The sequence below is a fragment of the Typopeltis vanoorti genome, chromosome 11 (assembly GCF_054136105.1).
Source record: "Typopeltis vanoorti isolate ZY-2024b chromosome 11, IOZ_Tvanoo_1.0, whole genome shotgun sequence".
Taxonomy (NCBI): Eukaryota; Metazoa; Arthropoda; class Arachnida; order Uropygi; family Thelyphonidae; genus Typopeltis; species Typopeltis vanoorti.
This window is the reverse complement of record NC_143559.1, coordinates 38473092-38545180: the sequence shown is the minus strand read 5'-3', so window position 1 is coordinate 38545180 and position 72089 is coordinate 38473092.

The window sequence follows — 72089 nt, the reverse complement described above, 5'->3', positions numbered from 1 at the left end:
ACCGAGCGGATGGGCGGGTGTAGTTGTTGCAGATGGCCAATGGACTTCTCTTACCAGAGTGCTTAACTCCAACTGTGGAATTCGGAGGTGGCGGTGTTATGGCATGAGCTTGCTTTGGCTTCGGACCTCTGTTTGTAGTGCCACGAACATTGGACTCCGAGAGGGATTCAATGTTCTGGACAATGCAATGCTTCCTACTTTGTGGCGTTTCTACGGAACTGACCACTGTCTCTTTCGGCAAGACAATGCACCGTGTCATAAGGCTGCTTCTGCAGCTGTGTGGTTTATGGACATGAACGTCATTACACTTGACTGGCCTCCACGGAGCCTTGCTACTGTAGCATGAACTGGGGCGTCCGGTGAGGTCAAAGGACGTCCGCCTCACAACAGTCAAGGATACATACCTATAGGAAGAAGGAAGATTTAAACTCCCATTGATCACTGTTATAGAGGGTAGTCAGAATAGAGTGGGAAGAGAAAGACCACAGTAATACATACGGCTGGTATTCCATAGAGGTCTTCGTTGATAATAAAACCAACCTAATGAAGAAATTCTTTGCAACGAACTCAATCGCAGGCATTTTTGAGAATATGTAAGGTTGTACGATTTTTAAGCCATTAAAATCAATATTTGATTCCATTCTCGTTAACATACAATTAAGAATCATTTATACCAACGATATTATTTATACGATTGATAGTTTATATATTTAAATACGGCTATTATTTTCTTAGGATTTAATTAAAAGAAGTACGCCACAAAATTTCCATGTTAGGTATTTATTGTCATCTAAAATCTTCAACAGCAAGTTATTACATATTTCTATAATCTCGTTGGAAAAAAGGGAATCTGTTGCTCTGTCGGCGGATAAAGTTTGAATTAGGTGAGGTGCAAAAAAATGATTTCATAGTTGAAGTTTCTTGCCTTACTTTTAATCAAGCTCTTACAAGAGTTCGATTTTTTGTAAGCGTCCAAATATAACAACATTGAAGAAATGAGGATATCCGGGAGCAATTTATGCAAGGCAGCTTTTGCTTTGCGTGTCGGCTAATCACAGGATGTTACGTGGGATATCCACGATTTAAATTTCATTACAAGGAAGATCCAAGATTTCTTCAGTATAATCCATCATATGAGATACGTGCCGTATAAATTACAATCCATTACGACTACTTTCACATGGTTAGAAAATTGTACTTGAATATTTAGCGTAACAGGAGATAAATCTTTCGTGAAATTTTAAGTATACGTTGTATGTCATAAAATGGACGGTATGAGAATTAGTTACGTGTTTGTGGTCACGTGTTCCGTTGTTTTTAATGAAAACCATCTCACAAATTTAAAACAGAACTATGAACGATATCATCTACATCATCACTACAGAACCTATAAAACATTAAAGTATTTGGGCTCTTTAACCCGGCGCTGGTGAGGTGGGGAAATATAATAAAAGCGGTAAAGTGGAGTCCCACAGACCCCACCCAAATAATGTAGTGTATTATAGAAATCCATATCTTTTTAATCAATATTAGATTACGTATTGTTTAAGATTCTTCCTCACAGTCCTGTTCTGTATGAGACTCATGGTTACTGACTAATTCTAAATCAATTTCACTATCATCATCTCCGCTAAATGACTCCTCGTCTGTCAAAGCGTCATCTATAAGTTGACGTAACCCCTGTTTTTCCTGCTCGTAACTCATCTGGTAACAAAAAGATATTATTCTCAAAATACCCCCTAAATATTTACGAAAACGTATTTGCTTATAGTTCGTATGTAAAAATATAGAAGACACAGCAGTGACGATAATATTTTAGTAGAATATACACGAAAACAACTTACCTTTCGGAAGTAAATATAGTCACACTTTTGGTAAGGTGGAGTCTGGTGGAACCCAGCACACTTTACACCTCCGCACGCTAAACTTGCTTGCGCGCAACAGCGTGTCGTTAATGTCGTCGCGTAGCGGGTTACGGGAGGGGAAGCTATGCTGAGGCATGACTCACTGCCACGCGTTGTTAAAATGTTATAGTCAATTTAAAATCTTTGGGATCTGTGACACCCCAACTTAGTAACGCCAGGTTAAGCACAGTAGTATGGGAGCCACTAGTGACAAGATCAAGATAAGATAAGGAATCGTGACGTGATTGGTTGTTGAGATGATGCCACCATTGTGATTATTAATACTTCATTCATGATTTAACATAAATTGCATATCCTGAGCTAATTTTACTACTAAATAAATTCTAATTTAAATACTTACAATTATTATTTCAATAAAAAAAATAACAGTAATTTTTTTTAGTTATTTATTCTGTATGTATAAATTCATTATATAATTTGTAAATGTATCCTAAGTGGACTGTAATATGTGCATTTTATTTGTTGTAAATGAAAGTGAAAGTAAATTTAAGAAATTCTGCTAATGAGATTTGATTGGTCACTGTCAAGGAAACGGTGTTAATTTTAGATAGCGCGTGGTGGAGCGTAAGCTACGGTATTCGAAGGGAGTTGATATGAGCTGGACTGGCTAGAACTGGATTTTGGCGGGAAGTATGAAGGTATTTAATTGGAAAACGAAAGTAAAGAAAGGAGAGAAGCATTCAGGACAGCACGGAGTGAAGTAACAGGTGGCAGTAATGGGAATTTGGAAATGCCATAAATAAATTAAGAAGAGACCGGGAAATTAATAGGCAATTAGGAATATTTCTACGGAATTCTAAAATTACGTCGAATTCCAATTGTTTCGAAAAAGAATAGTGCAAAGCTGAAATTAATGCGTAGAAAAAATAAAGAATAAGTAGATTACCTGAAACGAGTGCATCAAGACTTGTGAAGCTCTATGTTTAATATTTCAGTTATTATAGTGAAGATTCCTTTTGAATAGTGTTACTTCAAAGCGATAGTTAACTTCAGTTTTAAGTGAGCCTATAGTGAATCCAATGTGCAAAGGATGTAACCCGGTAAGAGCAGAACATTTTATATTTTAGCGTGAAGAAATAAGAGTTAGCTCCGCCCGATATATCTTAACATTAACTGTGGCGTTCTACTAAAATTAGCCGAAGTATGGAACTTTAAAGTTTCCCTCTTGAAGTGATAACTGCCTCATAATTAAATTAAGTGTTAGTTGACTAAGAGAGAATTAGAGAATTCTACTTTAAGAATATTTACTGTAAGATTCTGTAACATTGAACTGTGGGAACCATTTTTAATTATTCGAAAGAATGTAAAATTGACAGCTGGATGTCCGATGCCTAATGTTTTATGTTTGTTATGAGTATATGTACATGTTCTATAACCCTGTATTAAATGTTTTGTTTTATTGATTCCAATTTGGTGTTTGCCTGATTCTCTTTCATTGCACCACTCATAAAGTTTATCGGACCTTGGAAGCCTTAAATAAATGATAATATTAACCTCGGCCTGTAGAAAAGTGAGATTGCAAAAGTTAATTGATGATTGATTCCAGTATATTATACAGACTAATCTGAATATGGGGTGGCGCAGGGTAATATAAATTTCTCTATATTTGGATCAGTAAACAACCAACAATTAATAAAAAAAAACGATTAATTTAAATAAAAATAACGTTCCAATAAGATGGCGGATTCAAAGCCAGGATGTACGACACAACAGCGTCATCTATAAGTTTGATGTAACCCCTGTTTATCCTGCTCGTAACTCATCTGGTAACAAAGATATTATTCTCAAAATACCACCTAAATATTTACGAAAACGTATTTGCTTATAGTTGGTATGTAAAAATATAGAAGACACAGCAGTAACGATAATATTTTAGTAGAAAATACACGAAAACAATTTATGTTTCAGAAGTAAATGTAGTCACACTTTTGGTAAGGTGGGGTCTGGTGGAACCCAGCACACTTTACACCTCCGCACACTAAACTTGCTTGCGCGCAACAGCCTGTCGTCTATGGCATCGAGTAGCGGGTTAAGGGAGGGGAAACTATGCTGAGGCATGACTCACTGCCACGCGTTGTTAAAAAGTTATAGTCAATTTAAAATCTTTGGGGGTCTGTGACACCCCACCTTACTAACACAGGGTTAAGCACGGTAGTATGGGAGCCACTAATGACAAGATCAAGATAAGATAAGGAATCGTGACGTGACTGATTGTTGAGAAGATGCCATCATTGTGTGTGTGACGTCATGAGATTGGAATTTCCCTGGGGGGATATATGCTAACTTTTCCATCACTAACAATAAGTTTTTTCTTTGCAGGTGAAAATCAAGAACTATTGCAAAGGTGGCAGATGTTTTTTATGATAGCAGTACTATTTATACTTATGTATTTTGAACTGTCTATTCTCATATGGGAAGCAGTATCAAAATCACCCAATCACACATGCCTCATCAAAAAAATGTTACGACAAGAAAAACACCACATGCATTGGTGATATATGTAAATTCATATTTCTGCATATTACATTGTAAATAAAATGTGTAAACTTAAATGAACAAACGGTTTCGTTGATGTGTTATGCATATTTAAGTAAGATCACTTTGAAATCACAGTGAATTCATACACAAATTTATTTATTTATTGAACTTTAAGATCTTAAATTTAGACAAATCAAAATATTCGAATGAATTATGAAAAAATGAATTCGAATATTAATAAAGAATAAAATATGTATGAGGTATGAAAAAAAAGTGTGTGTTTGAGGGACACCAGCATGTAATTAAATTATTCAGAAAAGCCTAATCACAATTCCATAGGCAACCCAAAACACCATGTGATATCACAGAGAGACATATGTTCCCCAGAAATTTCCAAACATATAACGTCACGATTCCTTACCTCTATACAAAACCCACAATTCGTTACGCAACCCAAACACACCATGTGATGTCCCTGACAGAAGGGGGGGGGGGGGTTCCTAGCGAAATTCTAAACATTCCAAAATTTATCTTATCACTATCCATCCCACATAATGCCATACGCAAACCATTTACTTATCTACAACTCATAACAATACACATCCAAGACACTGACGTCGCTTCCCCCATTCACCCTACCCCTATTTTGTTCGTATTATCCCACCAATCACGACACGAATCCTTATCCACTAATACCTTCCTTTTCCATTCAAAACAATAACGTCACTTATTTGCAACTAACAAATGACGTCACTTATCTACATACAACGCACACCCACGATATGATTCCTTATCTTATCTTGATCTGGTCTGAAGTGCCCTACCATTCACAACAGCAATTCTTATCTCTATCATCATCCATAATTCCATACGCGAACCAAAACACAAGAACTGAAGCCATTGACACATATGCCCCCCAGGGAAATTCCAATCTCATGACACTTTGAGATGATGCCATCATGTGTGCGTGCACACAATGATGGCATCATCTCAACAACCAATCACGTCACGATTCTTTATCTTATCTTGATACTAGTGGCTCCCATAAAAAAATTCTAAACATTCCAAACTCATGACGTCACACACACAATGACGCCATCAACTCAACAACCAATCACGTCACGATTCCTTATCTTGACACTAGTGGTTCCTATACTATGAAGCACAATTTGTATTGAAGTTGACAAATTATATGCGTAAATAGGCAAAAGAACAATCAAAGCTGATATGCTGATCATTTACTGGAGCACGTTCATATGAAATAACGAAGATAAGACAAGGTTCAAAGTTATTTTAATTTATGGATCTTAGAGTTGGGTTAAAAAAACGGATGATATCTCTTACAAAATCATTAAAATTTAAATATTATAAAGAATCTGATATTGCTATCATTGAAGAATGTGTGAACAGTGCTAATCTACGGGAGTACTGTCACAAACAGGATACGTTAGCAAAACATTGATGCAGTTTGCAGTGTATTACAAAACCAAATTCCAAGATATGAAAATACTGGAAATTTGACAAAAAACAGAATTTTTAAGAAAATTGTGGATCGATGCTAGTGATCATGTACATCTGATTATGTAGTACCATCAGAGTATCCTGTACTATCATCCACTAGATTATCCATTGAGGGTACAGATCGGTAACTGATAATATTTTGATAGGTAATAGCAATTGACAAAATAAGCCAATTTTTAAAAGAATTAAAATCTTTAAAAAAATTAAATCTTTAAAGTATCACGGATTGTGTTCTAGTTTAAATGAGCAAAATTACTTCATTTATTACTAGAATGTGATCTAATATCTCCTCTCCTCCAACACACAAAATTATCTGAATACGGTCACAAAAATAAAGCGATACTTCCCATTTCCAAATGAGAATCTAAATATCGGATTAATATTAGTCTAGTCATCCTGAGATTGTTTCCTATAAACCAAAAAGGCTAAAAACCGCGATTATTTTTATTTTGTATATCTTGGGAGTTTAGCCTCCCAAAATAGAATGAACAGTACATTTTCCGTATAACAGCATGATACAAAAAGCTCGATCTATGACACCACTGGATAGGTAGATGCAAATTACACAAACTCTGTATTCGGAACACGACTTTTTGTTTTTTTTTTAATTTTTAATAAACTCGAGCTTTAATCTATGATATTCACACGATTTAGATTATTTTGCATAGAACTCGTTCAATTTATAGACAGTTTTGCCTCTGGAAAAGGTTTTGCACAAACAGCACTCAAGGATTCGGGATTGGGTCTCCCGAAAAATAAAAACTGATTCCGTTGGTACCTTCAGTGGTGTCTGGCATCAAGACATTGCAATGGCGAGAACGGAGCTTCAACCTGAATCAGACTGTGGAGAAAGTGAAAACGAAATTATGGCTTAGCCAGCAGTTTCCTTAGTAAACTTCAGTAATGATTTAAAAGCAAGGGTGCAGATTATATCACGAGCTTTCTATTAGAAATTGGATCTAATCACTCTTCCGGCAGCAAACTAAAGTAGTCATTATGGCCAAAAGGAGAGGCAACAACAGGTGATTCATTTACGTTTTTATCTGCGAGTATTCCATGACGTTTGGTATTAGAATGTATATTGGAAAACTGAAGAGAATGACGCGTGCTTTCCAAAACTTATTTTTATTCTGCCAGATATTTATTTATTGGAGGTCTAGCTGAAAGCCTATCTACCAAACAGGCACGAGTCAGTAAACTGTTTCTATTTCTAATCTGGGGATAGAGTAAATTCCGTGAACAGCCCAGGGATATGCATCATGCCATCATCTATCCTCCACAAGGCCGTCCATTTTCAAAAATGAACTGTATCAAGGAGTAAGCTATAAAGGTCGATTTAAGATAAGCCTGCATTGAGGAGCAAGAGATTTAAAGAAGTATTGCACTTGAAAAATGTGCTGCTTTACTTTTAAAAAGAAACAAAAATGTTTGTCATGATCAGGGAGTTTGGAGACCTTTTAAAATGATGCAAACTTAATAATTGAGGTCTGATAAATTTTTGTTTAGTCAATTCCTCCTTTCATGCCTTAATTGATGATAACTATCATTGATAACTCTGTAATAAATAAAAGGAAATAAAAAAGTTTACGGGAATTTTTTTTTTAATTTTCTAACATCACTCAGAGCACGGTCCTTAGTAAAGGTTTCACTTTCGGTAATGAATAATTATCCAGAGGATGAACATGTAACCAGGTGACTATGGCCTTTGTTTTTTCCATAGCGCTAAGCCACCCGAAGAATGACTTAAAAGTTCGACTGTAGTTGCAAACTAAATAAAGTCTTACTAGGCTTTTCTTAGGCGCAGGAAAGTAGGATTTAGCTACATATGTCATTAGTAGGTTGTTAAAATAGTTCACACACACACACACACACACACACACACACACACACACACACACACACACACACACACACACACACACACACACACACTCTTATATTTATGGCAGTTTTGTCTTTTTGTTATATAAAAAACGTGTGACAGAAGATTTTAAAATCCAAAGATGCTCAGTTTCCAAAAAAAGTTTGTGATGAGGATCGTTTACCATTCCACTAGGACAGTGAGTACACACAAAAAGCCACTGAGAAGATAGCTTTGCACATTAGACAAAAATAGCTAACACTAAAAAATTGAATATCAATTTTCTATTGCAAACTGTCGACTCATGGACCTAATTTGTCCATATCCTCCTACTAGAAGAATCTCTTGAATACATTACATTTGTAATAGGAATTAATACAAGCGATAAAAGCGAGTCTTATATTTGATAGGTGAGAGTGAATACCAGCAATTCTCACAAAGCAAATTAAACTATTTGAGAGATTTGGGTCTACTAAAGAATTCCACAGACTTGAAATTGGGACTCAATGCTAAGAATCGACTTTCTCCAGAACTTTATTTCCCTAGTACGGAAAGCAAGATAATTATGAAGATCACATTACAGATGCATTAAATTTACTAAATAATACGTTTTGCTTGTCAATTACTTAGATACGGAAGTACATGACCCAAGCCAATGGACTGGATCATTCTTTGACAGGTGGTTTCGATTTTAGCTGCTCAGTCGCTATGATATACTGCAACTATCACTGACTTTTTTCAAGGTGTGTATATTTCCAGAGTTGTGATGACGGAAAATGTCGTCAATAAAGATAACTTTGAAGATTATACGTCATGATTTTCTTCATTAGGTAGATAAGAATTGAAAGAGAAAAATAAAATAGCACATAAGGAGATCCAGTATAATACTGAAAGATGATATAGTGAAGAATTAGTAACAAAAAACAGTTTTGAACACACAATGGAAATAACGGCAAAATCCAAAATGTATTTGTATGGAAGATATCAAACAGTTATCTCAGAACATTGGAATTATGAGATACAAAGGATAAGAAGAGATAAGGAAGGATATAAGCTATTTTATCGTCTTTTAGGTCTTGAAGAAATCTGAACACTAATGGATCTGAGAAATGAAGGATTGTAAGAATGTTGCGAGAGAAAAGCCTGGGATTATCAATAAATCCATTGTGATGAATGAAAAAATAAACGAAATATTGATCTTGAGCTAATGGGTAAAGAGTGAAGTAGTTCTGGAGTTTGGGATATCCGACTATGAGTGGCCAAATTTGTTTAGAGAAGATACGTAGAACGTAGTGCAGAAATCAGGAGTAAGCAAATGCTGTGAGCATTGAAAAAAAAATTAAAAAAATAAACAAGGGAATGCCTGGATATTAAGGCCTAGAATGTTCAGATATGAATGCTAAAGGCCAGACTTAAAGTAGTTTTTTTTTCTACTTTACATTCGATGAGAATAAAAAAAAACGCAGGCAAATATGCCAGGAGAAGGAAATATATCGCGAGAAAACCACTGAGGCAACAATTCGCTGGCTAATCTACCAATAAACTGTCTGAAAAGAGATGTTTGTTCTCTAAATAAAATAAGCAGCCAACGAAACAATAAAGAAATTGCAAAAACGAGGCCCTTTTCGCCAGAACTGTGACAGATAAAAATAACTTGGTGCATTAACTATGGCATTAGAAAACCAGTTAGGCAGTTTAGAAGATCTTTCTGTTGGCAATCATTTATTATATTAAGCTCTTCTGTCTACAGAAATTCTGTTTGCAGTTTCGCTTAGATACCTAAAAGCGAAGGGGGTGAGGGGGGGAACGGGGAAGTGAATTAAAGGGCATTCGTTTAGATCTTTCCGCACGAGCCTAATTGATTTCTTTCATGGTTGCAAATGTACTTATTTTCTGTAATAACATCAATGCAGTGGGTTATCGCGTTCGCCGCCGACGTAATCACGTGACCAGCGGGATTTATTCGGAAATTTGCAGTTAGGAAGGGCATGTTTCCAATCAATACTTGAAAAGAGCTTGCTCAGGCAGGATTTCTAAGTTTATGGGTGTGGAGAAGAAACGCAATATTTGTTTCTGATTGAGATGTTTTTATAGGTATGATTAGTTCACGATTCCGTATCGCTAGTATTAGAACTAACGTTTGATATTGGAAGACAACAACAACGCATCACGTGCATCGATGATTGTAAATTAATACTCCATTACAATCAAGTAAACGATGCATTTCTCTTAAATGTATAGGAAAAAGATATTCTTTGCCTATTTTCTTTTTTAAAGTGAGAATACCCTCCCATTTCTATCCACATAATTTACTCTCGTCCCCAGTGACAGATTAAAGATTCTGCTTCTTCCCACTTCCAAGACCACTACTACATGGTTAAAGACGGCAAACTCACCAGATTTAAACCTCAATGAGAATTTGTGAAGAAACGTCTTCAAGAAGTTGCCCCAAGAGACAAAAATTAACTTGTTTCTCGTCTGCAGACCATATGGGCATGTTCTGATTTTAAAAAATGACTGTGAAGCGCTAGTAAGTCCTGAAATATACTTAGCCACAAACATATTTTACACCTCTGAATCAAAAATTGGAATAATCAAAGAAAATGGATTGAATGATTTGCAATTCTAATTTATCGCACAGAAAATTAATTATTACCAAATATGAATTAGCATCATCTAAATGAACGTAATTTGTAGATTAGTTAACCATATAAACACATAAAAATTTAATATAAATGATACGAAAACTGTTATCCGAAAACATTTACAAAATTACGATAATTTTTAAAGTGGTTCAAAATATTAGAATTTTCCAAATTGTTCTGATTGGTCTTGAGGGGAGCACAGAAATAACATATTTCAGTAGCTGCGGGACTGACTCGTGTGTGAGGAATCGTTTGCGCGTGGATTTCAGTTAATCATTTGCTAAACATGGGTCGAACGAGTGACATGTTGGAAGCTAAGAAGTTTCGTATGGTGTCTCTACACAGTGAAGGCCAAACTCAACAGTTTATAACTAAGGAATTGAAATGTTCCCGAGCAAGCTTGTGCAGAGTGGTGAGACAATATTCTAATAACCGGAGTTTTCAAAATAATTGCTACAATAGCAGTCGAAAGGTAATAACTACATCAAGAGATGAGAGGAGATTGAAGAATATCGTGAAGGAAAACTGCTTCCGAAATGTAAGGTATTTTCACAGGACGCGGAAAGAACTGGGTGTGAATGTGTCTAAATGTACAACGTTGAGATGACTTCACAAATTGGGTTTTAAATCACGTGTGCCGCACACTTCTTGTGGGGTCAAGAAGACTGGAAAAAGGTACTTTTTTACCTATGAAAGTACGTTTTGTGTGTCCCATAGTCATCAAGGGATGCGTGTGTGGGGGTCTTAAGCAAGAAGCATTTGATAAGGAATGCATGAAACGTTCGGTGAAATTTGCAACCTCTGTCATGGTATGGGCTTGTATGACCGCAAAGGGTCCAGGTAAGCTGTGTATTGTGTACGAAAGAGTCAATTCCAAAGTGTACCAAGAAATTCTTGAGCACTTTATGTTACCGGCATCGGAAGATTTATGTGATGGTGACTTCCTTTTTCAGAAAGATTCAGCTTCTGGTCCCACTTCCAAGACCACTACTACATGGTTAAAGACGGCAAACTCACCAGATTTAAACCTCAATGAGAATTTGTGAAGAAACGTCTTCAAGAAGTTGCCCCAAGAGACAAAAATTAACTTGTTTCTCGTCTGCAGACCATATGGGCATGTTCTGATTTTAAAAAATGACTGTGAAGCGCTAGTAACTAATATGGCCAACCAATTACGAACGGTCATAAAAGCTAAGGAGAATGCAACAAAGTACTAATTATCATGTTTGCCTTTGATTGTAATTTTTGTGCAATTATTTTCGTAGTATTCTAATATTTTGAACTACGTTAAAAATTATTCTAAATTTTGTGAATATTTTCAGATAAGTTTTCTTATAATTTATATTACATTTTTTGTATTTCTTCATGTGGCTTCCTCAGTGAGAGGGTGCAGCACCATGTCCATCCAGTTCTTTCTGTTGGTGGCTTCCTTTTTGTTTCTGCATTAGCCATGTAATCCTGTCCATGATCTTATATCTTCAAGCCATGTCCTTCGTTTTTTTACCTCTTGATCCTTTTCCCATAATTTTTCATTCTCAAACTGTTAGTATCCTCTGTCCTGCTAATCTCATCTTTCTCTGGATCATTTCCTGTAATAAAGATCTCTGTGTTCTCATTCTCTGTAGAGACCATCTGTATTTGTCGCATGATCTGTCCATGGGATTTTCAGAGCTCTCCGACAGCACCACATTTCAAAGGCCATTACCTGTTGCCTTACTCTCTTCTTGAATATCCAGGTCTCACTTCCATATTGAAAATTGGCCACGCTAATGTTCTTATCATTCTTTTCTTTGTCTCAATACTCACAGAACTTCTGAGCAGATCTTTATTTTTCCAGAATGCATCTTTAGCTATGGCTGTTTTAATTTTTATTTCTGCTTATCTTGCTTTCCATCTGCAGTAAAGTAGGTGCCGAAATATTTGTATTCTGTTGTATGTTCAATTTTCATATTGTTTATGAATATTTCTGGCTTGGATCTGCTTTCTTTTGAGATTTTCATAAATTTGGGTTTTTGTTTTTTTTCATTAATATCTAATCCAAATTCTTTACCCTCTTCAATTTGTAGCTGCAGTAATTTGATTAATTTGTTTCTGTTTTCTGCTATTAGAATGGTATCATCAGCATATCTAAGATTGTTGTATTTTATACCATTGATACTAATTCCTATTTTTTGTTTTTCAATCTTTTTTCATCACTGTCTCACTATAGATATTAAATAGATTTCGCGAAAGGATACAACCTTGTCTAACTCCTCTTTTTATTTTCACTACAGAAGTCTCAGAGTTAAACAGCTGCATTTTCTGTTTGGTGTAAATCATTTTTATAATCTTAAGTACATGATCTTCTATGTCTAATTTATCTAATATATTGAACATTTTATTATATATTTTACTCGGTCGAAGGCCTTCTGAAAGTCTATGACGCATATGTAAATGTTCCTATTTCTTTCGAGTGATCTTTCTATTAATATTTTTAGTTCCAGGATAGCATTAACGATTCCCATTCCTCTTCTCAAGCCTTTCTATGGTTCATTCAATTCACCGCTTATGGCTTTTTCAATTTGTTTGTTAACAGTGCTTCAAATAATTTTAGATGCATGGGATATTAGGCTCACAGTTCTGTAATATTCGCAATTTTGTGCATTATTTTTCTTTGGAATTGGTATGCAGATAGATGTTGTAAAAACTTCTGGTAATTCTATTGTTTTATAGATGTCCTGAATGGATTCCACACAAAAGTTATTATTGCCAGTTAAAGCTTTCAGCAACTCAGCCGGGATATTATCGCACACAGAGGATTTATTATTAGGAAGATTCTTAATTACGTGTTCTACCTCCTTTCTTGTGGGTAGAGTGGTATCTGTTGTTACGTTTACCTTAAGGTGTCGTGAATCATCTAACATGTTACCATTATCATCAGAGATCTGATAAGTACTCCATCCATCTTCCATTTATCTTTTCCTTATCAATGAGTAAGTTTCCATCTTTGCCCTTAATGTTATTAAACTGTGCACGTTTTACTTTTCCATTAAGTTCTTTCAGGAATGCTTCTCTGGTTTTGTTCCTATTTTGTAATTCTTCTATCTCAGTGCACTGCCTATTTATCCATTTAATCTCCTGCATAATTGCTTAGTTCTTTCATCCAATGTTTTATATCTTAATCTTTCTTCTTCTTTTGCTCCTCTTCTCCATGTTCATCGATAAGGTTGATTACTGCTTGCGTTATCCATGTTTTTTTCTTTCTTTCTTCTTGTTTACTGATGTGGTTTTTAGATGTTATGATAGCTGCTTATAGTCTATTCCACTGAGAGGGTTCATTTTTGTTGTGCAACAGATGTTTTGAAATATAATCATTAAAGTTTGATTTTACTATTGATTTTGCACCATTTGCACATCCCAATTTTAGGGGTTGACTTATTTTAATTTTTATTGTTTTCAGGCGAATATTCATCTTCATTAAAACCAGTTTATGATCAGATCCACATGTATTTACATGGCTATATAAAGTACGTAGAATTAGAATATGCTAATTAATATTTGGTAATAATTATTCTCTATGCAATAAATTAGAACTGCAAATCATTCAACACATTTTCTTTGATTATTCTAATTTTTTTGATTCGGAGGTGTAATACCTTCCTGACTAGAGGCTTATATTCTAATTTATTCTAAAATTATTCTAATTTTTTTGATTCGGAGGTGTAATACCTTCCTGACTAGAGGCTTATATAAGAGTATTGAACATACGTTCTCCTACAAGTTAAGCTTTCTCAATTAAGCTAATATTTTTACTTCATTAATCGATATGATCCTCATATTTCCAATAAAGCACCTAAAACCCATTGAATTCAGTATCTTTTCAAAGTCATTCCTGAAAGTATATTCATCGGACAACATCTACATTTTTGTACCATAAATTTTAAAATATATTCATCATATATGTATTTTCATTAAACTTTCCGTTTCATCCATTTGATTATTAATCCAATGACCCCCCCATTTCCTGCACATTCCTGAGCCAGTATTCAAATGCTCACTTCATGGCTCAGCGCCAAGATTCTAACGTAATTGCACATCAAATTTCCCACATTCTCAGAAAATTAAATTGCTATCATATTAAGTAAGCGCAAATTAAGATCTTTTATGTAACAAAGGAATATGGTATCAGAATCTTAATTACTGCCTTAAATTAAGTATCATCCTCTGTTATCTAGAAGGAGTGTATGACGCAGAAACTTAGATTAATTGAAACAGCCATTTGACCATGCACGAGAGAAGAGGAGTTACTCTAGCAGTATAGATACGAAGCTACCTTGCCACTTCATTTCTCTCTCTAATATCTTCGCTATATTATCTCCTGACAACACCGTCGTTGATTGTGTGCTATCGGTATTCAGTACAGAAACCTATCTTTAAAACATTAAGTACACCCAAAAAAATCTTTCGTTAAAGACAGTTTTAGAATTACAGGATGTACTAATATTAAAATAAAATTAAATAGCATTACTGAATATCGTGATTCATTATTTCAATTTTTAATAAGAATCCCGGCAACAAAAGATCCGCCAGCTATCATCAAATTCCTGATATGTGTGTATCCTAATATTCACCCCTCAGGGCGAGGTTATTGTGATAGTAATAGTGTGACTTTGTTGTACTAACTTCCGATCAATTTTCCTCCAAATTTGATTTATCTGACAAGACTCCAACATTGTCGGATCTTATATTTCTGTCTTTTAACGTACTTTTTACTGTATTAATCCAGCTACACCTTGGTCTTCCTCTGGGTCTTTTTCCTGCCAACCTGGCAAAGAACAGTCGTTTCGCTAGAAACAAAGTGTTAGCAAAACAACTTAATACGTTCTTTTGAAATAGCATCTACATCCATAGCGCTAGATCTCCTGAAGAAAGAGCATTCGAAGCTTCATTCTAGCTTCGTTGACTAGAACGTTTTCTAACCCTTTCTTCGACATTTTCACGATCTACTAAATGGATCTAAAACCAACTAATATATACTTAATGTGACTGCTAATTTCAAATAGAATAACATCTATGGTTAACTACGCATCTCAAAATATCGCTATTGTAACAATGTAATGGCCATTCAGATGTTTCGACGAACTGTAGCAATCCACTGAAACTCGTATGAATGCTTCGCGTTAGCAAATAGACGCCATCTATTAACTTTTTTTGAAATAGGTGATAAAGACTCGTTGAGAACAAAATAGTAAGAGCAAATACTCGGAAATCGAGTATTTGGTCAGTGTTTCGTCGCATTTCGTAGAATTGTTGTAGGAATCTTTCAACTGCAAGCAAGTATTTGGAATGACTTCATTGTGATAGCTCCCTACCCCAAAGAGAACTGCTGAGTATCTCTTTTCAGCGTGAAATGAAATAAAAATAAACAGAATCAAAGGTCTTAACTTTTCGAACACTTCAATTTTTCGATATTCTAGAGGAAAAAGTTCTGATTCTAAATCAAGTTTTCCGAAACGCTTTGTGCGCTCTCACACGTCTCCCTGACTCTATAATAGATGATCACACAATTTCAACTTAACTGGAATCGTTATTTGTAACCAAAAAAAACTAGGATTTAGTTTCACAGCTATTTCTTTTTTTTTTCTCGTATAAAAACATTTTTTAGCACTGCAAGAAATTTTCTGAGATTCTTCTGAATCATTTTCGTTCGAACGAAATTCTCGTTAGTTGTTTACCAGAAGTGTCAATTTACTCTTGTAAGGAAAAGGGCATTTATTACGGTAAACTGCTTAGCAAATAACCACCACCATGTACTCCTATAATCATGTTGTCAGCTGTTAATGAGAATACACCTTGTTCTCGGATTAACACTTAGCCATCCGAAACAAAGGCAGATTGATTTGAATTTGGCCTTAAAGCAATAAACCTGATTATCTTGGGTCTTAATTGTGTATTCGTGGCCGATTTGTTCTGTGGAAGGAAAAAACGTTATTTAAACGTAAAATGGACAGTTCAAACTGAAACCAGTTAATTCAATCAGGGATGTAAATGTAAAGATTACGATCCCTCATACTGTTTAATTGATAAATGAAATTCTATTTTGAAATTCTAGTAATTCAAATAGCATTTCGTCAACTCATACTAAAGATATTCCAAGTAGCCACTTCCTCGTCCCAAACAAATAAAAAAAAATCCTCGTAAGGGCGCTTACAAACATTACGTTCTTTATTAATCAAACATATCTAAGCCGAATGCGATGTTGATATTAACATCACCCTTATGATCTATGGCATTTTGAATACAACTATTGGTAATTTGATAACTAATACCAGGTATTATTGCGATCATACCGTTGAACATGATCAAATGTTGGCCTATCATTCCCTAATACGACTTTCTTTTTATCAAAATCATATATTCAAACGTGGCATTTAATAGGTGCCTATTACTCTTTAAATTCAGACTGGTCTGTTCAACGAATGATTCGCAGATGTGCTTCATTCCATATTCAAATTTTGTCACATCCAGATGCAGAATATAGTGTTGTTGAAATGTTTGGCATCCCAACCTAAAGGTATACTTGATTAGAAAGACGACTAAACAGTACCAAGTCCTATACAATTAGTTAAAGTATGGTATATTCCATTATCATATGGACATCTATTTAGAAAAAACTTACTTTAACTACATACCGTACTTAGATTTGATTCAATCTATGACTGCAGTATTTACGATGTGGATCGGAAATTTAGAAATTATCACTGCACTAAACTCCCGTTCTGTACTCCTTTTTCTCTCTTTACACAAAGATAATAATCTCATTGTAATTACTGCGATTTTGGCTTTCTGGAAAACCTAAAAGATTCTCATCTTTGTAGTGGCCAGTTATAGAGTTGAAAAAATCGTGAAAAAAATTGTGTTCCGAAGTATCATCTTTCATTCATGCAAAAAAGTGCGCCCTTTATCAAATCAGTGCAGCACATTTTTGAACGTTTTTCTTGTAGAACAGAAACATGGCCAAGAGTAGACTATATCTTAAAATGGAAAAGAAAAGTTTTGCTTTCCACAATTGTTCGTCTTAATTCGCCAGTTCTGTATCGAGTTGTTCGTTGTACAAAAATGCTATCACATCCATTTCCAATAATGATGATCAAAACAAACCGACGATCACTACCAAACTCACTAAGCCTATAAAGGCCAGTATACTGAGTGTTAAATGGTGAGTCGTAAGGTTGGTTTATTTGTATTGAGATCAGAAACCTTGACACTTCCAGATGAGATTGGCTAACTCCTCATTTTCACTTAAGGGCTTATAAATGTTTCCCAAGTAGAGACAGGATCAGAATCGAAGCAGCTAAAGCTATGAGCTCACTGTGTTACGTGTGTAAATTGCAAGTGTTATGGCAGGTTTGTCTCGATTCTCTGTAATCAAAGGAAAAATTTAGTTTCGTCCTTCCAACCACGCTAGAGAGGAACGGATGAAGAATGATAACCCAGAGATTTCCACAAGATAAATAGGTGATATTCGTATTCCATCACGTCACCATTGACTATTCACCTGTGGTGATTTCAGTTCGGTTTAAACTGCTTGCAGAAAGAAACCCCAAATGATCTAAATAAATGCCAATAGACATAAAACTCAGTTTGCATTATGTTCCTATTGGCAACTGCCCAGAGGAGTATTATAAATTCTTATTCACTTTTACATGTATGGCTACAAAATAACTGTCATACTAAGACGTAACACTAACTATAAATGGAGCATATATTTTCACAATCATGTTAGAACAAAATATAAACCGAGCAATGAGTGATAAGCAGGGAAAAAGGCCTTTTACATTTCCGTATTTTTTTTTTTTAAATGTTTCAAGTAAATTGAGTATTTAACTGAATTCATAAAAGAGGTAACAATGATATCCAGGATTCAATAGAAGGTGGTTCAAAGAGTAGGAATGTTAATTAGATCTTTTTACGGATAAATAATTAGCATTCTGAAATATAGCACGGTAACATATTCCTACAAATTACCGATTTGCAAATTTAGTTTCTTCGTTTCTTACACTAATCTACAAAATAAAAAAAATGTGCACATTTTCTCGTGATTTCATACTGGCATTAATATCAATAATATAACAAAGCTGGTGTTCTCTCAAACACCACGCTATCTTCGCAATGTTGACTATAACTCAATTCATACTTTTTCTTAAGTATCTACTTCGGAAGTCCATTCCATTTCACACAATACTTGAAACCTTTTCTTAAAAAAGTGGACACCAAAAATCAATTACCGATCATACAAACATAATGAAAGAGAGTTCTTTCGTCCTACCCCCCCCCCCACACTAAACTACAAAAAAAAAAAAAAAAAGAGAAATAGACAATTTTCCGTATCCACACTCTCACGAGATATTTCTTATTTCCTTCGTTCTGCATGAACAACTCCCGCAGCAATCGGAAAGCCGTTCACCGTCTGCAGATAGACGGTAATCCGATGAAGTCCTTTTGATAGAGTCCACACAGCTGTCTGAGGTTTGAAGCACAAGGGAGAAAGGCAATCAAAATATTTTTTCACCGGTGTGGGAAGAAAGAGGAAGGCTACTGCTGATCCCAAGCCACTCACGCGCGGACAACGTGAGCGTCCCATAGGAACTAAATAAGGCAAAAGGCATACAGATTTTTTTTTTTTTTTGCTTGTTTCTTTTATTCTCTTTCTTAGGTGATGAAAGAGACATAAGATTATTGTTGGGTCATGCAGAACACTAATAAAGCTGTTGCCTTCAACTCGTCTGCAAGAACATAAATATTGTATCTCTAGGTATTAAAATAGAATACAATTCTTCTGATTTTTGTTAATATTTTTATCAAAATAACCCGAAGGTTCACACAAAACAATTAAGGAATTTGTAGCTTCGCTCTTTCCCCAGTTTGTTTTTTTCTGGAGTAATAAATCCCAGTTTCCAGGAGAAAAAATCCGCCAACTCCACACCAGACAGGTTAATTCACCTTTAGCTGAAAAACTTTTATAAAACTAGACAATGATCTAAACATTAATGACTGATTAGCAGGCTTCAGTTTCATGAAGCAATACCCCCCCCCCCCCGATTTTCAAGTCCTTCAATTATCAAGACGTTTATAATAAAACGCTGCATGAAATTGTAAAGCTCCTAAGAAATTAATATCGTTCCAGACTATTAAAACACAAGGCTGAAAATGGAAGCTGAAATCATCAATGTCCAACACAATTAGATAAAATTGTTTATTCAAGGTAAGTGAGCCACGTACTAAGCAGGTGGTTGAATGGACTTTAAATTCAGCTACTTTACTAATGTTATTTTTTTAAACAATTAATGGCAGTTCTAGTTTGATATTAGGCCGAACCAAGTAGACTATTTTTCGGGATAAAAACTGAAAGAAATACCCGAGTTAACAGATCGGAAAACTCTACCTGTCCAATATGAGATCAGCTCAATCGTCGTCCTAAACGGGATTCAAAGTCTAGTCTTTCAAACCGAAGATCAAATGTGGTCTAATCCTAGCGAGTTCGTTACACAGATGCTGTTGATTACTCGCATTGTTGTAACTATTATTATTATTATTATTTGTCACCTCCAGGGAGTCCAAAGACTCATCGAGGGAGGGCATCTACTCTACAACTCTGCTTCCACCACTCACAATCCACCAATTGACCGCAACTACACCAACGCCACCTACCGCTACCACTATTTTTTTCCACAGACAATCGCAAACGTCCATGCCCACGGCGGTATTCGAATCCGCAGCCACTGGATTGGAGAGCGGACACGCTACCCACTCGGACAGACAGGCTGGCATTAAACATAAAAATATTATATGTTTAATATTTTCGAGTTTTTATTCGATAGTTACACGCTTAAAGTTTCATGGGAATTATAGCAGGCCATTAAACATTTGAAGTAATTGCCATGGCTTGGTACACGGCCAGAGTTTTCACGTCTAGGATAAGGAGAAGCGAGTGTAGTAAGTATTCAATTGAGTCTATGGCAAAACTTGACTTCATTTTAATACATCTTCTTCTTAGGTTAAAATACTGTAAAATCTAAATGACAAAAATACAGGGTATCTGTATAACATGGTGGATGTGTGACACCTCTCATTGGACATCGGAAACAAATTTAGAAAAATTTGGTGGATGAAATGGTGCAGTTTTGGTGGATATTTACAATGCTCGTTATTGTACCCACTGTTTGTATGTGAAGTGGAGAATATGCAACGAAAATAGAAATCATTGCTGACGACGGTATTTTAATGATTGTGAATATCTTTAAAGTCATTAGTTTTAAGTACTAAGCTTCGAAAGAATCAAAATTAAATAAATTCTATCCAAACAAACTCAAGTTCTCTAGATAAATGTTGATTCGTTATAAGAATTCTGAGAAATTCTTGAAGCATTTAAAATGAACTAAATGCTTTCAGGTACCGAGTTAATGATCTCAAACTTAACTAGTCAGTAAACGGTAGAATTTAAATATCAAATGTCAAATGGGTAAAAACTAAGTGAAAGTAATACAGATCACCTGAACAAACATAGGCTAGAATATCTTACCAATTATTTACTTTGTAATTTTTGTCGAACTGCTTGCTGTTTTCGGTGCAAACTATTCAGCGATTGATATGACAGTGCAATGAAGGAAGAAAAGCACACAATAAATTAAAAAAGAAGGGCGTGATACTAGTTAAGAAGCCGTTTGTCGCAAGGAAGGTCGTATCTTTATCAAAATCGCAGTACATTATAGTAAATCCTAAGCTATTCTTGCCTAATAAAAAATATTTTTGAATAAGCAAGAATAGCCTATTTAAAAGCAGACAAAAGATAATGCAAAGGTAGTTCTAAATACAGAAGATTATAATGAAAAAAAATTACAAGTTTACTTTCTGACTCTTTCACTTAGTCAATTCTGGATCATAACCTTACGTGGACAACGCATGCAAAAAATCAACGGCTTATCTAAAAAGTATCCCAAACTAGTCTCCAGAATTATGAAATGTCATGTCCTGTTCCTCAACAACTTTACCTGTTTCCAAAGATACACAAACCAGGCTTTCCTGTGAGACAGTCGTAGATGGCATCAACTCTCCAACTTACTATTCATCTAAATACATGAATAGACTATAACATAAGCTCATCTGGCTCTTGCACCAAATATTCATCCCATTTTGTCGAGAAATTATCAAAGTTTACATGTGTCATCCTCTGACATCCTTTTGCAAAGTCTCCACAAAATATCCCTGTTTACTAATGTTACCGTAGATGTGTTCAACCTGGAGTCTTTTTTCCACAAGACGTCACGAACTTATTCGAACACTGTCTCCATTCCTGTTATTTTCGGTGGAATAGTGTGTTTCACAACAAACAACAATTTGGACTTGCAATGGCACTCACTTCTGTTCTGTAACGGATCTTTTTATGGAAAAGTTTAGGAAGACTTTCCTATCGGAACGACTCTAAAATCAGTATGGTGGCGAGTATCGATGATAGTTTTATTATTTGGAACACGACCTCCCAAATCTACAACTAGTTCTTATTCTCTCAACTCTTTGATACCTAAAATCAAATTTCGAATTTACATTAGCGCTTCAAAAAAAAAAAAAAAAAGGAAAACTCCTTCCTTGATATTATCGTCACTAAGTAAAATTTCACGCAATTACAATGCCCTTAATAAGCGAAATGTCTTCTGTCTTACTAGATGAAGACCTGCTAGTCCGATGTCGATCTTCAATGTCACCAGGGCCCGCTTTAAATACATTGTACCAAAAACACCCCTGCTTCTTTGACATCACATTTTCGTCAAACACAGCAACCGGTTCACGGTGAATGTTACTTCGTGAAGCTCCTTTTGCTTGCCAAAAAGCGAACTCCACGAACGCCTGTTTGGGACCACACTCGCACGATAGCTGCCATCTTGCAACTGGAATTAGCAATGAGGCGAAAGTAGCTCCACACTGCAGTAGCCGTGCTTTTTTGAACGTTATTAACGGGTCTACCTGTCCACCGTGTTTTTATCTCATTACCTTTCACTATTATTAAGAAAAAGAAATGTTACCATACATTTCGAAAACCCTTCTTAGATCTGATTTGGCCAACCATACTTCTAATACTAACCATGCTACTGACTGGCGACGCGCGATGCCACGCGACTTTTCTTTGTTCGCAAGAATTTAGTTATGTCTAATAAAGGTTTCTCATAGTTCAGATAACTTTATTAATGTATTTTTATGTTTATTAATCCCCGATGAAGTCTCCAGTTTTTTTTATCACATTTTAACTACTCAATTATATTTTCTTTATTGCTGCAAAAAACGTCGAAATATAAAGCATCAATAACTTTATATTATTAGACTTTATTGACAATTGCTTTATAAAAAGAAAACTTCCAAATTCTCATAGCATGTCTTCGTAAAAATCTATCGGAATTAAACCACACACTTCTAGAATGTTCCTTCCACGAACCAGACTTCCTTAGATAAGTTCGTAATAGCATTGAGAAACACAACAACCACTTTCCTGATTAAATGACTGTTTCAAATCATTAATTGGTCAACGAATAATGCAAATAAAGACCTCGGAGTAGATATGCTTTGTATACTTCTATCCTAACGTGATATAACATTTCATATCTCACCCGTAACTATTAGCAACACCTGCCTATGCCGAGGACGATGAAAAATGTCAGCAACACAACCTCGACATTATCTGTAAAGAGAAGTTAATTACAAACTCATGTAATGAGCAGTGCTTAGGTAATTTATCTTCACCTCAGAATTTTTTTCTTTCACCTTAAAGACAACAAAGTGTCACGTTGTGGTGAGAAGCTCGATAGACAAAATGCTGTCACAATAGGTGTCAAATGAATGACAAAAACTCTTTACACATACTTAAACATTCTTGATCGCATTAGCAAACAATTTAAGCCTTGAAAATGAAAGATGATTAGTAATTAAGAAAAATGTATTTTTTGTAAGTAAAAAAATTAAATAGAGATAAGAGGTCGTGGTTTATTTCCTTATAATAAGATCAAATAAAAAAACAGAAAAATGGGAAAAGTTAATTTTCATAAATCCTACCTAAACGACACATTAAGAGAGAAGTGTATGTTAGTGGATTTTATCATTTAAAAAACTTGTATAAAAATTCTTTACTCTACTTTTTAGGTAGGACATCTTGCATATTTTTTCGGATCGACTTTGGTCAGCTACTGGTAAAATTAACTTTAAAAATCTTCAAGATATTAACGAGTGATTGAAAAAACCTAATTACTGAAGCGATGGTCTCTCCTTTGAAAAACATAACTACACGACTTATTCACAAGATTATTATCAATACGTAAATTAGCATTATGATCAACGAATTCATTTCATTCGATAGTTTTGCACTGCGGGGATATTTGCCAATAAGAATTTTAGAGGAAAAAAGTCAAGGATCAACAAGTTTTTAAATGAATACAAAATTAATGACGGAAAATCTCACGTACAAAGATTATTTAATAGTATAATTTTCGCCTGTGTGTCACAAGCAACTTCAGTACATTTTAAGCTCAAATTAAACAATAACTGACAATTCCAAAAAAGCTCCACCTAAGTAGCTGGTGTAAGATAACTAAAAAGGTCAATAAAATTTCCTAACAAAAAAAGAAAAACTATATATATATATATATATATATATATATATAGAATAAAAAGTTAGGAAAGATTAGCTGATTTGTAAAGTACTATCTCCCATAAAGGGGTTAGACGTAAACCATCAGATCTGTTTAAGTCAGGAGAGTGGAGTAGTTTCACATCTTTCTTTATAAAGCCGTTCTATGAGGAATCTATCCAATCTACCAATTGACTATGTCTGGTTAAGATGGCATGTTCTGCAAGTCCAGACTGTTCAGGTTTAAGGTACTGAATATAAGACTGGTGTTCTTCTAGCCGAATAGAGGCAGATCTTCCTGTTTGTCCGATATAAGATAACCCACAAGAGCAAGAAATCTGGTAAACACCTGGATAATTAAGATGTGAAAGCTTATCCTTACAGAAGAAATAACGCGTATTCCTATCCCTTATGTACAAGGCATTAGTGAACGTATAGCAAAAGTTTTAAAACCACTGAATATTTTTGTTGCCTTTCGACCGTTTAGAAAAATCTCCACCTTTCTCATTTCTCTTAAAGACAAGCTTCCACATCTTAATCATCCAGGTATCTACCAGATTCCTTGCTCATGTGGATTATCTTATTTCGGACAAACAGGAAGATCTGCCTCTATTCGGCTAGAAGAACACCAGTCTTATATTCAGTACCTTAAACATGAACAGTCTGGACTTGCAGAACATGCCATCTTAACCAGACATAGAGGTCACTGGAAAAAGACGAGTCCTTTACAAAAGTCGGTTCCTCATAGAACGGCTTTATAAAGAAACATGTGAAACTTTACTCCACTCTCCTAACTTAAACAGATCCGACGGCTTACGTCTATTCCCTTTATGGGAGATAGTACTTTACAAATCAGCTAATCTTTCCTAACTTTTTATTCTATATATATATATATAGTTTTTTTTTTGTTAGGAAATTTTATTGACCTTTTTGGAATTGTCAGTTATTGTTTAATTTCAGCTTAACATGTACTGAAGATGCCTGTGACACACAGGCGAAAATTATACTATTAAAAAAATCTTTTTACGTGAGATTTTCCGTCATTAATTTTGTATTTATATGTCTACTCACGGTATTCCCTTACTAAGAGTTTTTTTAAACGAAGTGTAAATACTAATAGCTAAATCTGATACGAGTATGTAACGGAAAAGAACAAGTACATGGTCATTCAACTCTTTCTTGTTGGCCAATTTGGTTTGAAAAACCATCCTACAGATTCTTCATTTCAGTAACGTTACATCTACAATTACTAATCGTTTCAATGTATATTAAAACGTAGTTATAGGGAGCTATAACCAACACGTACAAGCAAAAACCGATAAAAAAAGGACAAAGATGAGGAAGAGAGGACATCTCTTTGATGTTCTCCTTTCTCCACAAACAATTTGTTGCATTTGATGAGCAAAGAAGTAGTTTCGGAAGGACGTGACCCTTTGGTTCGTGTTAGCGGCGATCGTGATATATAAAACCGATCTCATAGACAGCAAAACTGGAGCCAAGCGCAAATGACTTTTGTCTGTACAAAAGCTATAAATTCGCTACCATATGAAAAAGCTGGTATTGGAATTTCATTCAACGGTTTTTGTTATGCATCTTCGGAGATGAAAGGTTGACAAAAAAAAACATGCTCGGTTGGTGCACAACACACTAAAACGAAATGAGATGGAGAAACTTTCACACGCTTCTCAACTAAAAACGGACAAGTCGAATAAAACTAACACCTTGTTTCGTATCCAACTTATAGATCTACCTATGAAAGGAAAATTGTTGTAGATCTCTCCTTCTATAAATATTTTATTGCTCATTTATTTGTGCAGCATTTCTGAATTTTAAATTAGTCTTAGCTGCAAGAATATGCAGTAAAATGTCCTTATCGTTTACCTTGATGCTTACCAACCACAAACAACAATTGGCTTTGCTCTACACAAGAAGCAACACGGTACAAAAATATTAGGGTTAGCTGATGGTTACTATGGTTATGAAGCGAGTGGTGTAGTGTGTGTGTAAATTGGATGTATTCTCTGGAAGTTAATCGTTAAAGTACTGTGTAAATTATAAATGGTATCTGAAGCATGTTTGAAAAAAGTAAAATATTCACCGAATATTTACTAACTGCATTTTGCCACAGTTTGTTTCGTTGTTGTCTTCCTAATAAGCATCTATGAATGAGTAAAACATAATATTTAAACAGATAATTCGAAACCCTACCACTCTACGTAGATGCATACCCGGAAGTTGATGCTAATAACACGGTGAATGGCTCAAATCAGTAACATGTTTACTTTAAACAAAAGTTTTACGTTTTCGATATTTCCAGTAACGATTCTCATATTTCGAAAAATGTTAACCACGGGGAAATGACTCTTGAGAAGCCTCAAAATATTTTTTTGCAAAGAGGTGTGTATAAAGGCGTCGCATTTCTTTCCAGTTGGTTTAACAGCCAGTCCAATAATCGATAAAGTCGAACGGCAGTTAGAGATAACATTATTAAAACGTGTCCTGATATCCCCCTTCGCATCTGAATGGTTGATTCCTTAACGGAAAAGATGAACTCAAACAGGAATTATCACAAAGAAAAGAAAGCAACTACATTCCCGGATTACTGTGAAAAGTTAGTTCATTAACAACACATTAGCGTCGTTAATAGCAGTAAGCCCCCAAGTGTTAAACATTGGAATTACTTGCATTCTTTGCAGTGACAGACATCCAGTAGACGCTTACTAAAAGAAATACAAAGAAGGCGCTGGCTCGCAATTTACGATAAAATATTCCCTACTCGGTATAGAAATATGAAGGAAAGTTATGCGTCACTTTTAAAGCACTGTGGAATAACATAATTAGATAGCAAATGCACAAAACAAACGAATGAATTCCATAGTACATACAGCACAACCAGCACTGGCAAGAAAATTCCTTTGCGATGTTGGTACGTATTACCATTGCTATTCAAGTATGGATGGGAAAATAGAAAACTATTTGAATAGGGCATTGGGAAACGGATCAGCTTTTATATGTCCTTTATTTGCTATCGGGATGAGAGTCAACAAGATGCCTTAGGGATGTCTTTATGGCTGTGTCATGTATACCGAAATGTTGATATTAATCTCACGTGTGACTGCCTCATGTTACAATTTTTAATTAGCAGCTATTGATAAAAGTTATTCGAGTCCAAATATGAATTTTTGGGAGTTCTAATTTCTCTTTGGAAAGGGAAGTACTTTCTGTAACATGTTATAGATTTTCATCTTTAGAATTGCAAATATTATGATCTATCTTTCACGATTGTCAAAGCATAGCTTCCTCGCTGAACATAATCCTTTCATCTTCAAATTAAATTTTCTTAAGTCATTAAGAAACATTAAGATTCCTTTATTCTCTCTAGTCACTTGGTCACACATGGCAGCGTCGTGTTATAGATCTTGGATACTTAGTCTTCGTGGGATTAATTAAAAAATAATTTAAGCTGGAAAAAGATTTTTTGCAAATAACTAATTACACTGTAGTTTTTCTAAACTGACACCAAGGCAGAACTAATAAACGATTCATTATTATGACCAAGTTAACTGTGAAAATTGTTTTTTTATTTATTTTGTGTTATTTGGAATATACATCTAAAAGATGCGCAAAAACAAAAACAGAATTTTTATTTTCCCAAACCATGACATGCGATAGATAGACATCGAAACGATGTGATACTAGCTCCAAACTTTAGGGATACCAAATTGTATTTTCTTTGAACAGATTATTTGTAATAAACGGTTTAAACCTTAGGATTGGATATATAAGGATAACTGACTTAGATTCCTCTCACACCACCGGGGTTCTGTTCCTGAACAAAATATTTATGGCTGCACCTGTTTCGTACAAAATGGACAAATTGCTTTATCCAACTATTGACTTCAAATGAGTTGGGAAATCACTTTATTTTTGAAGCCTTTCAATTTCACAAATTCAGATTAAGTGTACTTTTAACTACCACTGTTGAGTAGTGTGTAGTGGAACAAAATATTTAGTCAAAAGACCCTAAGGTTCAGGCTATATTCTGGGTATAAGCAACTTTGTATAAGGACTTTATTTTTCATTTGAAGGTGAGTTTAGTATGTTATTTCATAGACCATCCATATTTTTCAATAACCATGAAACGATGTAGTCCACAAGTTAAAAAAAAACTAGAAGAGGTCAATCTTCATCTATCAAACAGGTTACTATTTATACTCAAATCTGAGATTATGTTATCGTGCAGGAGCTCTGTACCGACACGTTACTATGGGAGCCATAGTCCTCTTTTGTTTCTTCCCCATACTTTTCCAAGCAGGCAGGCTTTATAAAGCCAACTGTTGCTGATTGCACGAACAAGCTTTTTGTGATATGCTCCCAAAACGTCATCCTTACACACTGTAATCTCAAATAAGCGCTGAAGCATGTCGAGGTGGTGGCAGGGAGCTACGGATGGGCAGTTTATTTAAATATGAGCAATCCGTCTGTTACATCTGACATTTAAAGATGCTTTACGAGATGCTTTGAAGAGTTAATTCTGTAGCTGATAAATTTTCAGGAATTTCATTAGAAGTGGTGGTAAAAGTGTGTACAGGATTTGTTAGAAAAGATTTTTCATTTTATATTCCTTGTAAAAGAGTGCTCGTTTACGTGTGTGTATCTGGTATGGGAGATGAAGTCAGGAAAAAACTAATTCTTCAAGGATAACCTGATAGTCATAAAAATTATAAGGGTAATTATAAAAAAATATGTTTAATCATTCGCTAGATAATACGTTTGTTTATCTGCTATGTCCCAATTTCGAACTGTACACTACGCTATATTTGGTGTATTTAGCAGAGAACATTAAGTAATGCGATTTCTTTTCATTTGTGATCTTTTAAAGTAAATCAAGCACAACATTGTTATAATTAGAAAATGTCTAAATAAAATTGGAGTTCCGCTTCCGTACGACTACCAATTTCAACTAGAAAGAAACCTGCATTAAGAACGCTAAAATAGAGAATCCACAGAAGATACCTTCAGCTTCCCATCAATAAAGGGCTACTGCAAACCGTAAACAGAGAGGAGTCTATTCGCAATCGATTTGTTCCCAACTGAGCGAAGTAAACCAATCAAATCAAGCATTTTACAAGCGTGTTTAGTATTACACAGTGCATAAAGAGAATTAAAAATAAACAGCATTAACAATTACAGAATTTTTTGTTGTAAATACAGTATTTGTGGTCATTCATATCACAATTTGTTGATTACAAAATGTCTTATGTCGAAATATTATCTTAACTTGTGTCCAAAAGCAAATTTACTTGCCTATGTTAGGTAAAGAAACTATCGCTGGAGTTGTGTCAAGTTTTTTTTTGGCATGGAACTTCAAAGTTAAATTACCTTTTATAACACGTTTAAAAAGGTGAGGGGCTTCGATATTTTTTTTAGTTTCGTTCGGCAAGCTCGATATTCTAAAGACCCTTTCGACAAAAGTTTTGGGATCAAAACTATGAGAAACTTTCGCTAAGTACAACCCGAGGCTGGAAGTAAAAAGTTCCGAAAAAGATTTCCCGATTAATAGTCCCACTTTGCCCCAAAATAGAGACGAAAGGTTATGGCAGCAAACTTTGGCCGCTAGGTTCTTTGTAAAACTTCAAGTACGACCAGAGGCTAGGAAGGCGAAGTTTTAGAGATATCGATGGACCTATTTTGATGGTCATATATATTCACACACACTTTATCGTAATTCAGTTTCCTGTAATAGATTGGGCTTTATAAGTAGTTTGCTGGTATAAATTTATCGGCCTGCTGAAATTAAAAGCTGAAAATGCTATTAATAATAGCGAATGGTTGTTGGAGTAACTTTAAAATACTCAAAAAAATTAGAACTCCTCTAATCTTCAATAACAGCAGATGAAGGCGAAAATAATTGTTTCTCCTGGTAGTCATTAGCGTTGGTTTGTCCACGTTCTCATTAAACTGTTATAACTGCTTTTTTTTAATTCGGAAACATTTGTTCTTGTATTTAAATCACCGCAAGAAAGTTAATGACTCAAAGAAAACTACTGAACAAACCAATACTGTCTTATAATTTCGTAACACGTGTTACTTAAAATAATGAAACAGTGAAACTAATGCTGTAAGAAAATTTATGCAAATAAGGATTTCATCTGCGAGGTTCTCGTGTGAAGATTTCCACCTTACATTTTTCTAAGGATTTCTCTTTCGTTGCTAGTACTAAAGCAGAATATAATTCTAATAAGCGCAGTGATTTGAGGACATTCGTATAATTTAAGAAACTCCAACTATTATTGTCGAAATTATAACATATTGTACCATTTCTAATAAACTCGACATTTTTATTCAGCTATGAAATTATAGATTTTATAATTTCATACTCAAAAATACAGTGCATAATAATTTATTATCCGCTCGAACCCGCTGCTCTTAGTCACTGTTTATAAGATTTTAATTTCCTATTCTTCTGATACATAATGATACAGTTTTGTTTTATAGTCCATCTATACGATGGACTGTAAAACAAAACTGTATCATTATGTATCGGAAGAGTAGAAAATTAAGCGTATAGCAATCCTTTAAGTGCGATATCATGAAGCAAATATCACCAAATATAACATTTGCGATGCCACTGATGGTTAACTGGTAACCAGATACAGAGATTGTTCGCATATCCAGGACAGTCTTTTATATACATACCTTGCAAAGGATTCGGACCAAAAGTTTGCACAAGACAGGAAGAGACAACTGAGCCGTCGAGCACTTATCTTTAACAATATCAAACAAATGAATGTTTTTTCGACCACTACATATTACATAAGATATCATACAAATTGGGTTTAATAGGTCGGAGATTTGATACAAAAAACTGTTGGCCTACTAGTTTCGCCACTAACTGGTGGCTTCGTCAGGGAAAGATGAGTCTACACATAACAGCTTAACAAACGAAAACGAGTTACAAATTCATACATAAACGAAGGATGAAAAAAATATCAAATTCATAGGAGTTACATAAACAGTTCCTATGAATTTCATCTTTTCTTCGGTTATGTATGAATTTGTAACTTAAGCTCGTTTTCGTTTGTTATGTGTAGAGTTATCTTTCCCGGACGAAGCCACCAGTTAGAGTGGCGCAACTATCTCTGGCCGATTAAACCCAATTTGTATGCCATCTTATGTAATAAGATGGCATACAAATTGGGTTTATTCTGAAATTCAATCTAAGAGGCTGCGATTCAAATCCGGGTTTGTCATGGATGTTCGTGGGGGTATCTTTAGGTAGGAGATGAATATCATAAGCCGGGTATGGGACCCCTCCAGTGTACTATAGATTTCCAACCTTTCGTGAGTGGGAGTAACATAAATAAAAATAATGAGCAACTTCTGTCTCCTTCCTTTCATCTTTCAAGTTATCTCCCTCCGAATTCTTGTAGGCGTATTTCCCAATCACTGTTGTAATAGAAAGAAGCGATTTTTTGCCATTCCAGTGGCTACTTTGTATAGTTCCTCGAAGGAATGGTTAGTGTAAATAACTTGTTTATAAACTGCAAACAAAGCAAAGTCGTTCTTTCTTTAAGTTGTCTGCCGCTGATGGCCAGAGGCAGTTTCTCTTGGCGTTAACCTCTCGCTTCGACTACAGATTTACACTCTCGACTTTGCCGTCCTCTCATTGGACTTTCTAATGTGTTCTTGTGTTGACAGTTGGTCCATGCGACGGCCTATAGATCCCCGTGAAGTGTCGGAATCCTAAAATACTTCCGTATCTCTCACACACTGCTTTTTCTCTCTCTCCCTTAGTAGAAGAGAAGCGAACAGCGTTTTCTGAAAACAGAGCAGTAAAAGTTTGTCTCGTGCCTTCCAAATATACTTCGCTTGGAGTTCTTTCACTGTGATAAATTACGTTACGCCGACTAAACCTGGTCAACTTACATTTCAGGCATAGAGTTAAACTTTACGATGGATTTTGCTTTTCTTTTTAAGTGAATAATTCAGTGCAAATACTTCAGGGAGACTATAGCTTTTAGAGTTGTTAACTTTATGCAAGTCAGCCCATGTTAAATACCACTGGGATTCCATTGGGATGTTTTATCCTCTCTGTATTATGCACGCCATCTGAAAAAAAGAACTATCGTGAACCTACAGATATTATTCTTGAAAGAAGCTGTAAAAACTGTTCATTCCATACTTAAAAGTTTGAGACTGTGATAGTGACAGTCATATCCTATTTTTATCTTGTGATAAGACGGTTTCTACAAAGGCTGATTCTTAGATTGACGTGTTAAAAGTTTTACCACTTGGTTAGACTATAATAAATTTAGTTTAATCCTTTATCCAAGTGTAGCAAACAAAGTTTTCAGCCTGAAGTATCTTCAGGACTGAGGCAACTCGTGGTAAAGGTGGACCAAGCTCTCATCACTCCTTGTCTTAGTATCTCCCATAATGCAAAGCACATCTCCTTGCGGGCATGTATAATACTATGCATTAAGGGAAGGGCCACTACTCAGACCGGTTTCGATCTTTATTGAGGTCGATATAGTATCACCACCTCTGGTTCAAGCTCCCACTGACGAGACCTCACTAAAGGTCGAAACCGGTCTGGGTAGTGGCCCCTTAATGCATAGCATTACACATGTCCGCAAGGAGATCGATTCGCTTTTCTAATATAATTTTATAATTCTGCACCGACAAGAGCGAGTTTCTTCACAATTTGTAATTAGGATCTTCATTCTGTTCAAAACTACATCACGAGCCAGTATTATACACGAATGCTATTGAGAAGCTTAGTTATTTTTATTATTGCGTACAAGGATTTCCATTGGTTTACCGTAACCAAAGAACGTGTGGAAAGCAGTCAGATTTTGAAAGTGTTGCTTAGAAAAAAAGAAAATTGAATATAAAAGTCAGTTAATTATTTTTGAACTTCTGATGACTAAACGAAAAATAAAGAAATATAGTGAATAAAACATTTTTATTTACTAATCTTTTTGGAATTTAAAATTTAGAGCATCAAACCAGACAGTGCTGAGTATTTTTATTATTTTGTAACATCTATTGTTCACGATGTGCTGTTGATAGCGAATCCTTACACGTCAAACGTTTATATTAATGAGAAAAAATGAATTCAACATTTTGCTGTACATTTCACCTTTTTTTCTTCTTTTTAATTAAGGTATGTCGATGACGACATTTCCAACAAGACCACCTTTGTTAGTCTCCTGGTTTATTCCTATCAATGTTAGATGACATATTTATCACTTTTTAGCAGGCAGCGTAATGCGAGTATCAAAGGAAATATTTATCGGGTTTCATGCTCGGCACTTACTTCTTATAGAGAGTAGGCGGTGATATATTACTTGCACCAATCGGTGGACTAATAGCCAAGAACAAATGGATCATCATTAAAGCGATGATCACAAGACTGAGGATAAATCAAACTGTCTTCACTCAGAACCTTCGGTTGTAGCGCTTATAATTATCATTATTTTATTACTTATGACTATGAAGATTTATCTCGATGATGTGTGTCTATTATACTTGGAATTAATCACCACCCTTTACCTTCGGTCGGTCAGGTAATGAAGATAATTTTCGTTTTCAAATCAGGAGATTTGTTTGAGTGTAGAAAGTCAAAATGATGTCTGTGTTCTGCCAGAGCAGACAGACATCAATAAAAGTAACTAATATTAAACATTTTGGAAAAGGGTTTCATTTGGGTCATTAACTGAAGAGAATTGTATGTTTGCTTTGCCACAAACCCGCTCAAATTCTCATTGGAATTAAGACGCAAGGAACGAAGTGTGTGTCTGTTAACTGCCAATGTTCTGCTTCGTGGATGAAATCCTGAATTCTAGTAGAAAAATCTTACCATCTCAGTAAGAGGTAGACTAATTCACTTTCATTTGAAATGCTTTATAAAGACACTTTGCGTCTTAGCTGAAAATCGACGTCGTTCTGCTTCGTGGCAGCTCCTCATGACTGCACTAAACAAATCCCGTGCGCTGTAGTATGAATCTTTACACACCAATTTTCCTGACAGGAAAAATATCCGGAAGTTCAAACTTTTTGTAATATTTGGAATGATTTTAAAAATGTATTTCTGGCATAAAATGATTAGCAAGCGGTTTGCTATATTGTCATATCCAAACTGACCCACAGAAGATATTACTTGAATCAGAGGAATGCCACTGGCGAAAATTTTTCGTCTAGAACATACAAACTGCATTATATAGTTAGAATCACATATTTGGTTCTTCAAGATAACCAAATAAATTTCGACTCAACTATTTTTCGAGTACATCAATCTCTAAAATGTTTATTTTGCTGTGTCCTTTAAAAGTTTTAAAGGGGAAAACGTACTAATTATGTCATCTTTAGATTAACGTGAAGTTTTTCTTCTTTGTATTGTATGACATAAATCGAAATAGTAGCGTATTTTTTGACACTAAACCTAAAATCGCAGGATGAGCGTTTGCTACCATAGTTTCTATTTTTTTTCGGGATTTTATTATGAGGGACTTTAAAAACCTATTTTAAACATACCAAAACTTTGGAATGGATAAATTATCCTCAACATTAGTAGAAACGGTAGATGAGAATTAACACTGAACAGTTTTAATATATATATATATATATATATATATATATATATATATATATATCCTTTTCTTGTTATAGATAGCAATGAATCTTGTAGTATTTCCTACTCAAGTTACCGACAGTAATTGTAGAAGTTAGTCATAAAATTAGACGTATAAACGATTCTCAGCTAATACCACAATAACAATATTTTGACATTATGTTTCTGGGATAAACATCGATCATCTACTGAAATCTTGAGGACGTGTTCAAGCACGTGTCAGTCTTTGAGAGCATTTTTCAAATGCTCAAGATTTCGAGAACCAATTGGAATTTCAGAACTTTCCTATCACCCAAAGTTAGCTTTTTTTTTGTCTTACTCAAACGATACGGAATGATGAACAGTTCAGAGAAAATCACGCGCTTATTAGCTCGTGTAATTAACAAGAATCTAATTAACCTGCTCATCAAAGTGGAATAACAGAATGGGGAAGCAGTATTAGTTGTTTGGGAAAGAGTTGCTGACAGCCAAATTCCTTGCAAGTGAATTGATTATAGATGCATATTAATTGTAAGAAGCAATTAACTTACAAATCTCTGCTAAGTGCGGATAAAAGACGGAATTCTTTCAGAAAATTCTCAAAAGCATCTAGGAGAAAGAGAGAAGTAACAAAAAAAAAATAATAATAATCGATGCCTAAAATTTATTTTAAAATTCCGAATATGGACTAAATTAAATAGGCAGTTCAAAATTCGGTTTTGTTCATAAAATTAATGCAGAACTAAACGGTAATATTCAAGAAAGAATAACTTAGTTATCAACACGTGGAAAACTCATATTTCACATCATATAATAGCGCGGTACTCTTAACGTTATTCAGAAATTGGTAATCTGCTCGTTTCACCCTTTCGTAGCCTTAGCAGCTGTATACTTGAAGATGACAATACGACAGACAACGGCCATTGTCTCGTTTTCATAACCCTAACTAACATTTTTATATGTTGTAGGGTTCCAAACACGGTGTCTGACTGCGAGGTTTTAGTCAGAATGGCACACAGTGCCAATTATCAGAATATGATCCTTGTGTTAGGACTAAGTCTCCCCCCCCCTCCAGCAGTGATCCAGGTGATGTTCAACCAGAATTATAGGGTAGCTTAACGTTGTAACGAAGTCGGTTGGTTTCAGACAGCAGCAAAAACGTAAACATTTCATTTTGGATGACAGGCAGTGTGAAAATTGCAACGCTTGGCTATGTGATTAGGCATTGACAGTTTGGCCATAGGCCGGACATTCATTTTCCATCATTTTTCGGCTGTGATGGTTGAGTTGCTGCTATCAAACTAACTGGTTGTGAATTCAAATCTCACTGTGGGCATGGATTGACTCCAATCCTTCGACTTGGCAGCTTTACCCCAGCTGACTATCGAAAAAGTTCGACATTTAATTGAGGCCAATGTACAAATTGTCCTATAGGTTTCCAAGATCTTTCGTGGGTGGGGCTTGCATAAAAAATCCTTGGTGAGCATGTTCGTCACATATAGTCTCAACCGAACAGACTATCATATTGAACTTCTTTGTATCGATTTATTGTCCAACACGATAAACATTTTACGCAGACCGTCTATCGATAAATGCCACTAGTACAATGTTCTACCAATAAAACATTTGCCAGATGAACGCTTAGTTGTTCCCCTGGCCTTGATGTGGATATTAAAGATGTGATGATTGGAATACTATAGCACCAGTATAGTATCGCTATAATTTTTATGCTACCTTCAGAAAAATATAAAATGAGAAGTGCTTTAACCATTTTAATTTGCATATTCTGAGATGTTCATGATATTTCTTTAAAAATTGCATTGCTTAGGATTTTCACATCCACGAAAAGTTGCAAATCAATAGAATATTAACATCGTGGTCGTTTAATTAGATGATATTATGTCTATACACACATTGCAAGGCCTTGGAAATATACGATGATTAACATTGCTTTAAATCATTCGGAAAATATATAAAATGTTATGTTAGACGAATGTAAAATATTATTTTCGTTATCAAGTAATTAATGCTCTGAATTCATTTTTAGTTACCCGAGCAATGACTACAACAGCATAAGAATACAAGTGCACAGATGGGCAACATTTGCAATGCTTAAAATATATTTTCCCAAACTATACTCTCAACTTTGAACTTTTTCCTATCGTTTTCGATATTTAATTTGCTGTTCTAAGTATTTGCATGTTCTATTGGAAACCGACAGAACAGAATGATACTATGATTCCAGAGATAAACTCTGTTTACATATTAATTATAAGCCTTCAAAGAAAGACTGTAACAGGCTTCATCTAAAGAAATATAAGGCAATGGTTAGTCTTATTAGCACAGAGTTTGTTCTGTCTTTGCCAAAAGTTATTTCAGTAACTATAAGTGAAAGATGAATTTGTTAAGGGTTGTGTTTTGTCTCTTAAGTTTCATCCGATGGAAAATCGTTTCGAATATCTGAGATCGCATCAAATTATTCCATTTGGTGCACGCTCGAGTAATTTGCGAGAAAAAGTAAAGGACGATCTACATAGTACTATAAACTGCAGTTTCTCCAACTGGTTTGTTTGCCTTTGGCTAGTTGAGAAATGTGATATTTTGCTATCTTTACTAGCTAATAATGCAATACTTCACATCAACATTAATGCATCTCCTAATTTGTGTGCATATCTTCTTCAGTGAAACTGCTTATAAACCAGAATTTACGTTCTCACAATAAAAACCTCTAAGTAATTTTAAACGCATATCGCAGGGATGGTGGTGGGGGGAAAAACAGCTTGGAAATTGTCATGTGTTAACGACAAGTCTCATAATCGCATTTATTAGAAGCGTGTGCAAATGACTTGGCAGAAGTACAAGAAAAGATTAGTTTCCTTGATGATTATTCAGAATTCATATTGTCCTTTTTGAACAGACAGATTTTTTGGCAACATTCTGAACTGACGAAATTAAGTTTTTCACACCAACCATCTAAACAAGCATTTAGGGTCAATTTTGTCTTTTTTTTTTCGTCATTCAAATTCTATTCTCAAGATTTAGTTGAACGATTTTGGGGTATATTATTCGAATAAAAGGAAAAAAAAACAGCTACCGTCTTTTCCACGAAGTGCAAAGCAGAATATTGTGAATCATGTTAAAATATTCACCTTAGGTCTCAAACACAGATTCTAGGAGGGATCCGGTTTCGTCATACAATACGTGAGCCATTTAAACAACTTTATCTTCCTATTCCATCATGTACAATATTAATCTTACACGCGGTCAACGCTATGCTACATTTTAAGTACGATATTGAATCATTGTAAAAACAACAATCAAATAGGCATCGTCTTTTTAATCTGCTTCATCCAAAATGAAAAGTCACGATATTAATCACAATCCGACTTAACTCAAATTAAATATGTAAATTTCGGCAAATTTCAGTTAACAACAGAAGAACCACGGCAAAAAAAGTGAAATCCTAATTTATGTATCAGATATTAGCTGCCTCGTGAACAAGGATTACTGAACCCGCTTTCTTTAATCCCTAGGGTTTAGCGCTACCATTTTTACCTTGTTACCGGACTTCCTTAGATAATAAACTACAGTTTAAGAAAGCTAGGATATCCTAAATTCTTATTTACGTTAGAATAACTTCTGGAAATGACACGCTAGTCTAGGAAAAATTAGCAGTATAAACTACGAACGTAATTGCAAACCCTTATTTTATCCTGTCATATCCTCTCATTATGTTTTGGAAAGCTTCAATTATTGGTTTTGATAAACTGCTTGGTGGAATGTCTTGTGTGTTCAATAGGTATTCGACTAAGTAGAATACAAAAGTGCTATAAATTACATTAATGAAACCTGAGTATGAAAACTGACTTTATACTCTTGCCACTTATTTCATAAATTAGCAAGGTTTCTTTTATGTTGATCATAAAACTTATAATAATGACATTTTAGTAAAAAAAAGGTGTCTGCTTAGAATTACATTATTTTTAATTTCTGATAAGTTGTTAACAATTGGCAATTAAAAAAAAAGGAATCGGAAAAAATACAAAAGAAAAATATAGAAATAAGTAAAAAATATATATTTACTTTGCTATCATAGGACTAGTTAAGCATCGTGAACTACGATAGTCTTCAGATCTAGAGGTAACAAATATAAGAGCTTACTGGGTTCTTTGTTAAATATTATAGCTCTGTTTGTACTGATTATTTAGGATGGGGGAAGGATAATTGATGCCGATCCATCTGAGAGTTTTGCTGAATTGGAAAGTTCGTTAACAATTTCCACGTTTGGTTTCTGAATTTATGAAACATTGCACCGATCGAGTGCTTCATAAGTCGCATCTGTTAATACCAATTGTAAATTGTTATTCACCGAATTAGTGAATACGTTCTTTTTTTTATTTACTAGTTGGTCAGCACAGATTTGCTTACATAGGAAAATTGTCATTTAGATTTCAATAAATACTCATAATTCTGTTTGGTATATACATTTTACTCTGAATAGAGTGTGCAACTATTCCAGAATAACTATATCAGCAACAAATACACTGTCTATGCCCTAAGCAATTAGGGCTGATACCAGTGTATTTGTCTATTAATTATGTATAGACCGAAGTATGCAATTTAATCTACAGCCTGTACCATTAGTTCAGCTAATGACAATAGAAGAATGAATCAAATCGTTCTTTTTACTTTCAAAACCTACTAAGTAGGTTTTTACTGTTAACGAAAGATATATGGTCTTTAAGACTTTCTGTGATGTTAATCACGTGATGTAGATGCATGCCACGTGGCTGATATAAAAAAAGCACGTCATAGGACAATTTTAAACCAGAAAATTCAAGTTAAAGCACAAGTTGGAACCGGAATCAACAAAAGCAGACATCCTTTTCAGGACAAACGTATCTTCTTTATCATACGGCTATCTACTATTCACGCATTTTTGGAGAGAGAACGATAGAGAGCAGTCGATGATCCCATCTTACTCTTCTAATTTTTCCTCCTGGACTTTATTTTCGAAAATAAAATATTTATCAGAAACACTCAAATTAACGTCATTAACAACATTCGAAGAGACTTGAAAAATTAATAAAAAAATGAGAACCAACTAGGAGATCATCAATTATGCATCCGAAGATGGATGACGAATCGTACAGAAACAGACGAACGAACATCTTTCTGAAGAAAATATTTTTAAATTGCTTAAGATTTGCCTCTTTTCTTATAATTCTTCTAGCAAAGGAAAGCCTTTTCATGCAATATTTACTATTTCAAAACATGTCTGTGCTTAATACTCGACATATTCACAGGACTCGAAAAGTAGTTGAGAGAGAATGTGCAAGCATTTTTAAAATCCTTTTTGGTCTGATAAAATTCTCCTCGATTCCCAGTGGGTGTAATTAAACAGGACCCCATCCACTACGTCTTAAAATGCGCAGTAAATTAATGAAGTTCCATCCAGTCGTCGTTGATATAATCTTTTACATAAAAGGAAGAAACTTGTTAACATACATATTTACATTAAAAGGAAAATACAACTCGTAATCCAAAATGTTAATTCATTATAATAAGGACTAAAAATTCGCTTTTATTATCAAAGACATTGAAGCAAGATAGAACGATAAGGAAACATGGAGGTAGGGGAGGGGGTGGAAGGATTACCATAATGCTATAGTTGAAGGGATTGTACAAATAGATGCAGAGATTTTTCAACACAAGGTAGGGGAGCCATCCTTAAAAGTGCAGATCAGAGTTTGCTCATGGTCAACGAATGTTATCTGAGAAAGTGGTGAGCTCACTGACAGCAAAAAGCTTAAAACAGAAGTATAAAAAGGCACAGTATGAAATAGAATTGTTCTCCCGATTCTTAGGACTCGATGAAGGTATCCACAATTAATAACATATTTCCCTAGATAAGCATTTCCCGCAGAGATGACTTTCAACAGGATTCACAAGCCCAAATTAATGTTTTTTAATAAAGTTTACACATGAAATATTTTATTTTCTAGGATGTTGGCATTGAGAATAAAACAGAATGCAAGTATTCTACTAAACAGTGTTTATTATTATCTTTACAACAAAAAATAGTAACCGTAGTCGTTTGAGAGTGAAGATGAATGCTGTGAAAACGAGTATTTTGTACGATGGAGAACAAGTGAATATCGATGCAGAGCTGAAAATAGTGATCGCGCGACAAATAGTACCAAAGACTTGGTTATGTTGGAATTAACACGGAAGCAGATAAAGGATAGAATGATTCTAAGGATGGAAACAGGACTTTTCAACATTGCCACACATTTTGATATTTATTCAAATTCGTTGACCACACGTTATTACATCAGTAGTACCAATCGGGGGAGGGTTAATGCGATTCAATCATACTTACTCTCATACTTATGACGCAGATATATTCTCGTTCATATGAGATGGGAGACAGATCCTAGTCAATGATGTCACAATATTTTTCTTACTGATTGTTATCGTAAATGTTTTAATAATGAAGCGACATATAATCACTTACTACTAATCAGTAACTTATTTTCTATTACGTTTTCTATTCTAAAACGAACTTCTCTTGATCACATCACAGGTATACGAATAGAACAAAGACAGCAATCCAACATCCAATGTTAATATCAGACTTCAAAGTTAAGTGTCGACAGTAGAAATAGTTAATCTTTAATTATACATTAATTAAATCCAGGTCAGTCGAATTAAAACAAAACATTTTATCACCAACTCGTACTTCTATCTCTAAACAACTTTTCACTTCTCTAGTTTACTCGATGCGATGTGTACATCTGTTGTTGATATTTCCAGACCCGCTACAGAAATCCAACTCTTTCAGACAACTCTAGTGGCAATCAAGATACAAAAGCCCAGTTTTGTGTAGTTCTTCAAGTATCATTTTAGCTCCAGCTTACCGTAAGACAAACTCACTTGAACCAAGAATACTGTAATCAAAAATATCTAAGTGGACATAATTTTAGGGGCACTCCAGAAATTAGAACGCAATCGTAATGATTGGTAGCAAGTAATTATACGGGAGTATCACAATAACACCATAAGCAATGCCCCCTTCTGGAAGAAATTTAAGTATATGGTATTCAAGTGGAATGCCGTGCTTAAAATGACCGAAATAACTTCAATTTTTAATTAACATCGCAGTCAGTGACAGATATTCGCTCTCCCCAGATTTCTCTTTTTCGCACGTGCACACAAAATTTTCATTTAAAAATTACTTTCAACATTTCAGGTGACGCATGCGCAGCTAATGCACAAAATCAGGTTCACCAGTTAACATGTATTTAAACAGATATTCGAAAAGTAAGAAATACCAATTTTGGGAAAGATGGGAATGGAAAGATAATCGCCTATTATCACTGGATAACAGGATTACTATCTGTCATATATATATAAAGAAGTAAAACTACAAGAACGAAGCTTAAAGAAATGAGTGACCATTGATGGTTACGTACACCTCTTTTCCAGCCACTTCTTTGGTTGCTACTATTTAATTCATATATTAATGAATTAAATACTGGATAGATTCCAATTCACTGTTGCGGTGTATGGTTTTTGAAATTTTTCAATGTAAATACATCTCACCATGTAGGATCTGACTCGCGTTAACCAATGTAACATGGACTAAATGTTCGGTGGGACCACATTGAAAAAGCGAATAAAAAATAACGAATAGGGATATGGCAATCATCGTTTCTTTCATCTTTATAAGACTTTAATTCGACTACAATTGCTGTACATCGATTTAGTAGTTTAGCTTTGAGGAAGAGGAGTATAACAAAAGCATTGAGGTGTTATCTAAGAACTAACTATAGGGATAGATTAAGAAAGTGTATTTCAAAGTCATTAATACGCTGCAAACGTAGATTAATCATGACAAAATCTGAATAAGTGTCTACCGATGATTTCAATACGATTATCAATTACATCAGGCAGCTTGGAAATTATGGAAAATAGTTTAAAGATAGATTTGTCTAATTTTCTTAAGTGGAAATTATGGCCGTCCGCTTTTAAGAGATTTTTCAGCGCATCTTTGGGTTTCAAAAGATCCGAAAGAATAGCAAAGTTTTAAAATAATTAAATAGTATCTACGAAGTCAGTCGTGGAACGAAAACATGAAAGATCGGATATGAATTTTACTGGATTTCTTAAGATAACATAGAAGTGCAGGAAACAAACATTCCCCTTGTATTATTAGCATTTTCTGTACGCTGTGCTGCTCGTCGATTATTCAAACATCACACCAGCCCTAGTAATATTTGTTGGCCATTTTCCTTATCGCATCAAAAACTGACGTTATTAAAAACAGCACGTGTTTATTCAATGCGGTGCTAATATATTTATGCAGTACTATTTTTATAAATATTCCGATAACACTTCGGAATTACTGGAGAAACGTAATTCCAATATTCAATTATTTGATTCTGCTGTTCAAGTTATTTCTCTTGTAAAAAACTGGATAAACAGATTGAAATACAAGAGATGGGTTCCCCTTTCATTGATCTCTCCACTTATTACATGAAGAATTTTGAGCAGTGCATCCTAAGTACCTTTATATCTCCCCACCTTCCTCCGATCTTCTACTTGGTTACGCTGATCTCTTTCTAGTGTTGGTGTTCTCACTATCAGAGTTGAAATTGTTTCTTCAAAATATTAACTGAACACTTTCAAGAATTTAGTTTGCTGTCAAGATGGAAACTAATAACTGGCTTCCGTTATTGAATTTACTCATTTTTATAGCAACTTAATTTCAATTTAAAAGAGGAAAATCATCATAGAAATGATTTTTACCATACTTTTTTATAGGAAAAAAAATCTTATTTATGAACAGCATTCATAGACTAATGCGTAAAAAAACACGAGGGGACAGCTCTGCATCATTATACTCAGGTAATAATAACAAATATTGATTTTTGTTTATTTGAAAGAAAGGTTTTATGCGGTATCATCGGAGGCTCAAAGTACATCTAAACTCAAAGTACATTCTGAAATGCTAAAGGCATGGAAAAGGAGCAGATAACGAAGTGTAATCGATTTCATATTTCAATGTTTATTGAGACATTTTTTGCTGTTATCTCCCTTGAGGGTAACTTCGTGTATCTTCTATTTACAGAAAACTATAAAAAATCGGATTTAATAAATATAATGGAATTTGTTATATTTTTCAATAGATATTCATGAATTTGAATTAAATGGGCATTAAAATCCCTTATGAATAATTTATATAATAATAAATTATTCTCGTCTGATGCAAACATTATGGTATTTAAGAAGAACCTGTTTTGTTATAAATATTAATAAAAGCTTGAATAACATAACTGAGGTATTAATAAGTTAGATGAGCAAAGCAGAGTCGTTTAAATGCTGAATTTATTAAACAACCAAAGACTGTTACACATTTTCAAAAAGAAAAAATCGATAGTCTTTATAAAAAATAAAAGTACACAAAGAATTTATTAAATCGAAATGACTGCAGTGGGGAGTTTGTTTATATGACGCTCTTTATGATTCCTGTGGATTTACTATTTGGTCGAGGGCTAAAAAATCATTCAGCTATCACTGAAATAATAATAAAAGCGCTATTCGTGTTCTTTGATAGGGAATAAATAATATATATTTATTCGGTATTACAGATGAAAAACGAATAGCGTTTTAAGCCATATACCAAGCGAAGTGCAGACCCTACACAAGTACATGACTAGTGAGAGGAATATGCACATCTCTCCAAGGATGCCACTCCTTGTTTAAGTGGCGTGATGATTCAGCATGATCACGAGAGTAGACCTCGAAGAGGATGAAGGAGATGTAATTATGAGCGCATGTTTGAGAAGTACTTCAACGATAAACTGCAGAAACTGCTGAAGTGTCAAGAGGTGTAGTTTCAAAGATGTCGGTTCTAAACAAAAAGGCATTGTTCGTTGAAAATCAATGGTGCACAGAAACACTGAACGAGCATAACAATAATGATCGTACGATGATACACGGCCGTGAATCCCCTTTAGGGGGAGGTACAGCACCATCTCAGTCCCACCCAAATTTTATCCGGGCTCCGGAACCGGCATAGCTGACGAATCAGAGCTATGGCTGGGTCGGTATTCCTGACTATAGATCCGGGTGTGTTCAATGGGGGCAGTTTGCCTGCTTGCGGGATGAAAACCCCCAGAAAAACTGGGGGTTTTCATCCCGCAAACAGGCAAAAACAGCAGGGTTTTTCCTGGGGAGGAAAAACCCTGCTGTCCACTCCCAAAACCGGCTAACTTGGCTATGGCTGAGGAAGATCCTTAAGCTCCTCTCTTCGTCGACGGGATTCGAACCTAGGACACTCCTTCCCCAGGCATATGGTTGCGAAGCGCAAAGCCACTAGGTTAACCGCGCGGACTGAACGACCATAATGAACAAACGGTAGCTTGTTCTACGAGGGAAAAAACGCGACATTGCTAAAAAAAATATGTTTTTTGCGTGTATTTCTATAGAGAGAAAGAGGGTTAAACCTGAATTGCGAACATCTTGTATCGCTTAAAGACATCTGAAGGAAACTTCATGAGGTGTGATATCTTACCCTACTTGATGTTCACGGAAAGGCAGATTTTCGGTCTTATGTCGTTATTGTTCTAAGCAAGAGCTGAAAGGACGTTAAAATATTGCCGAATGAACAATTCTGGATCCGACACTGGAGGTTTTAAGTTTAGAAAACAAACTAATAGGGCATAACCATATCGCACAATATGGTGACAACTGAGAATTGAATCTATGGACAACATCAATGTTTGTATAGGTAGAATAAAATTATTCCTTATTCAAATATATTTTATTCCTCTTTTATTTTAGATGTGGAAAAAAATAAAATTCCTGGATGTTTATATAATTCCTGAGATTTTCAAACCAATAAAACACCTCAGGGAAAATCCTAGTAATGGCATATTGCTAAGAAAGGATGTTTACGGTTATTGGTTAACTTGAAGCTCTTCTGCAACATGTAAACACTGCACTATCTCCGTGCAATTCTCTCAATGGGGAATTGTCAACCTAGACTCCTCCAATCCTAGCTGAAAAAACCTTTCATGTCTTCTTCCTGCGAAAAAAATCTGCATTTATCTCACTTATTACGTGATAATGCACAACATTTTCAGGATTGGGTTATTTTGGATTAAAGATTAACGGCCAAAGCAATGTCATATAAAGGAATTAATCTGTCAAATGTTTGTAGTGGGAGATGTATTCTACTACATTAGTCACAAAATTTATTCGCTTTGCTGAAAAGAAAGAACTATGGGACACAGATTTCTAGCACAATGACAATACTATTCTGGATTCAGTTTCGAATTCATTTTACATTAAGAGAGTAATTCGTTTTTCAGCTGCGCACTGGGGAAACAAACATTAAGCAAAATAAATATTCTTAAAATAATTACTAATTTTGAACAGCCATAGAAAATAAGGCTACGAAGCTAGTGCATTGTATCAGTTAATTGTATGTGTTCTTCTTACCGAATTTTTCGGGATAAAAAAAAAAAAAAACACGTTATCATAACCCCAGCAAAGTCACCTTCATTTTAATAACCCTTGTATCTTCGCGTTAACAACGGGATTCGAAATTAGACCTTTCAAACTAAAGGAAGTCACTATTAATAACAGCTATGGAGGATCGGAAAGGCCCATTCTTACTAGATAAAGATTGAACGCATGCTGGAAATTAAAATATAGCTAAATAATGGAAAATAAATTAATACTTTCTTATCAAAGAAAAGAAAATATTCTTTATGCTGATCGAACCGAGTATTTGATTTACTACTTAATTGCTCATCACTGCTTTAAATTTAGAAACTATATTGAAAAAATATTATAATGAAATTATTTATTCAGTTTTTTTTTTTTTTTTTTTACAGTAACACGTTATCATACTTGTAAAACACAGGAGTTGCATGTCACACGAAATTATATGATATTTTTAAATATTAAATAATAAAACAAAGATTTACTCCTCCTTACAAAAACATGTATAAAATCCAATAACATACCTTTAATTAATTTCAATTTCTTTTATTTTTTTAAATTTTAATTTAAAATATCGTCTTAGTGCGACTTTTGCTGTTGAACTTCTTGGGATAATTTCTCAATATGCGGCGAATACGTTCAAATATGACGAAAGACTCGCGTTGTTTAGTAGGTTTCTCAATTTACTTTTAATAAAATTCATATTAGAAAATATTTGCTCGCCGAAATGTGTCGATCCGAAAATCGATAGAAGTCCAAATGGGTATGTTTGAAATCAGCGAATGTAAGTGTCCGGTAAACAATTCCACGTTCGTGTCAAATACAATCTGATCTTGCTTTTTAAGATCTTCTATTTCAGATCATTTTTTTATATTGCAAAGGTAGATTTTTGTCTTTCCAACTCCTCAAGGTCAGCTTCAAGATTTCTAAATTTTGAATTCCACAAATCCTTGGTTTTCAGGTCCTCTAACTCAAGTTGAAATGCAGCCTCATCAATTCCAGCAAAAGGTGAAAAATTTAATTCGGCAGGATTAATTTCAAGTGGTCGCAATAAAAATGACTTAGTTGCTTTGTTCTTTCTAAATTCCTCAAATCTCCCATTAAATGCAGATCGCATATTTACCACAATTTCTTTGAAAAAAGGTTAAATTTATGGAATTATTATCAGCTTCTTATTGTTGATATTTCTTCAACGTAGGAAAATGTAAGAATGTGTCTTTCTCTAAGTCTGTAAATTTACGGGTTTTAGTTTCTAATTTAATAAATAACATTCATTTTGCATTATTCAAAAATAGATTGTTTAATAACGAAAAGAGCCGCAATTATTCATTCAAAGAGCCGCAGGTTGCCGCCCCCTGCCTGATAATATCATGTCATAAATCAAGACAAATGGAAATCAATATTACATTCCTAAGCCTACTTCTCACGTTCGGTTGCATATCAACATTAATCGCTGCAAGTCTAAACATTTTTTCTAGCTTCCCTGGAAAGAAACATTGGCGAATTACTCGAGTTAGGATACGAACAACAATGCAATTCTCTAATTCCAACAGAAAATTCACAGTAGCGTGTTGCTATCTCTCCTACGGGAGTAAAAAAGGACTCACGTATACGTTGGTATCCGAAATTTAGTATGTCTCCCAGTTCCATAAAGTAAATCTTATCCTTAAAGGTCTTATATGTGTGCTACAGAAGAGAGAAACTTTATGGGGTTATGTAATAAGTTTGGTCAGAAACGTTTTTTTCTCCTTTGGCAAAGCGGCTGCGCAAATATCTCGACCAAACTCTAGCAGTCCCTTGATATTAATGTCGCATGTGATTTCCGCCTCTCACTTCCTTTTTCCACAACAGGGTTGAGTACTTTGCGGAGCTGCGGTAATGCTATGAAAATGGCGCATGTTCCAATATCGCAGTCTAGCAGGTGTCTTAAAATCACCACCGTTACAGCTCCCGTGTAATAGCTAGAACGTTGTAGGAAGATGACCAGTAGTTTACCCGTATTTTTCAAATAGCTCTTCCATAAACTATTTTTTATATAATACGCCAAGCTCCAGTGAGTTTTGGACCATAAAATAACACCAAAGTTGCACAAAGAAATATCAAAGGTTTTCTTTGTCATATTAATTTTTGTTTGTTCTCCAATAAATAATCAGGAGGTAGATAGTTCCACAAGAGATTAATTCAATGGGAAACTATGTTAATATCGGAAAGAAGAAAAATTTAAACATATCCTTAAATACTATTTTAAATATATCTCGGGAGTAAACTTGGAAGATCAAAACTCATTATCACACGTAACAAGAAGTTCTGATTTTCAATCTTAGACTAAAACTATGAGAAATAATTTAAATGCAAACATCTGCCTTTGCAGATGCAAAACTAATAACGTCTAGGTCAAAGAAAGAAAAGTTAGCTAATCATATCTTTTTCCTCTTCACTCTTTTATATGGCATTAAGGAATAATAAGAGCACAATGAATCACTAGATATTGCAGATCGACCTGCGTAGGAAGTATTCTTCCCCCGAGGGAAGGCGTCCAATTTTGTTATGGAACTCGCGATCACCACTTCGGATGGCTAAGATCGATAACATTAAATTGGTTCACTTTTTTGCTCTTATAAGGTTTGAAACCAATAATGTAGAGTACTCCACTTTAAAACCGTTCGTCTTTTATAACAACATACCAGTGTTACAGCCCAGAGGTTATAATAATAACTACAGTTCAACCGAGAAGACGTTTGTACTCTCTATGGATTCACTGCTTCTTGCGGGCTGTTCATTAGTTTCCAACACGACACTGACATCACCCTCCAGGGACAAAAAGAGTCTCCTGTGTGAATACGAACCTTTTCGCTCTTCATTCTTTTCGAATGTCAGAGCTTCGATTTATTTCCAAACACCTCTCCAAGAAAACAATGTTTTAAAGGTTTTTACTTTCTAAACCGTTTTAGAATCAGCTACCAAGAGATTCCGATTGAACTTTAACGACAAAATCATTTCCAAAAATGTTCTACTCTTAATGTTAATGAATAAATAGAGATACTTGCTTTTCTGATAAATTAAAGACAGTGAGTTAATTTCATCATTCGTAGATTAAAAATCTCCTTTAATTTCTAAGAAGACTAAAAGCAAACAAATGGCTGAAGTACTGAAAAAGTTAAGTCTCAGTTAATATTATATATTAGTCGAGTTAAATTCCTACACCACAGCATCTCATTATAGGAGAAACGGATCTTCCCAGTACTCCAGAGGGCTTTTATCTGTTCTCTGTACATAATTAAATAAATATCAGAGCGCCTTACACAGTAAATAAGTGTCAGTGGTTGCTCTTTTGTCATAGCACTCGCAAAACGTGACGTAATTATTCTTGTGGATGATATGAAAGCAAACGATGAGAAAAGAAATGAAGATGAGAGAGAAGGAAGTAAGGAAAAATCAAAATGTCTAAATTAAATGCGAAGTATTTCAGTTATAATAAAGTATCGATTTCAGATTTAGAAACAAAGTGAAAAAGAAGAATTTTCACGATGCACGGGATGAAAAGAGATGGAAAAATTTTAGAATTAATTCGTTTGAAAAATTAGAGAAAGACAAGACAGTTAAAAGATTAGCAACTAAAGATAATACGTATGTGGAAAGTTAACAAAATAAGACTAGTGTTATACCCTCCCCCACTGGAAAAGTGTATGCGGTGACAAGGAAAATATGCTCTGAAAGAGTCAAATAAATGCCAAGATAAACAAATTCCAAGAACACTTCGGTAAGATATTACTGACGTAAGTTCAATAAGGTGGAGTGCCCTGTGAGTATGAATTTAAATATTTTACTAGAATCAAGCTGAAAACAACCGAGGATATGAGAAAAAGAATAAAGTGGAAATCGCACCTAGGAAAACTAGATTATGCAGGTGGAAGTTTGTTTTGAAAGCATCTAAACATCTAAGCAAAATCGGAAGCATTGTGCAAAACATCTGAAAATGTTGGACTTGAAATTAAAAATTGTCCAAAAATTTGTTAACAATTAACCTGTAGTAGATGGTAAAACGTTTACACTCATATAAGCTAATGTTGAAATTATTCGAACTGACAAGGATATAACACAAAGATTGATCGAATCAAATACTTTTTTTTTAGGATGGATGAATATATATGGAAATAATCCAAATATTATAATAAAACGAAGACAAAGATTTGTAGTAGAAATATCAATATTATATATATCGATCATAGGCATTAAAGTGTACAAAGAAACACGAAGATAAATTTAAAACGAGTAAAGAATAAAACCAATATTACAAAACTTAGTTTTAAAATAGATTATTTTTTCGAAACAAAAATTACTTCGTCTCTGTTTGTAGTGGTCAACATGTTCACGATCAATTAGGGAGTTGGGTTGGCAGATTCATTTCAAATTACATATTTGTACCATTTAAGCGATTTTCTCACATGGAAGAATACAAACTTGAGTCGGTAAGTAGAAAGCACATACAAGTTGTCCAAAGCCAGGAAGAATCGCATCATAATTCTGAAGTGGGTAATTTTAGGTTAGCGCAAGCTATTGTTTTCTTGGTACCTGGTAGAGAAGCAGTCAGTCTTCGAGTTATCATACGTTTATATGCATGTATATCGTTAAATAATTCTTTGCGTCATTATCCGCATAACAGATGACCCTGCCACAGTTCCAAGAAAATATTTGTCCGCTTGACATGTGTTTATGCGGATTTAACGCAGTTAGGTGATTAATTTATCCCCATTATATACTCTACATAAATTACTGCAATATTACTGAAGCAGAGATAAGATATTGTACTATTAACGCAGACTACACAACACCTCTGCAGTTAATCGATGACTATCTCAAGACTAATAGTAGTTCTTGAAAATGCTGTACAGGAGACAATCATAGGAAGTGAAATAAGGAGAACCACAATAGTCAAAAACAGAAGTATTACAATTATTTAATGCAATGATCCAGAACTCACTCTGAAGTAGATGTAAAGTCATGGATGCATACGTCATATCCGTCTTAAGAAGTAGACCGGTGTATGTGCTTCCACCGCTGGCTCTAAACAACCAGTGGAAAAATACACAAGAAAATTAGTTTCAGAACATCCTTCGTGATAATTTTCATTCCAAATTGTAGCTAAACGAAGGTAAGAAAATTCAAGAATTATTTACTCTGGTAGTCGGTCTGTTTCAATAGGACCAAGCGCCCGTCTATCTGAGTTACTGTAACGTAATTAATAGAGCCCACATCCGTCTTACTCTGCCGTGTGACCTCTGGCACTTTCTTTCAAGGCAGCGTCAATCTCTCGTCGATATTTTCATCGCCCGCGGGCTGCTTTTGCAATGTCGCTCAATAGTGGATTAAGTAGCCTGCAGATTTATGTGCTTCCGAAGCAAATAAAATTGCCAGCTCTTAGAAGTCCTTTAATTTGGAGTAGATTTAGCAGGCGGACGTTGTCTTGGCTCCAATGCACCTTCCCATACTTAATTTAATTTACTGCAAGGTATTAAAAGCCTAATTCTTGCCAATTCTTTGCGATCATTTAATTCTTGATATTAGCAGAGACATCCTTTGTGTTTCTGTTAATCACTTTGCTTATAAAACCTTAAATTATTTAATATTGGAATAATATTGCTTTAATGAGATTTCAGCGCATCCTTTATGATTGGTTATAACATAAAATTAGTTACGAAAGTGCGTCCTGTTATTCGCCGGCTTATTCGAAAATGGTTGACAATTTGAGTACAAAGTCATTATTTTGATGTTCTACACACACTGCGAACAGAATTGAAAACCGTGGTAAGCTCTTTGTATTTATATAACCCACGCCGATGTAATAATCATTACTAAAGGGGTAACCAAAAACCTTACTTATGCGAGCACATGTAGTTGCTGCCACAGGATCATCGGTACCAATAGACGTATCCATTGACCATAAACGATTATAGGGATCATCCAGACAAAATTGAAGGTCTTATTGTAGAGTTTAAAGTGGCTTGAATAAGTACTGTGTTTGGTCACCAAACAAAAGTATTTCTAGTTTAACCCGTAGCCAATTCACGGTAAAAATTTCCACAGATATTCAAATTCACATTCATTTGAAGACAGTAGATTAGTACATATAAATTGTGATAAACATCTTTTGCAAATTCTTTACTTCTTATGATCACTGTAAATTATTAAACGTTAACATTTATTCATACAAATTGTAATCTAATTAATTAAACATGCAAAGAAATTATGTTCTTGGTTTAATCCTTTATCCGAGTATAAACAAATAATGTTTGCGCGTGAAATATCTTCACCACTGGACAACTCGTATATAGAGGCTGATATGACTTCACATTAATTGCCTTAGTATCCCATAATGCAAAGCACATATCCTTACGGACATGTATAATACTATGCATTATGGGATGGGGTCACTACCCAGACCGGTTTCTACCTTTATTGAGGTGAAAAAGTAAAGGGGTGCAAGAGAGCTTGATAGTGTTAGGAGAAAGAAAATATAGATAGTATGAGAGATAGAGAAAAGGCCTCAGTTCTTTTCTATCATCATATAGCCAAAAGCTATCAGTTTTCCTTATTCACCAATCTCATACAGATCAACAACCAAAAGACCAATTGAAACTAAAGCGCAAAGATGACTGATACCCAGGTGGTTAGCCTTATCTGAGTTAACAGCCCTGAGTTGGCCTTCTCTTCCTGGGATTACTCTCTACTCATCAGTGGGAGCCAGATCCAGAAGTGATACCAAGGTTGAAGTAATGCACAAGTCATATTTCCATATACAAATACTCTGGATTTTATATAGATGTTGAAAGCTTTTTCACTTGGTTATACTATGCATTAAAGATGCCAAGAAATTATATTCTTGGTTTCATCTGATGAGACTTCAATAAAGGTCGAAACCGGTCTAGGTAGTGGCCCTTTCCATAGCATTATACATACCCGAAAGGATGTGTGTGCTTTGCAATTATGGGATACTAAGGCAAGTGATGTGAAGTCATCAACCTCACAAGTTACCCAGTCATGAAGATACTTCACGCGCAAACTTTGTTTGCTTGCACTTGGATAAACGATGAACCCAAGAATAAAATTTCTTAGCACTTTAATTTATAGTTTAACCAAGTGATAAAACTTTCAACATCTATAATGTAATTAGTTGTAAATTAGTGGCATACTCAAAACCACCATGCGTTACATGCATGGTGGTTTTAATATACTGAAGTACATAAAATATACTGTACTTCATCCGCTTCCCGAACTTCCTCCTGATTCTTTTAAATTTAAGAGGAAGCTAAAATTCAAGATTCCACAGTCTTCGATATTCTAATTCTTTAAGCCGCCATGGAAGATTTATTAAATCATTATGGCATTTTCAAAAATATGGAAAAGAAATGCGCAGGTAGATTGTTTATGAATTAATTATTAACAAGTTTAGTTTAGTGAATTAAGAATTATAATACAGTAAAGCATTTATCTATAAAATGTTACGCCGCAAAATGTGAGCGGGTTTAAAATATACGATAGCCATAAAATTCATATGTGCGACAACTGAATAAATTTTTCGTACTACGCAGTAATCCTCTCTCTTCGGTTCTCTGCTGCTGCGCGGGTCTGGTTTGTGTGGGGGGGATGGGGGAGTCGGTGCACGACTCCGCTGGGCTTCACCTCATTTCATTTCACTTTCGTATCTCTGAGTCGCCACCTTGTATCGATTCTCAACATTTTTGATTTAGTTATATTAACAGTTCCGTATGCAAAGAGGGGAAATTCTTTTACAGCTAGACCTGAATGATATTTAAGTACTTTGCAATTACCATGGCAAGTATCTAACTAACCACAAGAGATAAAAATTACATTTAACTAATGACTTACGATTAAGAATACAGCAACAAATGCTTCAATTTCTTTGGGACATCCCAACTAGCAATAACTTATCTTCTGCTAAAAATATATTTCGAGCCTAATCCACAGAGACCAGAAACAGATTTAAAGATGTTGTCTGGGGCCAGCCTCTTAAAGAAATGCTGTTGTAACTGTAAATGGCGTACGAAAGCAGATTCTTGTTAAAGAAAGTGAAAACGGATGCAACGACTGTAGAAGTCTCTCCACAAAAAGCAGCAATCGATATCCCAACAAAAAAAACAGTCCTAATTAAAAATCCTAGTTTTCTTATTTTGGCTTACTCCTTAAGTCAATTAAAAAAAATTGATAATTTCTAATATAAAAGAATATATATTTCTAATTAAAAACAAAACAATATTCCTATTAATAGAGGCTACGATGGTGAATTGCCCCTGTAAAGGACACTACAGTGCCGAACGTATAATCTCTGCAGATAAGCAACATATAGAACAGTATTTCGCATACAGCAATCCCTCGATTAGTGCGTTCTTTAAAACAGGCGCATTAATCGAAAACGTACTAATCGAATATATATATTACATAATAACCTATGGGAAACAGTATAATTCGTTTTTCTCAAATTTCTTTTTTGAGCCTTAATTTTTTTATAAAAGAATTAAGGTATGTTTAAGGGCCTAGTTAAAGGAAAACCATGAAGCTGAAAGAATAAAACATATTCAGAATATAGATTTTATTATTCTACTTCTTAACCAAGAACTGAGCTAACGTAGTTTGGCGGGCATTTTGTTTCTTTTTTTTCATACAACCGAAGGCATGGCCCTATTGCCTCTTCTACTCTTCTGGAAATTTTACTGCTTCTCTCTTCATCATCGAATCTTTTTCACACACATCCACTTTTTTGCTCACTAATTCTTTTACTCATGATTAAAGCTTGGGAAAATACTTTAAAATAAAAATATTAAGAATAGTCGATTCATGCTGAAGGGGAGAAAGAAATGAAGGACGTACAAATCGGTCGCCAACACGTGAAATCACGCGCTTTATAGATAAAATTTCCCAACTGTTATACAAGCAAAATAGTTACCACTTTAAAACCTACAATGATCATAAAAGAGAAGTTAATTTTCCGGCGTGTTATAATAAACAACTCATCCCTGAAGACGGATTGATTACCCTATTATCGGAATGGATTCTCCTTTTTATGACATGAAGTGTCGAAGGGTCTCGAATCTGTGGGCGTACTATAGCAGACGATATAAATATTGGCGGTAAATTTTGGAACATAGTATACATGGAAGTAGTATAGTAGGCCATTAAAAATAACTTTGTAAAATGTTTTAAATAGGTAACTAAATTATTTAATTCTAGTGAGTGATTTTTTAAAAATAGTTAGCCATAAAAATGCGTAGATAGAAATTTTTTTAAATCTGTAACATTTATTTTTAAGATGTATATAGGCACACTAATCGAATTTTAGAAGCGCACTAATCAAATTTGGGTATCGAAAAAAAATGAAGCACTAATCGAGGGATTACTGCACATTGCATTACCACTGGAACTGAAGTACTCTTCTAATGGAAAAAAATCCCTAACATTAATAGTTGAATTGTTTTGAATTAAGGCATGTTAAATGCGAGCACTTTGCTCATCTGCCTATGGCTCTGTCCATAGCATGGTTGTTTCAGAAGTGAACTTGAACAACTGAACATTTATTCTGATTATGTGGTTTGGATGAACCCGATAATGTGCACATCCCACTGACGTGAACAAATCTTAAGATCTCCAATGTCTGATTAATAGATTAGGGTAAGTTGGATATTGTAACAAGCTATAAACTGCATAGCAATCTTCTATTTCGACTAGCATGAACTAATGACTGAAAAATTCGAGATTTGTATGTGTCTAGTTAAATTCTCATGTTATTATATACTAACGGTTTTTGTACCATAACTATCACTGTTTTATATTATTTTTATCTTAAACGATAGACACTCTGGAAATATTTTCAAGTTATGTTTCTTACAGACCGAACTGTAATCTTTCTTATAGCTTTGCGAAGAAAAAAAAAAGTTTTTCGTGCAACTTATCTGATTTGAAACAGTTATCACCATTGGGTACATCACGATTGTTGAAACAAAGTTTTTTTTTAAACTGCATAAAAAAATAAAAACTTGTTTGCAAGCACTTGTGGAGCCGCTGAAAGGATAGAAAGAAGAGATTTAAGTAAAACGTTCTATAAATGGAAACGGTAGATGGTAATCTGCAAATACAGCGAAACACTTTCAATTCACTCGCCATCAGGTGAATGACGCCATCTAAATGTCGCACACAAAAGACTCAAGGATGCAAAGAATTCAATATGATGAAAGATTCCATCGTATTCTTTCTATTTAAACGACACCAAAAACACCCAAGATCTTTTCAATTTCTCTCCAGTAGGAAAACAGCAGGCCTCTCTAAGTTGTGTACGTGTTTGTTTACAGCTTTCCTTTTTCTTGCTTCGAGCATTCCGAAGATTAAGCTACAACAAAATAACATTAGGGAATTAAAACGAGACGCACAAGGCTTTTATTCTACTTTCACATAACTAAACGAACAGAATGTTAGCGAAAGTTCTCGATCAAGTCGTTTTATATTAATTAAACCTCAACTTTTCGTTTTAAATCCAGCGAAACTATTTCTACAACTAGGTTTATTTTATCCATACAATTTATACAGTAGCCTACTCACGTGAATATGTGCTTAAACATGAATGGTAATCATATGCTATTACTGAAGTAAACTTTTCTAAAATTGTTACTATTTTAACTATTAATATTTGTAGTAATTGAACTTTATATGTATGGCGTTTATATTTTAATCTATTTACATCCGAAGTTGCATACAGGAGTAAATCAACTCAACGGACTTTATGATATTTATTTTCAACAAAATTAACTAGTTATAGTTAGAAAAATATCCTTCACTTTATATTAACTTTAGTTACCCTTTGGAAATTGCCAAATAACTATCTTTGCAGTTAGAATACTAATGCAAGACATTCTTAATTGTGTGAATTTCCAAAAAAAAAAAAAAAAACATGAGTATGCTGCCAATGCAGTAGATTTAACATGATTGTTTTGGAAATTATGCCTTAATCTCCATTCCAACTATTACAGACTATTTTAACATATAAGCAAAATTAAATTGATGTCATTAAGCCATAAATTCGATCGCACTGACATCTGGTAGCCACAAATGGAATTTTTAAGAAACACTTGTCTCATATTGCCGAATGTTTTCAAAGAGCAATGCATGGGTTGGCTTTCGAAGAGGAAACTAAAGATTAATAATGCATTAATATACGTTAATAAGTGCATCGTTAAAGTGTGTTCAAAGGCTGTTTTTCGTGGTTCTAGCTGAGAGCATTTAGTTGCTAGAGCCTTTCCTTCCACTTACTTAAATGGTAAGTGACGAATTATTTGTTATCCTTTGAACCCAAATTAAAAATAAAATGCATCTACTCGTGTCATTCTTTATACTTTTACATGAATTCCGCAATCAACGTTTGGAATTGATTGTTGTGTCATCTTTAGGAAACCTTCATAATCTTCACGCAGAGGCAACTTAGACCCACGAGATGACTGTCTGCTAAGTGAGCATTTATCAACTTCATCACAATAACAGACGACTCACCTTCAGATAAAAAAGGCCTCACAAATATTCCTAGCAGGATTCGGATCAAATTAATTCGAACGAAGGGATGCTCATTTGATAGGGTACAAAAGGGCTTCATTGATGCGAAATGCATTTTTTTGTTACCAAAATGAATTTCGACGTCTGATCTTGCCAGTTTTCATATTTTGCGGATGAAAAACAATTTCAAGTTCAGTACGAGGGCTAAGTCACTTTTGAAAAGAAAAAAAAAACTCCTTGAAACACTGTAAGTGTTCAGTGGGATTTGAGTGCAGATCTCTCCAACCAAAGGTTATCGTCAATGTCGACTGAGCTATAGTGGCTTGGTATTGTACTACTTAAAACGGCGCTGGTGAGATGAGAAATTGTAACAGAAGTGGTAAGTTGTAACCCAAATAATGTAGTGTATTATAGAAATCCATATCTTTTTAATCAATATTAGTGGATTCTCTATGGATTCTTCCTCACAGTCTTGTTCTGTATCAGACTCATGGTTACTGACTAATTCTAAATCAATTTCACTATCATCATCTCCGCTAAATGGTGGCTCCACGTCTGTCAAAGCATCATCTATAAGTCGACGTAACTCATCTGGTAAAAAAAAGATATTATACTCAAAACACCCTCTAAATATTTACGAAAACGTATTTGATTATAGTTGGTACGTAAAAATATATGAGATACAGGGGGTCTCTGGTGGACCACTGCACACTTTACACCTCTGCACGTTCAACTTGCTTGCGCGCAACAGCCTGTCGTCTATGGTTGTCGAGTAGCGGGTTGCGGGAGGGGAAGCTATGCTGAGGCATGACTCATTGTCACGCGTTGTTAAAAAGTTATAGTCAATTTAAATCTTTGGGGTCTGTGATACCCCACCTTACTAACACCGGGTGAAACTAAAATCCTTTTCAGATGACTACAAATTCACCTTATTATTAGTGTCTTTAATATTTTTTTACCTGGTACTCATCCCTTTAAACAGTGATCTTTCGTCGTTTCTCTCAATCAACTGTTCACTTTATGCTGATTCCAAATACGCTGTACTCCGGAATGTTGGTACTATGGGGAAGCGTAACTCCATAATATTTGACTAAAACGCAGACCAGCTAACTGGCAATCTTCTTTCTCTACTGACGTACTCTACTATCGTAGTCTCTTCCTTTTTTATAAGTACTTCTTTCCATAAGTATAGCATTCAGCTGAAAGGCTTGGAGAGTCTGTTCCTAATAAACCCCAACCTTTGGCATGTGGGGCAAGACTAGAAAATCTGCAATTTGCGAACAACAAAAGGAGAGTGATGGCATAGCAATATCCATAGTGGCTGCGTCATAGCATATCCATATCACATCCAGGGTATTTGAGATAAAACGTGTAATATCAATACCGTCGACAGGGTGCAGCATAGAGGCAGCCTACCTTACGGCGTGGCTTAATAAGGGCGCTCGTTCAGCCATATTGCGGTAGGCGCCGTCGCTACGCTAACAATTCCTGTCAGTATAGCAAGTGATGAAAGAAGTTTTTCTAAGCTTAAACTGATTAAAAATTATTTGCGAACACCAATGACCCAAGAAAGATTGGTTGGTCTAACAACTATATCGATAGAAGCGGACATAGCTTATAATTTAAATTTAGAAGAGTTTATAAACAGTTTTACTGTGCGATATCCCCGTAGAGCAAACATTTAATTAATATTATTATGTAATCGTTTTGCATTAATGTTTCTCTTGTAATAAAAACAAAATAGCAATTGTTTGTCTTATAATCCATCACGGGCAATATTTAATTGCTCGCTTCAGGACGCGATCTAATCTGGTGACGGACTTGCGTAATATATATTAGGTGTGTGTATATATATATATATATATATATATATAAAAGACTTTTCTTATATATAAGAAAAGAAAATATTGTTCTGGACTTATACAAAGATTACGCTATTCTTCTATGTTAATATTTGTTATTTGTTAAATATGCAAAGGCAACGTTGTGTAGCAGTGCGCTACTCACCTAAAGATCTACTTTTCCAGGGAAAAAAGATTACTCCTTTCTGCCAAAACTTATTTTGCGTGCAATATAACAGGATATGCATTCATGTTTATCAAAATTATGAAATACTTGTTTATATCCTGCTTATACATTTCTCATTCGCATGCGGGGAAAATTGAACTTTGGGAAAGTGAGAGGAGGATCTGTAGTTTGTAATAAATAATACTTTCATTAATATTAGTTGACATTTTATTATAATAAAATGCTGAGGCAGCTGACCAAATATACATATATTATAGTGGTGTATCTTTCCGCATAACATCGAGTAGTTGTTAAAAATGTAACGCTACAAAAACACTAAAATTAAGCTGACAACGAAGCAGGGTGCAATCAATCATTCATCTTGCTGCACTTACTTGCTACATTAAAAGTTTAAGCTTCGTGCAGACTTTCGTTTCATCATTTCGCAATTATAGGAACGCCATCTAATGGATAAGTTGAAAAGAATTCTGTATTTTTTACTATATTAAAAAGTGGATACGGCATTATTGCATTTTCCTTCTTACAATGCTATTTTGTATTTTTTGTAAAAAAAAAACCATACAATTTCAGATATGTTTTTAGCAGGAATGACTGAGCATTCGTTTTTTTTTCTTTTGTAAATAAAATCTCAATTTAATCGAATTTCTTTTCTCGATTGAAAATAAATTTTTAATTGTCAAAAGAATTTAAAATATTCATTGGTTGTTCTCTCTCATAAACATTAAATTTAGTCTACTATTGGGGAATCACATTTAATGAAAACATGTGCTGCATTCAATATTTAAAATGTAGAAAAGAAGATAACTGAAGCCATGTCTGTTTATGAAAAGAAAACGTATACATTTAGATTTCTTCGGATGTTTCGTTGACAGAGTGAGAACTATGTCACCATAAATTCATTGTTAGCAGCCGCATTAAAATATATCTCCATATAATAAAATACTAATGAATGGTTAAGAGGGATGTAATACGATTGCAACTACAGATATTGCTTACGTCTACCCTAAACCTATATCAGGTTTAGGGTAGACTATACTTTCCACATAAGCATAGTAAACTGAATAGAATGTGATGTAATTGTTTTAAGACTATCAACATATTCTGCTTGCGTATACCACGTTGCTAGTGAAACGCTAATAGTGAAATATAAATGGATTAGTTTATAATAATATAATGAGGAAGATCTTAAGTCTTCTTCTGATCTTTTCCGGATATCTTAGTATCTATTGTACTAGAAAACGAGCATAGTTTAATAAAAACTATTACTCAAAGATAAACGAGAAGTTTGTGATTTGTTGAACAGCAAGTTACACGTGCTTCCCCCTTCTTTTAATACAATACTCGTTATTTAAAATATATCCATCTGGAAAAGATTTTTCTATTGTCGTTTGGGTACTTGATACACAGGATGGTGCACGGCTGGATTTTCAAAGCAGAGGGAGTTGATCGACTAAATAAATAAAATAAAAAAAGGAATTTACCGAGAAGCAGTTTTGCCACACTTGCAAGCAGTTATTATAAAGTCTAATGCAAGAACTTAAATAAGAAGCTGACACCTCCTCTGTCACAGCTGAGTGTAAAGCGAGTCGCTTAAAATCCACCGCCGCATGGACTAGCAACCCAGCGAAAAGTAGCGAGCCGTGTTTTGTAATTCACTGGCCCGACTCTTGACGTCCAATGCAACTCGTGCACACCGGATGCCGAACAGAGTGAGAAAGGACTGTCGAAATGGAAACTCAACATTGGCACATTCTGTGGTGTGTTCGATAGCTTAAAGAAAAATGGAAACTGTTGGCCAACTTTGGAACACACTGAAAGAGAAAACATTCACCGGGAGTTTTTAAAAAAACTTGACATTCACCAGACGGAGTGGAAACACAGGCAAACACTTCTGAATGTAGTTATAAATAACCAGCATTCAGAAGAAGTCGATTGTAATTTTTTCACTTAAAGTTAATTTCTCTCAGACAAACTAAACTTTAGGCGACCTGAACAACAGAGATCCCAAATTGCGTTACAATTCGACTACCCTGTTAGCGCAGAGTTGTTTGTGTAAACGACCACGACTAGAATCTAATGCATCCTTACAGATTTCGCCTTTAGTATAACGTAATCTCTAAACTATTGATTTCATGCTATGCTTGAAATATCGTTTATTTCACAAGCTTACACATTTAAAATGGCGTTGTGTTTAAAACGTGTATTAGTAACTGTTACATAATTTGTCGAAATTCATGTGCATATTCAAGTAGATATATTACAATTCATGTAATATATCTACTTGAATATAAGCAGTTCCTAAACTGTTTTTCATTTCACCGTTGAATTCCCCCCCCCCCAAAAAACACAATCAAATGCGAACGAAAGACTTAAAGTAATTATTTTAAACCATGTTAAACGAAAACCAGCATCCATTGAAATGATTTCTGTAAACTGAGTATATATTTTTCATATTGACTAATAGAGCGTAACACCCGGTTTGAAGATAACGGGATGACATTACTTCAGCTAGCGAAGATCTCCGATCATAATTTGAGGAAGGAGTAGCAACGGGGTCACATCACAACCTTCCTCGACAAGGTATATCGATGATTAGATGGAGAAATGAAACTAAATAGCGCTACTGGCTATCGTAAATCGACTCCAAAACCCTCTTATAAGTTAAGGCTATTTTACTTTTAATACTAAATACTTTTATTATAAAAGTATTTAGTATTAAATACTTTTAATACTACTACCAAATAATATTTTTTCAGTCCATTTTTGAATCTTCTCCAAACAAACAAAGAAAGCGATGGTCTCCCATCGGATTATGAAATTCCATCTGAAGACATTTACAAACTTTTACGTCCATGGTGAGATTCAAACTTACAGCCTGTTGGTTGGAGTGTGGAATGGCTAAATGCTCTCCCTTTTCTCTCTCTCTCTGGAACTTGACCGAAGATCGCGACTATAATAGTAGAGGCATACGATCATAAATGCTATTTTGGAATTTAAAATTATGGTATTCTAGTACTACTTATGTATCATATAAGAATAATAGCTAACGGAAGCTTTAGGTTACACGAATAAAATAAATTTTAGTTTAAATCTACTCCTCCCAAAAAATAAAAACAAAATTTAGCTGCCTCTTTAACTCAAATCGGTCTATGATATTCAGATGACCTTTTCATTGAGTAAGACTTAAAAAAACCTCTCCACTCTAGGTTGATTAGAAAGAAATATTTCGTTTTCCAATTATCGTTAGGGAAAACAAGCTAAGTTTAATTTTAAATTCATTTTTAAGCTTTAAATATCCTTACAATTAACATCTTTATCGTAAACAATCTTTTCCGAGGAGTACATTGAAAGGCATGGGAAGAGATAAAACCCTAATAGGGGAAGTCGATTCCGTAATAATTTATAAATAAATTAGTATACCGAACAATAGAATATGGTGTATGCATTCGAAAATGACTAAAATAATCCATGCCATTTTTTTACGAAAAAGAATGCACGTGTTACTCCGTATTCGTCAGAAAAATCCGAGATCATAACGTTATTTTAATATTAGTGTATTGTTCTTTAACATGACTTTTTTCTGTTTAAGATTTTGTATAAAAGGCCTCGCAGATGAGACTCCTCTCAATGGGTGTAAACTATGAATCGTGTGTCTATGTAGCTACTCATAATGAATAAAAATAACGTGATCCTTTTAAAATGGATGAGAAGACGTAAATTACCTTAAAATCCTTCTGAAATGTCTAAACTTTGGTAATGACAGCATTTGAGTTTTTAATAAAAAAAAAAGGCAATTTGTTAAAATTCTCCAGATGTAAAAAGAAAGCGATGTGAAGTAACCGGAGAGTTTTGCTTATCTCCTGTTTACTGTGTGTTTATTCGATAATACTAAAGAACTACTTGTAATTAACTAGACTTTTAAAAAAGGAAAAAGAATTCTAAAGTTAATTTTTCTTCTTCTGTCAACTGACAAGATTTGGGCAAAAATAGTCTCCAAGTACGGTGTGTGTGTTTCTTGGAATAATGGATAAAGGGAGAAATTCCTCGCAAGAACCATCCAAAGGAGATTACCATAATCTACGGGAATTACGATGCTATCTCATTCTTTCTCTCTCTCTCTCGGATAACATTGTTACCAATGGAAACGAACGTCGCCGAGTTTGATGATTAGATTTAGCATCGAGTAAGAAAGTATAATGATAGCCATCAAGTAAAATTACCTTCCAGTGATTCGAACTAAACGGTACTAAATTGAAACAGGAAATCTGTTTGCCATAAAAATGTCCATACGGTCAATGTAAAAAGGTAGCTCATAAATATGTGAAGAGAAGAAATACTAAAAAAGAGCTTTTTTTAGGCTTGCACTGTTTACATTGCCAATCAAACTCACGTGAGACCAACTCAAACAAGATAGTTTATTCCAGGATATTTTTATTTGAATTTATGATATCCAAAGCTATTGGACCATGATGTTCAAATGAAGACACCGGAGAACTAATTACTTATTTCTACTGAAGCACAATTCAACCGTTAAAGGCGATAAACTCTCATTAGCATTAATTAATGAGGGCTCATTTACTTTTCGATTTTAGTTCTCATATTTCATTTTCCTTTGGAAGATTTTCATCCCTATTCTTTAGAATTAACAAGTATGATGGATGATTGTTTAGATAACTTACTAAGGCTGCTAAGCAATCAAGGCTGTGTCATCCGATCTGCGTGAAAAAATACTACATTATGTGTGCAAAAACCTATCACTTTCATAGCCGTTTCGTCATTTTTTTAGTTTTCAATGGCATCTTATAAAACTTCATTTTTACATGCTAAAATGGATGAGAAATAAAAGCAGATCTTTCTCACCAATGGGAATCGTGTCTACCTCCTTATGTTCCAGTAGTACTAAATTTGAGACCACTCATATTGTGATTATCAATTCGTGTTCAATGACAATTTTTTTTTTTTTTTGATAATACAGAAAAATACTCGTCCGAAAGTAGCTGACTCAACTTCAATTGTAGTTTCTTCAAGTCAAAAAATTAAAAAGGTTTTAATGTATTTACAGTATTTTTATGTAGTTCCAATTCACGAAATGTTTTGGAAGTCCATAGATGGACTAAGGATTTTGTTAAATTCTTATTATTTTTATACCTCGTAAACCTTGGTCCTAAAGTCCATGGTGCAATTCTAACCCGCAGCCTGTTGGTTGGGAGCGGATATGCTAATCGAGTGGTAAACCAGGCTGGCTAATTACCATATACATATAAAAGCAGTTTAATCTCACGAAATTAAACAATTATTAAAATAGATAGCCGAAAGGCTTCGTTTTGGTATGAGTAAGATAATAAAATGAAGGATATGATGGATCCATCGTAATTGTATAGACAAATATAGAAAGAAACTTAAGTTTCGAAATTTGACTGGGCATATGAAAATGTAACCTCCGATATCAGAGTCGCCATGGCCTGCACTACTTAAAAGACACGGATGCAGTGCACACCAAGGCAACTCCAATGCCGAAGGTTACATTTTCACAAGTTTTCTGGTGAATTTCGTCCAATCCTCAATACACGTGACTAATTCCCTTTATAAGCTGTGCACTAAACCTGCTCTAAGACTAGGCTCTTACAATGATACTGGAAGAAAGCGAAAAATCACTGACGATGCACAGAGGAGACAAGGGGAGTTCAAGTAGATGTTGCTTTTATGCTAATATACGAAAGACAAAAAGCATTTAAGATCGGTAACTAAATCTGTTAGCCGTCGAACAGAGCACGCCTTAGAAGACGGTAAAAGCTTTTAAAATTTCCAATTCAATGTGTATTTAGATTTTGAGTCCACCTGGGAAATGAAGCGTACAGGAATTAAATTTCTACAATTTACGGATTTTTTTATCTTCTTTTCAAAGCAGACTGGCTAGAAAGGTTAGTCCATATAAGAAAGTATGATATCAAATCAAACAGACATGGTTTTTAAGAAACGAGTTTCCTGACCTACTCCTTGAATTTCTGAATAAAAGTCGTTCTAATTTAAAACGAATTTATAAAAAAAGAACTCCAAGATCAGTATGACTGAAACTGACTATAAACAAACTGCATTCTTTTTGTTGGTGTATTTCACAAACATCAAAACAAATGATTTGATTCCAAGTCTGGAGAATTAAGAAACATCAGTTGGTGAGATCCAATCAAGAAATTCTCAAATCGCTTTTGCACACACTAAGGGAGGAAGTACAGCATTGTACAGATAATGTGGACTGAGATCATAACTAATCGGTCGATTAGTTATCTCAGTAATAGGAGAATTCAGATTTATTGCAGTTATTCTGATAAAAACAGTCTGCGTGCTATCTAAATAATGTTACATCTACGGATAAAATGGATGTGAAGAGCGTAGCGAAAAGAGAAAGAAAAAATAATGAGAACGAATTCAAATAAGCGAAGCATGGATAAGAAACATATTTCCTGTCGAACCAAGAATTCAAGAGATTGAATACACTGTTAGAGTTTTCATACAATCTTTACGAAGAGTTGTAAAACTTGTTTACTTCAATAGTAATTACTTGTAGTTCTATTGTTACGCTTTTTGAATATCATAGAAACTACCAAATCGGGGTTATTTCGTTTGAAATTCGGAAAAAAAATCTGCAGAAGCCAAATGAGGAAAGTGAGGATAAGCACTTACAGTGCTTATCCGAGGCAAATATGAAGCATACAACAACCGCCAATCAGATTGTTCCCAATCTGGTAAAACGCGCTTGATTCTTGTCTACAAAGTGTTTCGATACCTCTGAGTTGTAACAGATTGTATTCCTAATTCCAATATAATTGTTAAACGTGAAGTATGCTCGCTTAACATGTTTAAATCACCGAAATTTGTGCTCTGGAGAGAGCTTCATCTCCCATAAGCAGTTGGTAACATTTCACGTGTTTGTTTCAGTGGGACTTTGACTCGCTTGATACAAAAGCTGATATTGATCTGTTGTTTTATTCTTTGTTTTCTGACAGTGACGTTACTGCACAAAGAAAGTTCCTTCCAAAGAGCAATTTAAATCTAGTACGGCCAAGATCACACTTCCTTGTCCGCATCCTCTTCTGGAATGATATTGAAGTTATTTTTTTTTTATTAATTCAGTCTCATATTTTCCCACACAATGTAGACCGTATTTTCTTTGGAAAATTCAAGGGAATTCTTAAGTGGGCTTTAAGAAGTCTTGTGATTGAGTATGTGACATCTACGCTCTACAATCAATCAGCAGGCGTGGATACTTGTAAACAACTGCATTTTTTTTCCTGTAAAAAAAGGTCTCCGATTGTCAAATTCTTATCGTACCAAAACTTACGATATGTAAGAATATTTTACGGGGAAGGAATGACATAAAACGGTGTGAAATTATAACCAAACATTGAATAAGAATTTGTTTTCCCATTTCTATAAAACACAGACTATTTTTTTTTCATCATAAAACAAAAGAGGATGCAAAAAGTTAAAAACGAAGTCGTGAAAAACGTGGCGCCCGAAGTTTATCAAAATTGCATTTCTTTTCATCTCTCATGCTAAAACTGAAATTAATTTTTTTTTCAATAACGAACGATTAAAAGATGGTTGCACCAAATCATACCATCTACTCCTGTGAATGTAGGGTAGTTGAAAAAAAAAAAAAGAAAAAAAAACAAGGTCAACCACAAAGTTGTTACACCAGAGCAAGATAGATCACATTTCGAAACCTTCGGTCATCTGATTAGCTAGTGTAGTCGTCTATCAAAAGAAATTGATTATTTTGAATAGTGGATCAGCACTATACTTCTAGCTAATCCGTTTTATAAATGAGATTTATTTTTAATAGTTACGGGAACAATTGAATTTTGATGAGCCTTAAACTAGAGCCAGTTTTAGAAACTGCGTGTTTTGGATGTTATTTTCAAACAAAGGAACTCATTCTTCCTATGAAGAGTTTAAATTTCCTTACAAATAACCAGATTTATCTATTTTTATTCTGATAATTCATACGTGTGCATGTCCTTGGGTTCGGTGCAGGTGATCATTAACCATGTTCAAATAATTACACGTTCCTTTCAGTAAGCAAAAAAAACCTTACAGAATATTACAATCGCGAGAAATGTTCCTATTTATTTTTTTTGAAAAATATCAAGAATATAATTAATTTATACAGAAGTATTCAAGTAAAATATTTCATTGTTTGAAGCACGGTAAGGCACGTGGAATAAATGAAATAGGAAAAGGGAGTTAACTTGACATGTTTCAGGTAGGCTGAAGTCGTTATTATTTTTAATAATAAGCAAAATAGCCATAAAAATTAATAATTCTTATTCATTTCATTTAAATTTCATTTACAGAAATGCTGACGTTTTAAAATTTCAATTTCGTGTGCCTGTTTATAGAATGACAGAAATTAATATGTTAATAAAAAAAGCTTCGAATGGAGAAAAACAAATGTTATCCACAGCTGAATCCTAGAGAATTTCAGAAAAGTTAACCACTTGAGTTATTTTTTATTTTACCTCTTCTAACATTCCTCTTAAATCGAATAACTTATTATTATGATTTCGGGCAACTCCAAGAAGTCGACAGACTCATCGAGGGAGTCTGTCTGAATAGTTCATCGAGGGAGTCTGTCTGAATAGTTGTTCTTGACGTGATGTTCTTGATCACGTCAAGAACAACTATTCGACATTCACACTATTTATCATACCTTGCCTTGAACTCATTCACAGTAGTAGCACCCACAACAAAACTCTGGCAGCTTATTCCTCTCATTCACCACTCTCCAAGTACAAAACCTAGCTCTAACACCCCTGCTAACCACGCTCTTTCCCAGCTTCCATGTATGGCCCCCTAGTCCTCCCACCACCAGTCCTATTCTCAAAAATATCTTCTGGATTAATCTTATAGAAAGCCTTCAGTAATTTGAATGTCTCAATCATATCACCCCTTTTCTGCCTAACAACCAATTTTTGCAATCCACAAATCTTCAACCTGTTCTCATAAAGTTCATTCCACAGACCTGCTATCATCTTAGTTACTCGTCTCTGGATCCTCTCCACCTCCTCCCCATCAAGAAGAAACCTTAGAGTCCATATCTGTGCACAATAGTCTAGATGGGGTCTCATCAAGGCTCGATAAAGAGGAACAATAACCTGCTTGTCTCTGTTCGTCAAAGTATTCTTCAGTAACGAAGTGATTTGATGAGCTGTTTTAGCCACTTTTGCAATATGCTCCCTAAACGTCAACTCCCTATCCACCAACACTCCCAAATCCCTGGCCTCATCGATCTCCTGGAGTAAGGTTCCACCAGTGTGATATACTGATGCTAATCTTTTCACTCCAAAATGCATAACCTTACACTTTGCCACATTAAATTGACATCCATTTTCCCTAGCCCAAGTAAAAAAAACTATCCAAATCATCCTGCAAAATTTTGACATCCTGTGCACTTACAATTGCACTACCCAACTTTGCATCATCAGCAAACAAGTGAACACTTCCTCACAGATCCTTTACTATATCGTTAATGAACAAATTGAAAAACAGTGGTCCAAGAACAGAACCCTGCGGCACACCACTAGTCACAAGCCGTCTTTTGGATTCCACTCCCGAATAAACCACTCTCTGGTATCTCTCCATCAACCACCCTCCTATCCATCTCACCAACCCTATATCCATCCCTATCTGCTCCAGTTTACTAATTAGAGTTCCATGTGGTATCCTGTGAAAAGTCTTGGCAAGGTCCAGTAGAATCACTATAAACCCATTACCCTTATCCAGCTCAGCCGTCACTGTTATAAAACGTGAGCAAGTTACTGAGGCATGATGTACCCTTCACAAAACTATATTGTCCCCTATACAGTATCCCATTTTCATCTATCAAATCCTGTATTCTTCTCTTGACTAATTTCTACAAGACCTTGCCAACGATTCCTGATATGCTAATCGGTCGGTAATTTACAACAGCAGTCTTGGAACCTCCTTTATGCAGTAAAACTATTTTCCCCTCTTTCTAACCCCTCGGGACTAACCCAGACCCGAGACTCAAATTAAACAAAATGGTCAAGGGTACTGACAATTCTTTAGCCGCTTCACGTACGACACGAGCTGGTATACCATCCAATCCCACAGATGTATTGACATTGAGGTTTTGTAATAGACTGCTCGCCTCCACTTCATTCACCACAATTCCCGTATAATCTATTGGTTCATTCATTTCTGCAATGTCACCACCTGGATGATATATTCTTGCAAAGTGCTCGCTCAGTAATTCAACTATATCAACTGATTCGGTAACCTCCCTACCATCGGCATTCTTTAAAATCATTCTGCCATATACATTTTTTCTTTTACTTACAACATATCGAAAAACTGTTTAGGATTCTCTTTAGCCTGCATGGCCAATGTTCTTTCGTAATCCTTTTTTGCTTTTCTTACCACACTCGTTACCCCTCTGGCCTGCGCTTTATGCCGTTCATGTGCCTGCCGGTCACCTTTCTCCTTAAATTCCCTCCATAGTTGTTTCTTTTTTTGCAGCTCAAGCTTAATGGTGTTATTCATCCATTTAACCCCTACTTGATTTATTATTCGGACTCTAGGTATACAGTCAGCCATTGCTTCATGCAAACACTTCTTAACCGCCTTCCATGCACTATCGACCTCTAGCCCTTGCAGTTGTACATGCCTTGGCGCTGAACCAATCAATCTCCTAAACTTGTCATACTTAACAGGCCGATAATTCCACATGTACACTGTCTTAATTGTAAATTCCACTCCTTTAGAGACACTTCCCAAGTCAAGATCCTATGATCACTCTCACCAATTGGTGGGAACATGGTCATATTCGTTACAGCCAAATTCTCAGATGCAATTACTAGGTCAAGCACTCTCTGACCCCTAGTATTTTCCATTACATGCTGTCGCAGATAGTTATCCCTTAATAACCGCATAAAATCCAATTCCTTCCTCCCATGTGTCCTCTCCTCCTTCCAATCAATGTTACCATAGTTGAAATCTCCCATAATAATTACCCTCCTTCCACTCATTTGTTTTATTTGCTTATGCATACTATCTCCACCATCTAGTCCATCATCTGGTCTATAGCAGCACCCAATTGTATATTTTGTTCTGCTAGCCTCAATATCGCACTAAATAGCCTCAAATGTGCTCTTTTCTCTATCCTGCAGTTCCCCTTCTATTCTTCTTGGTTGTAGCTCATCAGCTATCATCAATAATACTCCCCCCATTTTATTCTCCCTGTCACTGCCGAACAAACCATACCCTTTACCTTCAATTCCACTAGCTGTGTCATCTTCTGTCAGCCATGTTTCACTAATGCCAATAACCTGTGGTCTGGAAGTGCAAACCAAGACCAAAAATTCTTCCTTCTTGTTCCTAGTACTTCTGGCATTTGTATGCATGAATTGCAGAAGCCGATCTGTCCCATCCCTATTTTGATGCCTTATATCAACTATCCCATTCTGATGTAATATGCGTAATTACATGATGCGCAATTATATGATGTAACTATCCCATTCTAATAAAATATGGATCTCCATAAAATCTGCATATCTACTTCCCACCCCCCTTTAATAACTCTAGTTTCCCTGATTCTGCACATTCACTTCCACTACATTCGACAACACCTTTTCAAGTCTCCATACCAAATCCATTCAAATGTAAACCATCCATTTTATATAAATCCTTTCGCTCATCGAACTGATTCCACAAATTCCACGCCACTCATCAAACATAATCCAAGCATAAAGTCATTAGCAATTATGGCCCTCCGTCTATACTCTTCACTGTCATACCGCGGGAACAGACTCACCATCCTAACTCTCTCACTCTTCTCTTTTGCTACCTCAAGCAATTCCTTCACATCCTCACTTATAGCCTTTCTGTTTCCTTTCAAATCATTTGTACCTGCCACCACTATCAATTCTTTCACCCGCTGCTTTTGCATTCTAATTAACTCGCTTACATTCTTAACGTTCGCACCGGGTTGGTACGATTTTGCTAAACTCTCAACTAACACACCTCTTACTAAGGAATCGCCATACGACACACGCTCTTTAATTTTTTGTTTACACTCACTATCATACCCTTATTATTTTTTTTATCATACTTTTGCCGATTATTAGTCGGTACGCTTGGTAAACATTTTTGCCAACACTCCAGCTGCCGATTTGCCCTATGTATCGCTCCGTCTAATAGAGCGATCTCACTCATTGCGTCAGTGTCATCATTTTTATTCTCCGATGATCCATTCATTCGTTCTGTATGTTTACTTTCA